At 48.6% G+C, this 69,858-nt stretch overlaps 5 protein-coding genes and 1 long non-coding RNA gene across 55 annotated transcripts; 5 read left to right on the forward strand and 1 right to left on the reverse strand.

Moving 5' to 3' along the window:
* Positions 1–11,631: 11,631 nt before the first annotated feature.
* Positions 11,632–12,047, forward strand: LOC109940775 (uncharacterized). Its single transcript, XR_002263463.1, has 3 exons — positions 11,632–11,746; positions 11,840–11,915; positions 11,999–12,047. It is a non-coding gene; the product is annotated as an uncharacterized lncRNA (long non-coding RNA).
* An 862-nt stretch (positions 12,048–12,909) lies between these two features.
* LOC109940730 (uncharacterized) lies at positions 12,910–13,491 on the forward strand. Its single transcript, XM_020540768.2, has 3 exons — positions 12,910–13,078; positions 13,152–13,224; positions 13,319–13,491. The coding sequence occupies exons 1-3, from the start codon at positions 12,942–12,944 to the stop codon at positions 13,430–13,432; spliced, it is 324 nt and encodes a 107-aa protein (XP_020396357.1). The 5' UTR covers positions 12,910–12,941; the 3' UTR covers positions 13,433–13,491.
* A 1,028-nt stretch (positions 13,492–14,519) lies between these two features.
* On the forward strand, positions 14,520–15,597 carry LOC109941204 (uncharacterized). The gene is made up of 2 exons (XM_020541734.2): positions 14,520–14,643; positions 14,747–15,597. Exons 1-2 carry the CDS (start codon positions 14,520–14,522, stop codon positions 15,349–15,351), a joined length of 729 nt encoding a protein of 242 aa, XP_020397323.1. The 3' UTR covers positions 15,352–15,597.
* A 13,606-nt stretch (positions 15,598–29,203) lies between these two features.
* LOC103634335 (transmembrane 9 superfamily member 12) lies at positions 29,204–31,153 on the forward strand. The gene is made up of 4 exons (XM_020541735.1): positions 29,204–29,364; positions 29,466–29,473; positions 29,859–29,900; positions 30,133–31,153. Exons 1-4 carry the CDS (start codon positions 29,204–29,206, stop codon positions 30,816–30,818), a joined length of 897 nt encoding a protein of 298 aa, XP_020397324.1. The 3' UTR covers positions 30,819–31,153.
* Positions 31,154–36,381: 5,228 nt separating this feature from the next.
* Positions 36,382–47,604, reverse strand: LOC103633296 (cytosolic isocitrate dehydrogenase [NADP]). Of its 50 annotated transcripts, none has more exons than XM_008655014.3 (13): positions 46,245–47,604; positions 46,077–46,152; positions 44,125–44,168; positions 43,901–44,010; positions 43,703–43,740; positions 42,537–42,643; positions 41,893–41,971; positions 41,549–41,622; positions 39,661–39,822; positions 39,545–39,574; positions 39,238–39,434; positions 38,271–38,823; positions 36,382–36,814 (listed from the first exon to the last, which is right to left on the reverse strand). In XM_008655014.3, the coding sequence occupies exons 1-7, from the start codon at positions 46,491–46,493 to the stop codon at positions 41,963–41,965; spliced, it is 633 nt and encodes a 210-aa protein (XP_008653236.1). In that variant the 5' UTR covers positions 46,494–47,604; the 3' UTR covers positions 36,382–36,814; positions 38,271–38,823; positions 39,238–39,434; positions 39,545–39,574; positions 39,661–39,822; positions 41,549–41,622; positions 41,893–41,962. The 50 variants fall into 50 exon arrangements, 49 of the variants coding, with proteins under 49 accessions (XP_008653236.1, XP_035817020.1, XP_035817019.1 ...); XM_035961127.1 differs by having other exon boundaries at positions 36,382–36,857; positions 38,271–38,293; positions 38,413–38,823; positions 39,238–39,428; positions 39,545–39,900; XM_035961126.1 differs by having other exon boundaries at positions 39,238–39,309; positions 39,661–41,130.
* Positions 47,605–63,270: 15,666 nt separating this feature from the next.
* On the forward strand, positions 63,271–64,052 carry LOC103633297 (uncharacterized). The gene has a single exon (XM_020541364.3). It carries the CDS (start codon positions 63,506–63,508, stop codon positions 63,734–63,736), a length of 231 nt encoding a protein of 76 aa, XP_020396953.1. The 5' UTR covers positions 63,271–63,505; the 3' UTR covers positions 63,737–64,052.
* Positions 64,053–69,858: the final 5,806 nt, after the last annotated feature.

Consider the following 69,858-nt stretch of genomic DNA (forward strand, 5'->3'; position numbering starts at 1 on the left):
TAGTGCCGACGACAGAAGACGTTGCTCTGAAAGAAACCCTAAATGAGGAGCAGAGGTCTGCCTATGATAAGATCCTATCTGTCGTTGACACCAATAACGGTGGAGTGTTCTTTGTGGATGGGCCTGGTGGGACTGGAAAGACCTATCTGTATAAGGCACTGCTTGCGGCACTACGCAGTCAGGACAAGATTGCAGTTGCAACAGCTACATCTGGTGTTGCGGCTTCCATATTGCCTGGGGGGAGGACTGCCCATTCACGCTTCAAGATACCACTTACTATTGATGATGGTGTTGTATGTAGCTTCACGAAACAAAGCGGGACAGCAAAGTTGCTACAAAAAGCATCGCTCATTATCTGGGACGAGGCATCGATGACTAAGAGACAAGCAATTGAGGCGCTAGACAATAGCATGCGTGATATAATGGGACGGCCTGAGCTGCCCTTTGGTGGGAAGACTGTTGTGTTCGGGGGTGATTTCAGACAAGTACTTCCTGTTGTACGCAAGGGGTCAAGGGCTCAGATAGTTGCTGCCTCTCTACGGAGTTCTTACCTCTGGGAATCCATGTGCCATCTAAAGCTTGTTCAAAACATGAGGGCACAGAGCGACCCATGGTTTGCAGAATATTTGTTGCGCGTTGGTGGTGGAACTGAGGAAGCGAACAACGATGGTGATGTTCGTCTTCCAGATGAGGTATGTGTGTCATATACTGGTAATGACCGCGACCTTGATAGACTGTGTTGGAACTTGCTCTCAGCAGCAAAGAAGCCAACAAGAGTGAACAGTGGTGACAACAGGGTTGCGTGCTCGGGGGCAATAGCTCTGTTGATCTAGCCTCTCACGGGCACTGTGCGGGGGTATTTATAGGTATCTGAGTGCCCGGCGCCTTGTGTTAAGGACGCATGTGCCCTCAGACACCTAGTTTATCCCCAGAATATTCCCATAAAGCAGGGTTACAAGCTGTAATTACAAGCATGTCTTTACAGATTAGGCCCGTAACACAAAGGCGGCCACGTAGGGCCCGTTACAATGGGCCAGATCACACGTGGGCCTCGGAGCTGAACGAGGCCGCGTTGCGGGATAACTTCGTCGCCGGTCTTCGTCTGGTGCCGAATCGAGCGAAGGGTATCCCTGCCTGTTCTGTCTCTGTCTGACCAGCGGTTATCAGCGAAGGCCTCGAGCGAAGGGTGGCGTCTTTGCCTTCGCCCCAACATTTGCCCTCCGAGGGACCAGTTCGACAAAGTCACCTGGTGCCGAAGACGTCGCTAGATGGCGGAGACGCTGCCCTCGCTCGAAGTGGTTCCGCGGGGGTTTTTGATGGGACCGTTGATGGACGGCGTACTGTTGGATTGCGGGTTTCCCGAAGCGTCGCGCCCTGTCGGATTGCGGGTTTCCCGAAGAGCCGCGCCCTGCCTATAAAAGGGGGCGGGGGTTGGCGCTGTTTGAACTTTGCCTTCCGCGCTCCGTGAAAACCCTAGCCGCCCGCCGTCTCGCTGCTCCTCTTCTTCCGCTGTCCTCTTGCTCGCCGGAGTTCTGGCTCGAGTGAAGCAGACCGCCCGCCGCCGCCGACGGTACGTAGCAATGCCGTCTTCCTCTTCTTCCGCTGCTACTACGCCGCTGGCCGCCGCCTCGTCTGAGGAGACGTTGAGTAGCTTGATGGTGGAGGAGTTGCGCGCCGGCGACTCTGTTGATTTTGGTGTGTCACGGATGACGTCAGCTCGCGTTGAAGATATGCAGCGATTGGGCTACTTTGGCGGCGGAGTTGCTCGTGCTCCGGGGACGGAGGAAGTCCCCGAGCCGGAGGGTGAATTGGTCGTTTTCGAGGCGTTCTTCGCCGCCGGTCTCCGCTTGCCTGCGCACCGGTTTGTTGGCGAAGTCCTGCGTAGATTCAACGTTCAAATACATCAGTTGACACCAAATGCTGTGGTGGCACTGGCGAAGTATGTCTGGGCGACGACTTCGTACGGCGGACAGCCGTCGGTTGAAGTTTTTGCGAAGTATTATTGTTTGCATTGGCAGAAGAGGATGATTGGGGACGAAGTCGCCCAGTTCGGGTCATGCACATTTACGCCGAAGACCGGCAAGACCACAATGCAAGTAGTGGAGTTGGTTCCGTGCGCCCGCAACAAGTGGGGCAATTGGAATGAATTTTGGTTTTACGTTGCTGAGGCTACTGTCGAAGGCCATGAAGGACTCCCTGTGTCTGAGATGTGCTCTCATTATTACTCTGCGTATCCGCCCTTTGAAGTGGCGGAGGAAGATGCAGACGAAGGGGCCCTTCGGTGCGCCGCCGGTCAGAGCAGTGGGTGTGATTTAGTTGAAGAGTTCGTGGCGTACGGGGTGTGGCCCTTGGCGTACGGCTGGGCGCTGGGCGAAGTGTGCCCTCGCCAGATGCCTTTTCACGGAGGAAGGGTGGTGCGAAGCCCTGCCTTCGCACTTAATCTGCGAAACCGCGACCCGGCCGCGTTTGTGCGCGATGCGGAGGACGGGGCGGTGCGGCTCGTGGGGCGTTACGTGCCGAGGATGGAAGGCCAGCGCAGCTTTGATATCCGCGGGTCAAATGATCGTTTGAACAGGGTCTTCGAATTAAATCAATTGCCATACGACGGCTATCCTGGTCAAGACGAAGCGGACCGCCGTGGAAAGAAACCGGCGGTGGAGACTGGAGGCAACCCTACGCTGGCGGCCGCCCCTTCCTCAAAAAAAGAGAAAATTAGGTACTGCGATGGGAGGACTTGGGGTGTCTGATAGTTTTGCTAGAGAGTTAATGAGGACGTGCGCCGCCCCGGGGGAAAGGATGTCTTCGCCCGAGCTCCGGGAGTCTTCGGCTCGGATGCTGAGGGTTACCGGGGGTTGCTGGCCTAGGAATGTTCCTATCCCCTGCGCGGCTGGCGAGGACTGTTTTACATCTCGTATGGTTCGTCGGTGGAGAGTTTTTCCTTACGGGTGGAATATCGGTGCTGTTGTGTGGGCAGTGATGGACAAGGATCGCCAAGGTGCGGCGCAAAAACGCCAGGCGACTGTCAGGCTGCATGAAGCGAGGCCGAAGAGGCAGCGGGGGGCTGCGAAGGCTGCGGCCTCCGGCGGAGGCAAGCCGCCGCTGGCGGCGAAGGCGGGCGCCTCTGCACCTAGCAAGGCGCCGGAGGCAACGGCGGGCGCTGGAGGCTCCAAGTCAACGAAGGTGGTGCCGCCGGCCAGCGGAGTGGCGGAGGCCTCGAAGGCGGCCCGAGCGTTGCCGTTGTCGGGCAAGCGCGTTGCCGACTTCGGCACCGATATCACTGTAGACGACTATCTTGGTGGTAAGTCGTTGGCCTATTATTATTTTTATATTATTTTTTTTTAAATTCGAAGATGTGTTGCAGGGTCGGACGAGGGGCAGCTTGCTATGGTTGCGCCTGGCGCGGAGACCGCGACGGCGGCCATAGTGCCGAGGGCGAGGGGCGAGGCCCTTGGCGCCGGAGGCGAGGTGTCGGCCCTCGCGGTGGTTAGGGACGAGGCGAGCGCAGTGACCCGCCGGCTGAAGGGAGTGACGGAGGCGCTGAGTCAGGCGACGGAGGCGCTGAGTCAGGTCCGCTGAGTTATACTCTCTCCCCCACCTCTTTCTTTTGGGGCAACGGCCTTACGTACTGCGTCGCGGCTCTGCAGGTGGCTGACTTCGCCAGCCGTACTGCGTCGGGGGCCCTCACGGCAGCTGTGTCTGCCGAAGTCGAGAGACTTCGGACACAACATGCTGACGCTGTCCGTGAGAAGTCGGCCTCCGACAGCAAGTGCCGTAAGCTGACGGACAGGGTGGCTGCCCTGGAGAGGGAGAAGGCTGACCTCCGGCGCCAGCTAGCGGCGGAGAGGAGGGAAGCCAACGAGGTCGTCGCCAAGGGGCAGGCTACGCAGGCGGAGGCCAAGCTGGCGCGGGCGGAGGGCAATCTTGCCAAGGAGCTCGCCGAACATCTGCAAGAGCGGCTCACCGCCCTGGAGAGCCGCGCGAAGGAGGCCGAGGCCACGATGCATGCGGAGGCCGAACGGACGCGCACGCAGCTTATGGATACATATCGTGAGCTGGGTGCGCGGACCGGTGACTTCGAGGTGCCGGACCGAGAGCCCGGGCTTCGCTGTCTGCACTGGGTGCGGGAGGAGCTGCTGGAACTTCCAGCCGTCGCGGGGGGGTTGATGCCGTACGCCTCCCTGGTCACCTGCGAGGGGGCGATGAACGCGCTCTCCCGCGAAGGGTGCCGGCACTTCGAGGCCTTCGACCAGATGGATGAAGAATTTGAGCGAGATATCTATAAGGTCGAAGACCCCGTAGTGAAGGAATCCGCCGGGGCCCTTTATGACCGGATGTGGGGTCTATACGGTCGTGAGGTGGTCAGGGAGCGGGCCGAGACTGCGAGGGCTCAGGTAACGTTGTTGTTTGTTTGGCGTTTGCTGTATGCAGGTTGTGCGTGTGTTTGCTGAATCTGTGTGTCTTGTCCTAGGCGGAGCGCGGCGAGCGGGTGGACGACTTCGGGGCTCTGAACAGCGCGCTGCCAGACCCGGAGCCGACCCTCGCGGAGGCTGTGACTGGGGTCGCCCTGGAGCCAACCCCGGAGACCACAGCGATCGCGACGGCTGCCCCCACATCCGCTGTGGCCGGCGAAGACCTGCCCCCGAAGGTGGCCGAAGGCGCCCCTGATGCCCCCGCAGCTGCTGTGCCGAGTGCTGAAGATCCCGCGGTGGTGGCGGCGGAAACAACGGCGGAGGCAGCGGCGGAGCCAACGGCGGAGCCAACGGCGGAGGCTCCCGCAGCGGTGGCGGCGGAAACAACGGCGGAGGCAGCGGCGGAGCCAACGGCGGAGGCTCCCGCAGCGTCAGGGCCTTCGCAGGTGGCGTAGTAGGTGTTTAGGGTTGGGGAATTTTTGGATGCTGTGCTGAATTTTGGTTGCTGCGCAGGTTCAAGATTTTGGGCCTGTGCACGCAACCGCTACTACTGAGTTTTTGGCGGCTTCGACCGCGGAAGGTAGGAATGAATATGGTGGGTCTGTATCTGAGTTTTTTGATTTTACTGACTCTGGGAGCTCGGTTGAGTGGACTGAGGAGTCGTCGGAGGAGGACTTGGATTATTTTGCGGCCCTGGACGTGGCTGCGGCGGAGGCTTCGCCACACGCCGCGGATGCGCCAGACGTGCCAGGTCCTAGCACCGGGCGCCGACGGCGAAGGGCGGTTGCAAAGCGTAGGGTTTGTGCGGAGGAAGGGGCTCGGCTTCGCATGAGTGGGGCTGGTCGGCAGGAGCTGTTGTCTTTGCCGGCCGCCGTGGGTACAGGGGAAGGGGAACTGCGAAGTCTTTTTGCGGGTGAGGAGCTTAGGATAATGTTATTTAATTATAGGGAGATGGGAATTATTCCTAAGGTTGAGCCGATGTAGAGTGTGGCGCCCTCGCTTATATATGTGTAAAGGCTTGTAAGATGAAGTTGTGTGCCCTCGCGTGCCTGTGCCTGCAAGGGCGTTGTGTACTTTGTATGGTTTGGTCGTGCTATGCTGGTGTGATTATAGTCGGTCTTAGCGCAGACGGTTTGATGCTGTCGTTTCTGCTTTTGTTGTACTGGTTCGGCTGCGCCCTTAGGCGGCTTCTGCGCGGAGTCTTTGCGATAGACTTCGGGTTTTCTCGCACTTGTTGTGCTTAGTCCGGCTGCACCCTTAGGCGACTTCTGCGCGGATAGTCTTCGCGATAGACATCGGATTTTTTTCGCACTTGTTGTGCTTAGTCCGGCTGCACCCTTAGGCGACTTCTGCGCGGATAGTCTTCGCGATAGACATTGGATTTTTTTCGCACTTGTTGTGCTTAGTCCGGCTGCACCCTTAGGCGACTTCTGCGCGGATAGTCTTCGCGATAGACATCAGATTTTTTTCGCACTTGTTGTGCTTAGTCCGGCTGCACCCTTAGGCGACTTCTGCGCGGATAGTCTTCGCGATAGACATCAGATTTTTTTTTCGCACTTGTTGTGCTTAGTCCGGCTGCACCCTTAGGCGACTTCTGCGCGGATAGTCTTCGCGATAGACATCAGATTTTTTTCGCACTTGTTGTGCTTAGTCCGGCTGCACCCTTAGGCGACTTCTGCGCGGATAGTCTTCGCGATAGACATCAGATTTTTTTCGCACTTGTTGTGCTTAGTCCGGCTGCACCCTTAGGCGACTTCTGCGCGGATAGTCTTCGCGATAGACATCAGATTTTTTTCGCACTTGTTGTGCTTAGTCCGGCTGCACCCTTAGGCGACTTCTGCGCGGATAGTCTTCGCGATAGACATCAGATTTTTTTCGCACTTGTTGTGCTTAGTCCGGCTGCACCCTTAGGCGACTTCTGCGCGGATAGTCTTCGTGATAGACATCAGATTTTTTTCGCACTTGTTGTGCTTAGTCCGGCTGCACCCTTAGGCGACTTCTGCGCGGATTTGTCGCACGCGAGGGTGGCTAGCGCTTAGCCTCGCGGTGACCTCGGATTGGTCGAATATCGAAGGACGTCGTCGCGGTCTGTTTTCGACGCATGTTTTTGCGGGGGATTTTTCGCACATATATTACATGGCTCCGCCTCGTTAAAAACCTCACCCCCCGGGAGGAAAAGAGTGCGGGCCGGTACAAGATTGTTTTTTGGCGAATTACAAGGGCGAAATCAGCCCCGATTAGTCAGACAAAAAATTTGCGGAGGTTGTCGATGTTCCAGGAGTGCTCGAGGTCCTCGCCGTTTGGCGTTGTGAGCCTGTAGGCGCTGGGGGATGCTTTTGTCTTGACTATGAAGGGGCCCTCCCACTTGGGCTCCAGCTTTCCCCTGGACTCCGTCCGAGCTGTTCGGACGAGTACGAGGTCCCCTTCGCTGAACTCTCTCGGGATGACTGCGTGGTCGCGCCATGCTTTGGTCTGGGCTTGGTATTTGTTTAGGGCCTGTAGGGCGAAGACCCGGTCTCCGTCAATAAGATCTTTTGAAGTTGGCTCGTCCACGTCGGGGACGGCTGACGGAACTGTACGCGGGGACCCATGCTTTATTTCTTGCTGGGAATACTGTCTTCGGTGGGCTCTTGGTGGGTGGATTGGGTGAGGGCGAGGGCCTTGCCCTTCCTTGCGGCAAGCAGTGCTGCCTTTGCAGCCTCGTCAGCCTTCGGGTTAGCTCTCTTGGGTGCCATCGCGGGTGGTTTGGTCGTAGCACGAACGGTGGGCGCCAAATGTTGGAACTTGCTCTCAGCAGCAAAGAAGCCAACAAGAGTGAACAGTGGTGACAACAGGGTTGCGTGCTCGGGGGCAATAGCTCTGTTGATCTAGCCTCTCACGGGCACTGTGCGGGGGTATTTATAGGTATCTGAGTGCCCGGCGCCTTGTGTTAAGGACGCATGTGCCCTCAGACACCTAGTTTATCCCCAGAATATTCCCATAAAGCAGGGTTACAAGCATGTCTTTACAGATTAGGCCCGTAACACAAAGGCGGCCACGCAGGGCCCGTTACAATGGGCCAGATCACACGTGGGCCTCGGAGCTGAACGAGGCCGCGCTGCGGGATAACTTCGTCGCCGGTCTTCGTCTGGTGCCGAATCGAGCGAAGGGTATCCCTGCCTGTTCTGTCTCTGTCTGACCAGCGGTTATCAGCGAAGGCCTCGAGCGAAGGGTGGCGTCTTTGCCTTTGCCCCAACAGACTGATAGATGACATTTACCCCAATCTAAATGAAAACATGTCTAACACAAGCTACATCACTTCAAGAGCAATATTGTCTACACGGAATGACTGGGTGGATATGATAAATATGAGGATGATCGATCGTTTCCAAGGGGAGCAGATGATGTACCATAGTTTTGACACCGCGGTGGATGATCCTAATAACTATTACCCATCGGAGTTTCTAAACACGCTGACTCCTAATGGATTACCCCCGCACGTTCTGAAGCTCAAAGTTGGATGCCCAATCATGTTGCTTAGGAATATAGACCCTGCTAATGGACTTTGCAATGGCACGAGGTTGGTGGTTCGTGGTTTCCAAAAAAACAGTATTGATGTTGAAATTGTCCTTGGCCAACATGCTGGAATGCGAATTTTCTTGCCTCGTATACCCCTGTGCCCCTCTGATGATGAGATGTTCCCTTTCCAGTTTAAAAGGAAGCAGTTTCCGATAAGACTAAGTTTTGCCATGACAGTTAACAAGGCCCAGGGCCAGACGATTCCTAATGTTGGTGTGTACTTGCCGGAACCAGTGTTCTCTCATGGCCAGCTTTATGTTGCTCTATCAAGGGCCACCGCTCGATCGAAAGTTAAGATACTTGCCATTCCAGTCCATGATGAGAAGAAGAATAAGGGGGTTGAAAGGAACTCAGCGATAAATGGCGCAACATACACAAAGAATATCGTTTATAAGGAGGTCCTTACACCGTAGCTGACATTGATGAATGCATGGCAATTAACAACTTGTAATGCACTTAATTATTTTGGTTTTTAGGTGAAGATGTATTTTTGCCTTTTATTTCTCTATTTTGGCTCCTTTTTAGCTTCCTATTGTTTAGTGGTCATGTGGTTGATACAAAAAAGAAAGCAGATGAGCATTGAATAGATGTTATCGGTCTCTTTTCATTATGTTTCATGTATTGTTTAGTAAATAGTCTTGGCCTTTGTACCCAAACATATTATTTAGATTGTTTTCCCTCTTGTTATTTTGTTTGTTTCAATGCAGTAATATTGATGAGCAACATCCTTTTTTGGATCTACCATTTAGCACAAGCAAACAAGATACTTGTTTGCTACTATCTCTTTTTTCTAAACTTCAAGTTACATGTTTGCTGCTATCTTTTTTTTCTAAACTCCAAGTTACATGTTTGCTGCTAAATTCTTAGACCTCTAAATTGATAGTGACTTTGTTTGTTGCTAAATTCTGGTACCTCTAAATTCAGTCATATTAATACAACGATTACACTATGACATGTTCAGATGCTTCTTTAGTTCATTCCAATTCAAGGTTATTAAAAATGATTCTGTCATAATATAAAAAGTTCCCCCAGATACCTTGTAATTGTCTAGGGCAAACCTGCTATCAGCAGGTATGTTCCCTTTGGTATATTTTCCAGTTAGTACTCCTGAAGCTAGAGGACTCCATGTAGTCAATCCAATGCCATAGGTGCTGTAAAGTGGCAAGAATTCAGACTGAACCTGCAGAAAAGCAGTGTGCTATTAGTTCTTGTAATAAAAACTACATGCACAGGGTGATCTGTTTAGAGTTTTTCTTTGAAATCATTCATGGGCAAATAGTGTTCATTATTGAACCATGGAATATCAAACAGAATACATCCACTCAAAGGACTACCAAAGACAAAAAAAACGCGGATGATTCCAGTCATGCAAAATGGCAGTGACATGCTAGAATGCTTCATCCTGGCATGCTGGTATTGATCTGCTGAACTGTGTGATTAGGTATGCAACAAACTGTATCCGAATCACCAAATACTGAAATGAAATAACATTTTTATAATGTTTAACGGCAGGCCTGTTACTATTTCGAGCTCTCGTTCTTTGAAAAAAATATGCTTGTTGGGAGATTACTTTCCCTCTTGTTATTTTGTTTGTTTCAATGCAATAATATTGATGAGCAACATCTTTTTTGGATCTACCATTTAGCGCAAGCAAACAAGATACTTGTTTGCTGCTATCTCTTTTTTCTAAACTCCAAGTTACATGTTTGCTGCTATCTTTTTTTTTTCTAAACTCTAAGTTACATGTTTGCTGCTAAATTCTGAGACCTTTAAATTGATAGAGTGACTTTGTTTGTTGCTAAATTTTGATACCTCTAAATTCAGTCATAATAATACAACAATATATTGTTCATAATATTTTAGCATTTTTATAAGGAGCAATGTTGTATCTTTGCAATAATGCCATGATATACATCCTATAAGATCAATGACATCGGGTATACTTAATCAAAATAGGATGGTGGCAGGCCTGTGTCCCTTTCCTCCGTAAGTTTATACAAGTTCACTTGTCACATCTATATGAATGAAGAACTTAAGCTAAAGTTCGTGTTTTATTTAGTTTCGTGCTATTTGACGATGTACTTTATATACTTAAAATACTTTTGTCAATAAAATTATGTTTGACACTTTCAATCTGATGGGTACAGACCAAATCACAATGGATATAGTGGTGGAGGAAGGAAATGTCGATGTTGGCAATACTGCTGAACCATCGTATGAGGTTGTGGCTAGAAGTGGTTGTTCAGCACAATTGTCAACTAAGGACACTGATGAACATGAACTGGGTAAGTGCTATTATCAATTACAAAAAAACTAAGGTCTGCATAATAAATATTTGTTTGACCCTTAATTCTTCTCTTGTGCGTCATAGCTATAGAGAGCGAGGATAGTAAGGTCAGTGTTGGTAATGCTGCAAAACCATCACACGATGTTGTGGGAGTAGGCATTGACTGTATTTTCAATCATTCTAAAGTGTCAACTGAAGCCGATCTTGGACCACAACCGGGTAGGCTCTCTTATCTACACTCCTAAATGTAAATATTGTCTTATGACTACTCCTAAAAATGCTTTTGTCAAGAGACTTATGTTTCATTCACTTCTCATACAGATGTGATACACTTGACATCTTTGGATGTTCCAAATGAATCAAGTCAAATAAGTTCTGATGTGGATATGGTAGAGCAGAACAAACAAGATGCTTTGGACACACTTATTAGAATATCACAACATAAAAAACCAAAGAAATTGAATGTAGCTCGAGTTGTCTCTGAAGGTTATTTTTTGTTCTTGCCTTATTGCATCTTATTGGTTTTCGCATATATCATTTGCTTATTAAGTATAATATTTTTCATTGTATAGATTATAAGTGCACTCCAGAAGATGTTCAGCTTATTGAATACATTAAAACATTACCGGGGAAACAAGTTGTGGTGGACATCGACAGCGCATGGTTAAATAGAAATGATATGGAATGTCTTTTTCATGGTGACATCCAATTGTCTGGCGAAGTAAGTACATATGTATGTCCATATTATATACAGTAATAAAGTATATATATTTATAATTATCATATTATACAGTATGGTATACATATTTAAAGCTAGCATGTATATTTGATCTGCTAATTGTATTCTTTTGGTGTACAGGCCCTCAGTGCATATATACACTGTATTAGAGATGAAGAGCATTTACTTCATAGAGAAGGTGGAAAGGTCTTCTTGGAGAACACATTCATTTCCAGTCTGCTTAAGCGTGATGGCGACCCTAAGATGCTCTTAAATTGTAAGGAAGACACAATTGAACAAAGGGTGGACAACTATTTACAGTCTGACATGGTTGACCTAAAACTCATCTCATTTTTAATATATGTAATATGTAATATATTGGTGCACAATACTTACAAATTAATGTTAATGTATGTTCTATGAAGGTGTTCATTCCAATGAATATAGAAAATTTTCACTGGTACCTGGCAGTTCTGAATGCAAAAAAAGTGAGGTACATGTACTCGATTCTATGGGACAACAAATAACGGATCGCCGAGACCTTTATACTACAGTGAGTAATCATTTCTTTTATATTATGATTATTTCATCATTACATTATTTGTTATCTATAAATCTTGATATGTTTTATATATACACATAGTTAAAAGGTCTAGAAAGACAGATTAAACTTGCAGCAGAACATAAAGAGCTTTACCAAGGCAAGTGGTCGAACCTTGATGTTGCATCATGGCCAGTTATAGAGAAGATCACAACACAAATGCAAACCGATGGGTAAAATTCATGTGACCACAACTCTACAAAATTGGTTGTATTTATTTTCATATATACATAGAAACTCACCTGATCTGTTAAATTTCATATTAGGGTATCTTGCGGGCTATGGATGATAAACTATATGGAATACTGGACAGGATCCTCCCTATCTGATAACGTAACTCAGGTAGAGGACGTATATTTATTTATAGGAACAATGTTTCTTTTGTTCTAATTTATATACTTGCATGATGATATAACAATGTTTAGGTTTAAGCTACCTGCAATATTATGGGACTCGAGATTAAACACAAAGAAAGGACATCAAAATCTTGACCACAATGTGGATGAAGATAGAGAGAGTTCAAGTGATGTTCAAATAATCGATACTCCATGTGAGTTATCTAAATCGTCAAATACATCACATCAGATTGAACCATATATATCTCCATATGTTCTGCCTGCTAAAGTAACATCAACAAACACGCAAGAACTGATGTTTGTATTATGCACATATATCATGGGGATAGACAACGCCAAATATTTAAAGTAAGTTAATTCTCATTTAATATAGTATATGCATGGTAAATATTCAACACATATGTTCTTGCTTTAACTATAAAAACAATTGTTCATTTAATAGGAAACATTGGATTCAGAGCACTAAACCTTATCCAATTTCTTTAAGTCTTCAAAAACTTAAAGATATATTGGATGTAAATAAGCCGATGGATACAGATTGTTTTAACATGGCTGTTCGGATGATCGCATGCAATGATGCCTTGTTCTTGTTGGAAGACAAATACCACTACATGGATCTACAGTTCTGTGTAAGTTCAAGTAATTAGTCTTTATTCATATAAGCGTGTTCATTATATAATTATTTTACTAACAAAAAGTAGTCCATAACTAAATTTGTTCGAGACCCTCGCCTTCGTGCAAAGCCAGATATCAACATGTTGGCAAAATTATTAGAATGTTGGTCTGACATGGAGTACGATGTTTCAGATTGCAAACAAGTAAGCTATACTCTTCATCATTTTTGTAATCTTGTTTTTTCTCTTACTTGAACTATTTTTTTAACTTGCAGATTCTATTGCCCTTTTCTTTCATGGGTCACTTCACCTTATATGTACTTAACATGGACACGAGAAGCATCTATATAATGGACTCCATGCCTATACCATCATGGTTTAAGGGTGATCATCCTAGCATGCATTATATACATAATATACATTATATTGCCAATAATATGAATGCTGCCATGGAATTGGCCAATCCTACATGGAAAGACGATATTTATATGTGGCGTCGTATAGTACCAACATGGGTTCCAAGAACATTAAACTGGTAATTTTTTTAACCCGAACAACTTATTAATTTTGTCTACATATATGTAACAACGTATTATTTTAATTTGTAGGGATTTATCTGGCTTTCTTGTTATCAACTTTATGCACGATTGGAATGGTATAAGGTTACCCTGCATTTGCACTGTGAGTACCCTATTTGTTCTAATACTTTGTCAATATTGTTCTTCTATAATTGATTATTAATCATGTTCTATGATATGTAATAATGAATGTGCAGAATGGGAATGACCTGAGGACCAAATTCTTAGTAGAATTATTGAAGTACAAGGACAATGAATCCAAAGACAACATTCCAGAAGAAATACAAGAAATTATTAGGCACATCAGATAGATATGATTTTATTTGTAATGATACTCAACTTATTATCCTAATTAATTTTATTGCCTTTTAGGTTCGTAGTAACGTTAGGAACATTTGCCAACATATATTTTAGTTATATGTTGCAAATATGAAGGCAGTTCAGATTTCTGTACTTTCAACGATGCATTGGTCTTTGGATGGCTCATTCAACTTGAGATGGTGATATTTGTATTGTTTAACCAATGACCTTATTTTTTGTACTAGGAATGGAACATAAAGAAATTTAAGAGTTGTCATTTTTTTCAGTTTTTCTTGCATATCTTGCATTACATATTTCTTTGTTTGTTTGATAAAATTGGTCATTCTTGGGGTTGGGGGGTTATTATCAGCCAGCACTCAGTATACAGGGTATACCTCCAGCCCACCACTGAGCACTCATGCAGTAACGGACCGTTTGGTTCAGAGCTTCCTAGGCAGCTTCATTGCCAGGCAAGGATGTCATCCCCAGGTGCCCAAAATTGGATGCCTGGAGACGCCCACAGTGCCTGTCAAAGCTGCCTGGGAGCAAAGAAAACAGGTCCTAAATGTTGTGACTTTGTGAGAAAAATATCATATATAATATTTTCTTTTGTGTTTCGAGTCTTGTATAACCTTAGACTGTTGTATTTCTTATGTTGCTGAATACAGGTTAATCAAGGTTGTTTCGAGATGCCTGCCAACACTGATTGTTCTGAAGATTTATTCCAAAGCCATGAAGGTATAATGATGTGGCCATTTTAGCATATGATTTTGCAGGATGCACAAATTTTCTTCCCTATAACCGTTGATTTATTGCTAATGTTGTCGCTTTGTGAGATCAGCAGAAATGCTTGAGAACACAGAATTTTGGTCAAAGTCAAACTACTCCCATGTGGAGCATTTGGAGTGCCATATGGAAGTTAACATGGAGCTGAATGAAGGAGAACAAATGATTGATCACGCAGAAGCTAGCCGATATGAATTGTTTAGCAACGATGAGATATACAAAGGCGGTTGTAGATGAAACTGAATTGTTGTTAACTTTTTCATTGCTCACTGAATATCAAATGTATATCTTGTAATTTACAAAAAAATGGTTATGGCTTTTGCAGATCTGCAGAACCAATCAAGAACTTCTAACTTGGACAATGAACATTTTCCAAGGGATGCATCAAACCACGCTAATGTTGAAGCAACTGGACCTCCATATGATCTCTCAAATGGTATGTACCTTCAGGGAAAAAACTATATACTCTGGTTGGAGACACAAATGAACACTCGTATGCTGTTTTCCTCTTCAGGTGTATCCTGGTGCATGTTTCTCAGGTGGTATATCCACAGAGCACTCAGATTGGAGTGAAATTAAATGGGGGAGTACAGATGAGATGCTTGGTAATGCTGGTCAGGATGATGACCATTTCACTCCGATGGGCATGTTTTGTCTTACCAATAACACATATATTCTTGATATTTCTTGCATTGAGTCCAACATGGGTGAGAGAACGGAAAGCATTCGCAATGGCAACAGTAGTTGCCTTACTATGCAGGAAGAACATTTACAGGCAGAATGTGGAGGATATCCTCATCCAGATTATATATCTGTTGATATGGTTGATGAAAGATCACTGCATGATTTGCCACATGGGTTATCACAAAACAATGAGCAGTATGAGATGGAGCAGCTCCCACAGAATATATGTGAAAGTGGTTCTATGCAGATGGTCTCTCCGGACCAATATTGTTCCTCTCCGGACCAATATTGTGATGATACATCTTTATCAGATTTTTACATGGATGTATCCTCCCCAGAGTCAATATCCTGTGAGAAGAACCAGCCTGAAGATATTTTTTTAAGAGCGAGTCTAGCACTGACTCTTCTCCAGTACCCTCTAGCAGAAATTCCACCACAGAGGATGCTGATAAATACTTAGGTCAACCATCAAAATAGTTGCTGGACTCCAAAATTGTTCCTTTCAGCAACCAACACACGTTTAAGAACATGGAATATCAAAAACCTCTGGTATTGGATAAACAATATGCATATAGAAGCAACAACTCTTCTATTCACAATTCATCAAAAGGTTGCTTCAGTAGAGATGGGGACATGACTTCTGATTTATGTGTGCTAGAGGGTAATAGGAATCCTGCTCCTGCTCACCTATGGCCTTATCAGGGGAAGTTCCATCATAATTTTAGCAACCTGTGTATGTGTCGGCGTTTCGAGACAGGGGGGTCCCTAAGCCGACGAGTGAGTGTGCTGCGTGCCCCAGCCCAGATGGGTCGAGCGCGTGGGCGAGCGCGAAGGGGGGAGAGGCGAGGTGGCCGGAGTCGAGCGTGAGAGAGGTGGAAGTCCCGCGGCCTTCGTGTTCGTCCCGCGCCCAGGTCGGGTGCGCTTGCAGTAGGGGGGTTACAAGCGTCCACGCGGGTGAGGGAAGCGAGCGGCCCCAAGAGAGCGCCTGTCCCGTCCTCGGTCCCGCGCGGCCAACCTTCCCTAAGAAGGCCCTGGTCCTCCCTTTTATAGTCGTAAGGAGAGGATCCAGGTGTACAACGGGGGGTGTAGCAGAGTGCTACGTGTCTAGCGGAGAGAGAGCTAGCGCCCTAGGTACATGCCAATGTGGCAGCCGGAGAGGTCTTGGCACCTTGCTGGCGTGATGTCGTGGCTGTCGGAGGTGCGACGGAGCCTGGCGGAGGGACAGCTGTTGGAGCGGTCGAGTCCTTGCTGACGTCGCCCTGCTTTCGTAAGAGAGCTGGGGGCCGCCGTCGTCACAGAGCTTGTGGAGCGCCATCATTGCCCATCCGGCGGAGCTGGTCGGATGGGACGCCGGTCTTGTTCTCCGTGACCCGAGTCGATTCGGGGTAGGACGATGATGGCGCTTCCTGTTGACGTGGCGGGTCTGTGCCCTAGGCAGGGTGACGTGGGGGCTCCTCCGAAGCCGAGGTTGAGTCTGTCTTCTGTTGCCGAGGCCGAGTCCGAGCCATGGGGTCGGGCGAGGCGGAGGTCGTCCGGCCGAGGCCAGGGCGGAGTCCGAGCCCTGGGGTCGGGCGAGGCGGAGTTTCGTCGTCTTGCGGGTCTTAGCCCGAGTCCGAGCCCTGGGGTCGGGCGGAGCGGAGTTCGCCGTCTTCCGGGTCTTTAGCCCGAGTCCGAGCCCTGGGGTCGGGCGGAGCGGAGTTCGCCGTCTTCCGGGTCTTAGCCCGAGTCCGAGCCCTGGGGTCGGGCGGAGCGGAGTTCGCCGTCTTCCGGGTCTTAGCCCGAGTCCGAGCCCTGGGGTCGGGCGGAGCGGAGTTCGCCGTCTTCCGGGTCTTAGCCCGAGTCCGAGCCCTGGGGTCGGGCGGAGCGGAGTTCGCCGTGGCGCCTTTGGCAAGGCCTGACTGCCTGTCAGATTCACTCTGTCGAGTGGCACCGCAGTCGGAGTGGCGCAGGCGGCGCTGTCCTTCTGTCAGACTGGTCAGTGGAGCGGTGGAGTGACGGCGGTCACTTCGGCTCTGCCGGGGGGGCGCGTGTCAGGATAAAGGTGTCAGGCCACCTTTGCGTTAAATGCTCCTGCAACTTGGTCAGTCGGTGTGGCGATTTAGTCAGGGTTGCTTCTGAGCGAAGCCAAGGCCTCGGGCGAGCCGGTGATGTGTCCGCCGTAAAAAGGGGGGCCTCGGGCGAGACGGAAGTCTCTCGAGGTCGGCTGCCCTTGGCCGAGGCTAGGCTCGGGTGAAGCGTGATCGAGTCACTCGTGTGGACTGATCCCTGACTTAATCGTACCCATCAGGCCTTTGCAGCTTTATGCTGATGGGGGTTACCAGCTGAGAATTAGGCGTCTTGAGGGTACCCCTAATTATGGTCCCCGACAGTAGCCCCCGAGCCTCGAAGGGAGTGATAGCACTCGCTTGGAGGCTTTCGTCGCACTTTTTTGCAAGGGGACCAGCCTTTCTCGGTTGCATTTTGTTCCGGTGGGTGCGCGCGAGCGCACCCGCCGGGTGTAGCCCCCGAGGCCTCGGAGGAGTGGTTACACTCCTTCGAGGTCTTAATGCCTCGCGTAATGCTTCGGCTGGTCTGGTCGTTCCCTCATGCGAACTGGTCGTAGCCCGGGTGCACGGTCGGGGCCCAAGCTCTCGGGCTGGTATGTTGACGCTGTCAACGGTTTGGCCGGAGCCGGTTTTTGCGAGAGCAGCCCCCGAGCCTCTGCACAGGGCGAGAGGACGATCAAGGACAGACTCGACTTTTTACATACGCCCCTACGTCGCCTTTCCGCAAGGAGGAGGGGGGGAGTGCGCCATGTTACCCTCGATGGGCACCGAACATGGTGTCTCCGGTGAGCTGCAAGCGGGTAATCCGAGTGGACGTCCGTGCCCCGTTCGTTGGGGGTCGGCTAGGGGCCCAGAGGCACGCCCAAAAGTACCTGCGGGTGATTTGCCGGACCCGGTCCCCTGGCGACGGGGTCCGAGGGCTCGATGCCTCCCTCCGATGGGATTCCGTTACAAGATCGTTCCCGCTGGTCTCGGAAATGTCCTAGGGTACCTCGGGAGCGCAGCCCGAGCCTCGGTTATGTATCGAACGTACCCCTGGTCATCCCTCGCTCGGTGTCTGAGGCGACTGTGAACCCTTCGGGGGCCAGCCTTCGAACCCCTGATCAGTAATGGGCGCGGAGCCCGAGTAGCCTGAGGCGGCCATGGAACCCTTCGGGGGGCTGGCCTTCGAACCCCTGACCAGTAGTGGGTGTCGGGCCCACGCGATCTGAGGCGACTGTTGAACCCTTCTGAGGGCCAGTCTTCGAACCCCTGATCAGTAGGGGGGCTCGGAGCCCGGTTCCTTCGCGGAGAAGGATCCTTTCCGGGGTATCCCCCTTTCCCGGTCCCTGTTGCAAGAGATAGAGAAAGAGGAAAAAGGAAAAGGATACGAAATCGAACGACGTGGCGTACCTCTTTTTGACGCGGTTATTACGGCGAAGGCGAAGCGTCGCGCGCTTCTCCCGCCAGAGGCGCCGCGTGTCCCGCCGCGGAGTTAATGCGACAGGGCGAGTGGTTGGCGGGGTGGCCGTTACGCGTGCGCGAGCCGTTTGAGGAACGGCTGTACCGCTTCGCGCTTTTTGAATCCCGCGTCCGGTCCAGGCGGTGTGCTGGAAACGGTTTCGCCCTGGCCTTCATATACTTGAGAGGGGGTCCGGTGACGGTTCTTCGCTCTGCTCCCTTCTTTTCCCTTTAGGTTTTCGCAACCCGGGAAACTGTAGTTGGAGAAGAGAGAAACCGCTCTCCCTGCCCCCCGCGCCGCCATCTTCTCCATTTTGGTGATGGCGGATCGAGTGACCATAATCCCCCCGCGCGATCCGTGGCCCTTCTCCACGGTGACGGCGAGTGATCTGGAGGAGCTGGTCGGCGAAGGTTTGCTCCGCCCCCTCACCGACAAGCAGCGGCCAGAGTGGATTCCTCCCGTGGGCGGAGCCGCTACGTCCCCACCGCCGGGGTATGTCGTGAGCTTCGTCTCCTTCCATGAGCGGGGATTTGGTGTGCCGACGGGCCGCTTTATGCGGGCCATCCTATTCCACTACGGGGTGGAGTTGCACAACCTCTCCCCCAACTCCATCTCGCAGGCCGCTATCTTCGTAGCGGTATGCGAAGGATACTTGGGGATCGCTCCTCATTGGGATTTGTGGACTCATCTCTTCCTCGCCGAGCCTTTCGCCTTGTCGACGGGGGAGAGGAGGATCCGTGCAGCGGTGCGGGCCGGCGGCTGCATTCTCTTGTTGAGGCAGTCGCGGGCGCTGCAGTACATTCCTGCCATTCTTGCGTCTTCGAACAAGGGGTGGCAGCGCCGGTGGTTCTACCTCCGGAATGACGGAGAGTTGCTCCCACCGTTTTCCCAGCGAGTAGTTACGGCTGCCACCGACGCCTGGCGCCACGGGACCCCGCACGAGAGGCAGAAGAATCTCGAACCCCTTCTCCAGGCCCTGAAGGAGTTGCGGGAGGGGGGACTTACCGCTGCGGGAGTGATCGCCGCTATCCACCGTCGGAGGGTGCTTCCATTGGCGGAGCGGCGGCTGCCGCTCTGGGAGATGACCCCGGAGTCTGACTGGGAGGGCTCACGAATGTCCCCTGATCCTCTCCCCTTCAACGCCCTCCAATGGCGGGTGTCGGCTGCGATGGGGAAGCCGGACCCCCACGCATACTCCCAGCTTCGGATGCGCCCCGACCAGGGGTGTGTGACTTTGGTGAGTGTTCGCTCCTTCCTTCTTCGTATATCGGGTCGCTCCGGGTCCTTATGATCGGGTTCCTTTCTCCCCTCCTTTTAGGATGTGGGGTGGCACAAACCCTCCCAGCCACGGGTCCCGGAGGACGCGGTGGACCGTGCAGCGCGGCGGGTCGCCGCGGAGGAGAAGAAGAAAAAGAAGGACGCGGAGAAGGCCCGGGCCCGCGAGCGGAGGCGGGCTCGGGACGCCTTGGAGAAGCGTCGTCGCCAGCAGGAGAGGGACGGACTCCCGAGGGAGCCGTCGCCGGAGACGCCCGACGACGATGATGACGATGATGATGATGAAGAGGATGACATGGTCGTCCGTCTCGGCCTCAGCCCCAGCTTGGGGTGTGGCCAGGAGCCGCCGAGCCAGCCCCCGAGCGGGCCGACTCCGTCAGCCCCCGAAGTCGGGGCGTCGGGCTCCCGACCCGAGGCACGGGGGCGAACCGAGAGGTCACCTGACCCCTCAACCGGAGGAGCTGAGGCAGCTCCGGTGGTCCAGGCCAAGGCGTCTGTTCCCCAGGGGCCACCGCTCGTGTCGGTGGCGCATGGGGGTGACCCTCAAGTCGTCGCGGCCGTGCCCGGGGAATCCGCTTCCCGGGCACCCCAAGCAAGGGTGGTGCCGAAGGTGCCGGCGAAGCGGACCTCGGCGGCTGTTTCGGGAGCCGGGATCCAAGAAGGCTCCCCCCAGGCGCTGTGGATCATGGCCCGAAGTGGGTGAGTATCTCGGAATGTCTTCGTCTTGGCTTCCCATTCATATGTCTCGATCGTGATCTTTCTTTCCTCCTCTCTTTTTTTATATCCAGCAAGCGAAGTCATGGCCAGACCGACCTGGCACCCCGGAAGGCCCTCAAGACGGCGCCGAACTGTGTGGCCAGCGCCATTCCACCGACCCTTTCGCGGGGTACTTCACCACCGGGGGCTCGGGCGTCGCCAATCTCTGAGGAGCGGGCTCCCGAGGCCGGCTCTTCAACCGAGGCGGCTATCGTGGTTGAGGAGGCGGCTGACGCCCACGCGGCCCTGAGTTCGCCTGTCGTGCCGGTCATGCCGGCGCCTGCCACCGCCGAGGTTGCCGCCGTCCCTGTCGAAGGGCGTCCAGTTGCCGCCAGCGTCGGGATGGCTGATGCGTCGGCGCCCAAGACTCCAGAAGAGGTGGGCGTGGACGCGCAATCCGTCCAGCCGGGCGGCAGCCTCATCACTGTGCGGCGGAGCCCCGAGGCCCGGCGCCCGTTGCTCCGATTCTGGACCCGCGAGGCCTCGGACCCCGTCTTCGTTCTCGATGATGAGCAGGAGGACCAGTCCTGGGGTGAGCTCCGCGAGTGCGCAGAGGCAACGGTGGGGTCGCTCCGGTCGTCGCTGGAGGTTTTCTGCAGAGACGTCCCCAAAATCCTCTAGGTAGCGGTTTCGGGCATACCTTTTTTCCTTCTGTGGGCGAGACACTCGTCGTGATGCCCTATTTCCTTTCCCCAGGATCTGTCGGACCGGAGCGCCGCCAAGTCGTCGCTCATCCGCCGCGAGGTTGATGTCTGGGGCTCGCTGCGATCCCTGAGGTCCTCGCTCGCCGGGGCTACCGCGCGCCTTTCTCAGCAGGATGCCAAGGTGGCGGACCTCCAGCTGCTCTGCGCCGACCTGAGAGCCGAGGCGGTTGCAGTGCGTGCGGAGACGCAACGGCAGCGATCGGAGCTCGCCCAGGTCGTCGAGGAACGGGACCGATCTCAGGGCCGGGCTGCCGAGGCCGAAAGCCGTGCCGAGACCCTTGTGGCTGACTTAGCCGCGGCCCAGGTCGCGGCCTCGGAGCATCGTGCCCGAGCCGGAGGTACGTCTTGGTCCTCCCTAGTTCTCTTTCTTGTCCGTTTCCTTTGCTTGTGCTTGAGGTATTTCTCCTGGTTGCTTGCAGAGCTTGAGTCCGCCCTTGACGAGTCCGCCAAGGCGCTTGCTGAGGCACTTGCTGGAGCTGCCGAGCAGAGGGATGCGGACCTTGCGGCCATGTCCGAGGCCGTCTCGGACTTTTATCGTGTCCTCGGCTCCGGCGACGTCCCTTCAGGAAGCTCCCCTCAGAGCCGCCTTCGAGCCTTGGGTGATCACGCGCGCGGCAGAGTCCGCGAAGCGCTACACCACGGTGTCAGGCGGGCCTTCGCCGTGCTTGCTTCCCACTACGTTGTGGACCTGGAGCGGGTTAGTGAGGGGTACTGTCTTCCTGACGAAGACGATGCTGCCCTAGCGGAGGTCCAACGGCTCGACGCGGTCGCCGCGGGTCCGAGCGCGGTGCTGGCGACCACCTGTGAGGCGGAGATCCTTCCCCCTGCGACGTTACCGGAGGCCGAGATGGACCCCACCGACGGCGGGGATGGAGCTGAGGGCGCGGCTCCTTCCCAAGGCGGCGCCTAATTCTTGTTTGAACAGTTTCTTGTTGGATGTGCGTCTCACCGCGGCTGCTGAGGCCTGAACACTTTGTCTTTCTTGCATGGAGTCGTACTCTCCTTTCTTTCCATCTGCATGTTCGTCCTGGCTTGTCAATAATAGGGTGGCTTCTCGAGTCGGGCCATTCTTCGTGGCAGGTGATGAGTGAGGTATCCCTAACCCGGAGGCACAGGAGCTCCTCGGCTCAGTCGGCCTTGCCATTTACATGTACCCGCGTTCGCTCCTCGAGACCCTGCTTCTGACATAGCCGGGAGAACGTAGCCAGGAGGACGCAAGAGGCCCCTTTTTTGATTGAAAATTTTTGACACGGAGAAGTATGCCCGATCTTGACGCAGAGGGGTTCCCCCTTTTTAGCCCCCGAGGGAGGGTCGGGCTCTGCCAAGGCGAGGCCGACCCTTCCTTGATGACCGAGGCGCAGAGGCTGTCTGACGGATCGGGCTCCGGCCCGGATATCCAGCGAGTGTTTGGCGACATCCCTCGGTATGTCGGGCATGTCCGAGGGACTCCGCGCAAGGACGTCGGCGTTTGCGCGGAGAAAGTCGACGAGCACTGCTTCCTATTTGGGGTCGAGCCCGGAACCGATCCGGATCTGCTTGGCGGTGTCGCCACTGGGGTCAAGAGGGACGGCCTTAACCGTCTCTGCTGGCTCGAAGTTGCCGGCATGGCGCTTCACGTCTGGCACCTCCTTGGAGAGGTTCTCCAGGTCGGCGATGAGGGCCTCGGACTCGGCGAGGGCCTCGGCGTACTCCACGCACTCCACGTCGCATTCGAACGCGTGTTTGTACGTGGGGCCGACGGTGATGACCCCGTTGGGGCCCGGCATCTTGAGCTTCAGGTAGGTGTAGTTGGGGACGGCCATGAACTTCGCGTAGCATGGCCTCCCTAGTACGGCGTGGTAGGTTCCTCGGAACCCGACCACCTCGAACGTCAGGGTCTCCCTTCGGAAGTTGGAGGGCGTCCCGAAGCAGACGGGGAGGTCGAGTCGCCCGAGGGGCTGGACTCGCTTCCCAGGGATGATCCCGTGGAAGGGCGTAGCGCCTGCTCGGAAGGAGGACAGATCGACGCGCAGGAGCTTGAGGGTCTCGGCGTAGATGATGTTGAGGCAGCTGCCCCCATCCATCAGGACCTTGGTGAGCCTGACATTGCCGAGAACGGGGTCGACGACGAGCGGGTATTTCCCCGGGCTCGGCACATGGTCGGGGTGGTCGGCCTGGTCGAAGGTGATGGGCTTGTCGGACCAGTCTAGGTAGACTGGCGCCGCCACCTTCACCGAGCAGACCTCCCGGCGCTCTTGCTTGCGATGCCGAGCCGAGGCGTTCGCCGCATGCCCTCCATAGATCATGAAGCAGTCACAGACCTCGGGGAACTCTCCAGCTTGGTGATCTTCGTTCTTGTCGTCGTCGCGGGCCCTGCCACCCTCGGCGGGTGACCCGGCCCTATGGAAGTGACGCCGAAGCATAACGCACTCCTCGAGGGTGTGCTTGACGGGCCCCTGATGGTAGGGGCACGGCTCCTTGAGCATCTTGTCGAAGAGGTTTGCACCTCCGGGGGGCTTCCGAGGGTTCTTGTACTCGGCGGCGGCGACAAGGTCCGCGTCAGCGGCGTCGCGTTTCGATTGCGACTTCTTCTTGCCTTTCTTCTTGGCGCCGCGCGGAGCAGACGCCTCGGGAGCCTCTTCCGATGGGCGGCCCTGGGGCTGCTTGTCCTTTCGGAAGATAGCCTCGACCGCCTCCTGGCCAGAGGCGAACTTGGTGGCGATGTCCATCAGCTCGCTCGCCCTGGTGGGGGTCTTGCGACCCAGCTTGCTCACCAGGTCGCGGCAAGTGGTGCCGGCGAGGAACGCGCCGATGACATTCGAGTCGGTGATGTTGGGCAGCTCGGTGCGCTGCTTCGAGAATCGTCGGATGTAGTCCCGGAGCGACTCCCCCGGCTGTTGCCGGCAGCTTCGAAGGTCCCAGGAATTCCCGGGGCGCACGTATGTGCCCTGGAAATTGCCAGCGAAGGCTTGGACCAAGTCGTCCTAGTTGGAGATCTGCCCCGGAGGCAGGTGCTCCAACCAGGCACGAGCAGTGTCGGAGAGGAACAGGGGGAGGTTACGGATGATGAGGTTGTCGTGGTCCGTCCCACCCAGTTGGCAGGCAAGGCGGTAGTCCGCGAGCCACAGTTCCGGTCTCGTTTCCCCCGAGTACTTCGTGATAGTAGTCGGGGGTCGGAACCGGGTCGGGAATGGCGCCCGTCGGATGGCCCGACTGAAGGCCTGCGGACCGGGTGGTTCGGGCGAGGGACTCCGATCCTCCCCGCTGTCGTAGCGCCCCCCACGCCTGGGGTGGTAGCCTCGGCGCACCCTTTCGTCGAGGTGGGCACGACGGTCGCGTCGATGGTGCTCGTTGCCGAGGTGGCCCGGGGCCGCAGGCGCGGTGTTGCGCGTGCGCCCGGTGTAGACCGAGGCTTCCCGCATGAATCGGGAAGTTGCGGCGTGAGGTTCCGAGGGATATCCCTGCCTTCGGGAGGCAGTGCTCTCGGCCCGTCGGGCCGCAGCGCCTTCCAGGAGATTCTTGAGCTCTCCCTGGATTCGCCGACCCTCGGTGGTTGATGACTCCGGCATCGCGCGGAGGAGCATCGCTGCGGCTGCCAGGTTCTGACCAACCCCGCTGGATGCGGGCGGCGGCCTGACCCTGACATCGTTGGCGACGCGGTGCTGGAGACCTTGGGGCAGGTGACGTATTTCTCCGGGCAGGGGTTGGCCCGCCCATACCTGCCCGACGTCCCGACGGATCGGCTCAAGCGCTCCTGTTCCCTCGTTGAGCCCGGCCTGCGCCTCGCGGACTTGCTCGAGTTGCGGGTCGTAACCCCCCGCCGGAGCGGGGACCACAGCTAGCTTCCGTGGGATGTCGGCGCGAGGCACCGGCCTAGGAAGATCACTGTCCTCCGGCATGCCGAGATGGTTGCCTTTGGAGGGATCCCCTAGCTCGATGTGGAAACATTCGCGGCTTGGGCCGCAGCTCTCGTCGCCAAGGCTGCGGCTTCCGTCGGAACAGTCGGATAGACAGTAGTCACATGCGGTCATGAAGTCCCGCATGGCACTGGGGTTGCCAAGTCCGGAGAAATCCCAACAAACGCTGGGATCGTCATCTTCCTCGGACCCAGAGGGCCCGTAGGTCGAGACGTCCGCCAGCCGGTCCCAAGGCGACCGCATACGAAACCCCAGTGGGGTTGCACTCGCCTCAATGAGAGCGCCCGCCAAAGCGAGGTCGTTTGGCGGGTTGAGGCCGAGTCGAAATGACGTAAGATGGGAGTTAGTCGGTACCTTTTGGTCGACAAGGAGCGACGTAGTCACATCGGGGACTGGTTGCACCGTCGTCTCAGGTACGAGGGCGACGTCCTGCAGGCTTTCCGCGAGCGCGCCGGCGTCGTCTTCTTGCTCGGGGTCAGCGTGTCGCGGGGGACGGCGCTTGCCTTCGTCTTGAACGCGAGGTCGACGTCCGGCGTGCCTTCCGTCGGGGCGTCGGGGGCGTCGATTCGCTCGACGACCAACGAAGCGCGGCCTCCCGCTCTTCCTTGATGGCCCCGCCTCCTCCTCCGTTGGCGGGGGAGAGAACGGAGCGAGCTCGAATGTTGCTCTTCCACCACGCGGGGAAGATGTCGTCGATTCCGCCGCCGGCGGGCGGGTTGTCGGCCGCCATTGTCGTCGTCGCGCGGCGGTGGAAGAAGTATCATGCCGTAGCTGCCGTCGAAGGACATGAACTCAAGAGTCCCGAAACGAAGCACCGCCCCGGGCCGGAGAGGTTGCTGGAGACTGCCCATCTGGAGCTTGACAGGGAGTTGTTCGTCAGCACGCAGCGTGCCCCTACCTGGCGCGCCAACTGTCGGCGTTTCGAGACAGGGGGGTCCCTAAGCCGACGAGTGAGTGTGCTGCGTGCCCCAGCCCAGATGGGTCGAGCGCGTGGGCGAGCGCGAAGGGGGGAGAGGCGAGGTGGCCGGAGTCGAGTGTGAGAGAGGTGGAAGTCCCGCGGCCTTCGTGTTCGTCCCGCGCCCAGGTCGGGTGCGCTTGCAGTAGGGGGGTTACAAGCGTCCACGCGGGTGAGGGAAGCGAGCGGCCCCAAGAGAGCGTCTGTCCCGTCCTCGGTCCCGCGCGGCCAACCTTCCCTAAGAAGGCCCTGGTCCTCCCTTTTATAGTCGTAAGGAGAGGATCCAGGTGTACAACGGGGGGTGTAGCAGAGTGCTACGTGTCTAGCGGAGAGAGAGCTAGCGCCCTAGGTACATGCCAATGTGGCAGCCGGAGAGGTCTTGGCACCTTGCTGGCGTGATGTCGTGGCTGTCGGAGGTGCGACGGAGCCTGGCGGAGGGACAGCTGTTGGAGCGGTCGAGTCCTTGCTGACGTCGCCCTGCTTTCGTAAGAGAGCTGGGGGCCGCCGTCGTCACAGAGCTTGTGGAGCGCCATCATTGCCCATCCGGCGGAGCTGGCCGGATGGGACGCCGGTCTTGTTCTCCGTGACCCGAGTCGATTCGGGGTAGGACGATGATGGCGCTTCCTGTAGACGTGGCGGGTCTGTGCCCTAGGCAGGGTGACGTGGGGGCTCCTCCGAAGCCGAGGTTGAGTCTGTCTTCTGTTGCCGAGGCCGAGTCCGAGCCATGGGGTCGGGCGAGGCGGAGGTCGTCCGGCCGAGGCCAGGGCGGAGTCCGAGCCCTGGGGTCGGGCGAGGCGGAGTTTCGTCGTCTTGCGGGTCTTAGCCCGAGTCCGAGCCCTGGGGTCGGGCGGAGCGGAGTTCGCGTCTTCCGGGTCTTTAGCCCGAGTCCGAGCCCTGGGGTCGGGCGGAGCGGAGTTCGCCGTCTTCCGGGTCTTAGCCCGAGTCCGAGCCCTGGGGTCGGGCGGAGCGGAGTTCGCCGTCTTCCGGGTCTTAGCCCGAGTCCGAGCCCTGGGGTCGGGCGGAGCGGAGTTCGTCGTCTTCCGGGTCTTAGCCCGAGTCCGAGCCCTGGGGTCGGGCGGAGCGGAGTTCGCCGTCTTCCGGGTCTTAGCCCGAGTCCGAGCCCTGGGGTCGGGCGGAGCGGAGTTCGCCGTCTTCCGGGTCTTAGCCTGTGTCCGAGCCCTGGGGTCGGGCGGAGCGGAGTTCGCCGTGGCGCCTTTGGCAAGGCCTGACTGCCTGTCAGACTCACTCTGTCGAGTGGCACCGCAGTCGGAGTGGCGCAGGCGGCGCTGTCCTTCTGTCAGACTGGTCAGTGGAGCGGTGGAGTGACAGCGGTCACTTCGGCTCTGCCGAGGGGGCGCGTGTCAGGATAAAGGTGTCAGGCCACCTTTGCGTTAAATGCTCCTGCAACTTGGTCAGTCGGTGTGGCGATTTAGTCAGGGTTGCTTCTGAGCGAAGCCAAGGCCTCGGGCGAGCCGGTGATGTGTCCGCCGTAAAAAGGGGGGCCTCGGGCGAGACGGAAGTCTCTCGAGGTCGGCTGCCCTTGGCCGAGGCTAGGCTCGGGTGAAGCGTGATCGAGTCACTCGTGTGGACTGATCCCTGGCTTAATCGTACCCATCAGGCCTTTGCAGCTTTATGCTGATGGGGGTTACCAGCTGAGAATTAGGCGTCTTGAGGGTACCCCTAATTATGGTCCCCGACAGTATGGTAATTCCATCATTCCTGCATTTGGTGGTACGAGATACAAACCACACGATGAAAGAACCACTCTGCGCCTTGCATTGCAGGTCATATAGTTCTCTAGGCTGTTGCTTGCTTATTTTTCCATGCTTATTACTTTGTTTAGCATCGTCGTACTATATTTCCTTAGTCCTGTGCCCCTGTTTCTGAGTGGTGATATATAATGTTTGACCCTTTCATAAATTGTGTTTCATGTTTTAGTTTAGGTTACTAGATGTAGGAAAGGGGATATCTTGATTTTTAAGTCATTTTTACTAATTCGACTCACTCCTAGAGTTAGTTGGCTCGGTCAAGTCTTACCTTTTCAAACTGTGGAAGTGATCACTGCTCTTGATAGCTTGACCTGTCAAACTGTCTACTGGTATAAATCAACAATCTGAGTTAATGTTTCATGAGCTCACAATTGCAAAAAGACTCTTTTTAACACCGATCAAAACCGTATTTCATTACCAAAGTAACGAAATTACAGAGTTCAACAAGTGCTATCTTTCTTTTTTCTTCTTCAGCACATTTGACATATTTGGTGATTGGCAGGATATTCACAGCCAAATTCTGAGGCTAATCCACCTGATGGGGTTTTAGCGGTTCCTTTATTGAGGCATCAGGTTACCTTGCAACTCATGTTGTGTTATTTTATGATGAAAAATAGTATTACCACTCCTTTGTTAACGGTTAATACTTCGGACAGAAAATTTCCTTGTCATGGATGGTGAAAAAGGTCGTTATCGTCATCTCTGTGTGCCTCTACTTGCTTTGGTGCACAATTATTGGAGTCTAATTCAAACTGCACATGCGAAATTCTATCGATGCACTACTTTTTAGTGATGAATTAAAAAAAAGGTAAACTTGAGCAATGAATCTCTGTTGTGGGTTTTTTTCCTTGGTCACCTTGGGAAGTTGAGTTCAGACGAACATTGTTCTTGTTCCTACGAGAACACGATTGCTTACTTGCAAAATCATGCGTGGATGTTGGAGGATTAGTCAGTAGTTCATCAGCAAGTAATTTAATTCGTAACGTTTATTTAGTACAGGACAGGTGGGGTGTTGTTACTAGCATGGGAAGGGAACCTTTTTATATAATCTAGCCTGCAACGAACAAGAATCGCTCTAGCTTAGATCCCCAATTATTTTGGAACACGATTAAATAGGGTTTTCTCCATGTCCTTTGCGGATGATACTATCTCCTATCATAGTTTAAGACTGTATGCTCTGGCTTGTCAACAAAAATAAGGCTACATTTGAGGTTCACTTAGTCTGCAAACTAGCGCGTGATCCCTCATGGCCGAAAGCCTGAAAGTGTGACAAAGACAATACCTGCTTCAAAACATTTTCGGTTCATGTCAGGGGTTCACATGGTTTCTACTTCGGGGGCGTCTATGGATCACACAAGCCATGTGAAAACTGTAGTGACTAGATGTTCGCCTTGTTGGGAATTTTGTGTTCATGTGTTCCGTATTATTTTATGCAGGCACTGGAATTAACAAGCTGGATTACCTTGCAACGATGGATTTGGACCCCGACTCTCCTACATACTCCCAGGTGATCCACAGGCTCCCAGTCACCCACATCGGCGATGAGCTGCATCACTCTGGCTGGAACTCGTGCAGCTCCTGCCATGGTGATCCATCAGCAAAGCGTCACTTCCTGATCCTTCCTTCATTGTTGTGAGTATAGAATAAGTGGACATGGTCTGAATCAATTGAATGAATCGGCTGCTGACCTCAGGACTGAGAATATGTGGTGTGGCTTCAATGGTTATTTGCAGGTCAGGACGTTAGTATGTTGTTGACACAGCGACAGACCCGAGAGGGCACCATCCTTGCATAACGTGTTTGAGTCTAAGGACATTGCTGAGAAGACTGGGATTGGCTTTCCTCACACGTCTCATTGCCTTGCATCTGGTGACATTATGATTTCTTGCCTTGGGGACAAGGAGGGGAATACAACTGGCAATGGCTAATATTATTCACTGAACAACCTTCGGTCAACAGGAGTGCTTGCTCGTGTGTCCTAAGGCCTAGATATCATTCTCCATGTTCGAGGAGGCCAGAATTCATCTCTTTGTGGAATCCTGCTTTCCTCTGCATGCACATTATTGTTTCACAGGACAATGCTACAGTTACACTCTTGTCTAATTTGCACGTATCATTTTTTGCAGCTTGGTGCTGGGACCTCACTGCCAGGATTAGTAGCTGCAAAGGTTGGGGCAGATGTAACACTAACAGACATTGCGCAGAATGCAGAAGTGAGTTCCAATCCATCTTTGGAATCCTTATCGTCTTTGGAATCCTTATCGTTTGATCCTTGTCAGAGTTTTTCAGTTTGGTTGATTTCCTTCTTGTTTTTACTGACTGTAGGTACTGAACAACATCAGAAGCATATGTGCTCTCAATGACGCCAATTGTACTGTATGGTTTTGATTTCACGTACAGAGCTGACTGCCTGCTTCTTCCCTGGGATTGTGTTCATCATCCTCACTGTGCTTAACTCCATTCTGTGGGGCAAGAAGAGCACTGGAGCTCTACCCATCTCACTGTTCTTCACCCTCCTGGCCCTGTGGTTCTGCATCTCTGTGCCACTCACACTTATTGGAGGCTTGCTAGGCACACGTGCTGCAAGCATCGACTACCCTGTCCGAACCAACCAGATCCCACGAGAGATTCCTGAGCGCAAGTTCCCCTCATGGTTGCTTGTGCTCGGTGCGGGAACATTGCCATTTGGTACTCTCTTCATTGAGCTCTTCTTCATCCTTTCCAGCATTTGGTTGGGAAGGTTCTACTACGTCTTTGGCTTCCTGTTCATTGTCCTCTTCCTGCTGGTCATAGTCTGTGGTGAGGTTTCTCTGGTCCTGACCTACATGCACCTTTGCGTGGAGGACTGGAAATGGTGGTGGAAGGCCTTCTTTGCTTCTTGCTCTGTCGCATTCTATGTGTTCCTCTACTCTATTAACTACCTGGTGTTCGATCTCAGGAGCCTGAGCGGACCAGTTTCTGCCACACTCTACCTTGGCTATTCCCTGATCATGGCCCTTGCAATCTTGCTCTCCACTGGCGCCATTGGTTTCCTGCTCTCCTTCTACTTCGTGCACTACCTCTTCTCGTTTGTGAAGATTGATTAGAGGTGTGCCCCGCTGCCTCTTTCTGCAATAGAGTCATCTGATCATGGTAATAGTTACCCTCCTAGAAATACTACACAATAAATCAAATGGAAAAAATGGATACATGGCAACGCCCATGGCTTTTGGTCATGATTAATTCAATCATTTAGCTCAGCACAGTCACTCAAGTTGAAACTTAATTCTTAGGAATGATTGTAAGTTCTTCAGCTATGTTTATTGCACTTTGTAATACCATTCAGTTTTGCTTGCTCTGGGCATTTGTGAGCAGCCTTTGGTTTTGGAACACTTGAGATCTATTCAATATGAAAATGAAGCTATTCATTTACAGTTCGTTACTATTCTGGGAAGGTTATATTGTAACATGGTTGCCACATTAGCTGCGATGCTCGTTGTTCGTTAATAGTAACACCAATACGGCTGATTCTTTTACGAAGTGAAATCTTGCTGACTATTTAGTCAATTGATATACATGCTACTGAAATAGTCCGAGCACGCCTGCAGTGGACCGAAAGCCATCCGTTTGGACTGTCATCGTAAGGGTGTTCTTTTAATTAAAAGAAACTCATGGGGAGCATCGTCGTTCGAATAGCCTATGCATGCAAGAAAAAACAGAAAATGTTAGCAGATATGTACTCTTTTGTGACATCTGTAAAGAACATGTTGGTTTCCTGAAAAAAGGTGCAGAATGTCCTTTTCTTGATGTATTCGAAAAAATGAGCTAAATGCATAACTTTACACAACTTAACTTCTTTAAATTTCTTTGTTGAGATCCCCGTTTACCCTTCTTTTGCGAGATTTTTTTTATTTTGATGCTGAAACCTTACAGGTTAAGTAAATGATCCAGGTTTTTGAACTTCTTGCCATTTTTGTGTTGTTACTGGCTTACTGCACAGCATTCGTTTCCTGCTCAGCAATGAAGAGGGGGAATAAATTGTCAAGTAAACTGGTACCAGAAGTTGAGAACCACAAAAGGCGACAGAAACGCAACGGATAAAAATATGTTTTCTAAATAGCAATAACCAAATGCGCCTGTAGCTCATAAATTGCAGAAGGTCGTAGGTCGTAGGTTCGACCCCTACCTGGCGCGATATTCTTTTTTCCCGTTTTTTTTTTTTTGTTTTTATTTCTTTGGTGCTAAATTATGTATAAACTAGGTAGGTGCCTGTGCGATGCCACGGAACATAAATTGTGAACCTCTAATGGACTTTATTTGAGACAAGTGATGCCCAAGAAAATGGGGGTAAAATGACACAGCTATCACTTGCATTACTTGCCCTATGCGCAGAAGAATCTGACATAGCTATCACCCATGAAGATTTCCAGTTAACTTGTGGAACTGAACTTCATTTGAGACAAGACAATAATACCAGTGTTGAGCTTGCCACTCGGCCATGGCACATACGAGAACACGGGATGATCAAGTAAGAGCTGAACAGAATGCACTAATACAAAAGGCTGGCTTGCGTTCGCTTCCTTGCTCCACAGGAAGCATAACCGATATACAAATCGAGAAGTTCGCAATTTATGTTCCGTGGCATCGCACGGGCACTTACTGCATGTCACGCACACAGGACGATACATGCACCATGTGATAACAATTGTACTGCTACATGCACAGAAACACATATAAGCAGGTTTCAACACCAATTGGTGGGCAATGTGGTACTAAATTTATCTTGCAAAAATATTAAGACAGCCATATACGCCGTGTGAGGCCCATCTGCCGATTTGTGTTTGCGAGGCCCATCTATCGATTTGTGTTCTGCGAGGCCCATCTCCGTGAAACCCTGTCCCCGCCCGCGGCCTCCAGCCCTGCGCGGCTGCGCCCCCGCCCGCATGCTCGCCTTGCGCCGCCGCCCCCGCATGCTCGCCTTGCGCCGCCGCCCTCTTGTTCGCCTTCGTTGCGGTCGCGGCCTCCAGTGTCCAGCGCCACCGCCGCTCCACCACCGCCGCTCCATCTTCTATCCCGCCGGCAACCTCCAGCCCTGCGCCATCCCCATTTGTGCGGCCTCTACCGTCCCCACCCCCGCACAGTTCGTGCAACCGTCTCCCCCTCTTCAGTCCCCACGTCGTCCACTACTGCATGCTTCCTCCCCACGACCTCCACTTCCTCAGACACCTTATAGAGCTCGATGAAGATAAACCGGGAGCATGTGTGGACTCTATCTCGTCCGAGCACGCGTTTTCACCAGAGTCGGGTTCCTGTACCACGCCGCCGCGCCGGGCCTCTACAGTGTCCGAGCGCGCCTGCAGTGGACCGAGGGTGCGCTCAGCAGAGGCGAGGAGGGGCTTGCTCGGCCGACAACCGGGACTGCGCAGGCTACAAGGGGAGTAGTGAAGATCGACGGCGAGTTGCTCCACGACTGGTCTCTCCCGCTTGAGGAGTAAGGTAGTTTTTTTATTTAGAATCAAGACTAGTAGAGCGATTCTCTAGGCTGTTGCTTGCTTATTTTTCCATGCTTATTACTTTGTTTAGCATCCTCGTACTATATTTCCTTAGTCCTGTGCCCCTGTTTCTGAGTGGTGATATATAATGTTTGACTCTTTCATAAATTGTGTTTCATGCTTTAGTTTAGGTTACTAGATGTAGGAAAGGGGATATCTTGATTTTTAAGTCATTTTTACTAATTCGACTCACTCCTAGAGTTAGTTGGCTCGGTCAAGTCTTACCTTTTCAAACTGTGGAAGTGATCACTGCTCTTGATAGCTTGACCTGTCAAACTGTCTACTGGTATAAATCAACAATCTGAGTTAATGTTTCATGAGCTCACAATTGCAAAATCATGCGTGGATGTTGGAGGATTAGTCAGTAGTTCATCAGCAAGTAATTTAATTCGTAACGTTTATTTAGTACAGGACAGGTGGGGTGTTGTTACTAGCATGGGAAGGGAACCTTTTTATATAATCTAGCCTGCAACGAACAAGAATCGCTCTAGCTTAGATCCCCAATTATTTTGGAACACGATTAAATAGGGTTTTCTCCATGTCCTTTGCGGATGATACTATCTCCTATCATGTTCCTTGAATCCCCTAAATTTTTATGAGCTACATTTTTATGTTGTTGGAATATGTCGTTTCAGCAATGTACAGATTTTAAGGCTTCCAAGCCTCAATCTTACAGTTACCCCCTCAATGTAACTGAGCATTTGTTCATTTTCTTGGCAAATTTAGTGCTTCCGTGATCAGGATTTACTTGTATGACACTACTTCATGCAAGCAAGCTTAGCCTTATGTAAAGTGACCATTCAATTTTAGGAAATAATGCAGTAGTATGGTAACTATGGTTGGTGGTATTTGAGACATTGGGGTATGACAAGACTTGCCATCTTCTTATCCTTTTTTGCATGGCCGGTAACACATGGGTGAAGCAGTTTAACTTATCCTTTTAAAGCTATGTACAGATTTAAGGTCTCCCTAATTCCAAGCTTACAGTACGCCTTCAATGTAACAACATATATTTCATTTGCTTGGTAACTTGGCTGCTTACCGCGGTCAGGGTTACTTGTACTATTGCACTACTCCATGTCAGCAGACTTTTTTTTGGTAAAGCTGACCATTCAAAACTAGGCACCAATGCAATATATCATGATTGAACAATTTAAGCTATCCAGTTTTATTTGCTTTCAACGCCATACTTAAACTACGTGCTTTCCTGGAAATCTGGTGTATGGCCTTTGGATCCAGCAACCAATTGTCCTAAAATCTAATGCATGGTCTTTGGAGTATCATTTTCGTTGTTTCTTAGTGGTAACTTGGCTGCTTACCGCGGTCAGGGTTACTTGTACTGTTGCACTACTCCATATCAGCAGACTTTGTTTGGTAAGAAGCTGACCATTCAAAACTAGGCACCAATGCAATATATCATGATTGAACAATTTAAGTTATCCGGTTTTATTTGCTTTCAACGCCATACTTAAACTACGTGCTTTCCTGGTCAGTTTGTGTTTATTTCAAATATTTGTTTATTACTGAGCTAGCAAATAGCAATGATTAGTTTCTCAAAACATGTAGTGTGTTGTGTTGCTGCATCAGAATTGAGAATGATCTTTGAATATGTTCATATAGTTGTCACCTACTTACCATTGTGTTTTCTTAGAGTTAATATTTGCTTCTCTACTTACCATTTTGTTTTTCTCAGAGTTAATCCCAAGCAGTGCAGACTCTCAAGCATCAGTGTTGCCTTTTTCTTCTTGTGCCCACAAGTATGGAGCATCTGTCTTTTACAACCTCGTGTTGCTTCCAGTATACTGTCTTTCCATGAATTATGTCTACCTTTGAATTTTGGAAATTATAGAGTAATATACTTTATTGCTGATCCCAGACATCTAGGTGGTCCATTTATGGATATGTAGTTCTTTGCTTGGCACACAATCTTCCTTGTACTGTTTACTAAATTTAGGTGGACAAACAAAATGCTTCTGTAGTTTTCTTTGTCCATTAGCAAAATAACAAGTATTATCAGCTTTGATGAATGTTAAATATTGATGAGAAAAACTATGAAACATCTTATTATGTAACCTAATCTAAGATTATTATGGGAGCGAGTGGGATTGTCATTGATTCAGTAACCTTAATATGATGTTCTCTTCGACTTGCCTTTCTGCTCACCTGGTCAGTTTGTGTTTATTTCAAATATTTTGTTCATTACCGAGCTAGCAAATAGCAATGATTGGTTTCTCAAAACATGTAGTGTGTTGTGTCGCTGCATCCGAATTGAGAAGGATCTTTGAATATGTTCCTATAGTTGTTACGTACTTACCATTGTGTTTTCTCATCAACATTTAACATTGTATAGCAGTTTTGTCATCATTGTATAGCAGTTCTGTCATCTTAGTTTGGCGTTGCTATGAAAATTCTGATAGAGAATACCAGTTTCTTTTCTCAGAATGTGAATACTTATGTTTTCTATAATAATCATGGGTCGTTGTGACTATCCAGGGAAATTCGGAATTGTGTTCGCCTCAATTTCTGTACCCATCTTTGCAGCTCTGTATTGTCCAACAAAACTTTGGTTAGTGCTTTCATGCTTTCATTTTGTGTTCTTAATACTATTTCTTTTATTATATTGAATATTTGAATGACTTGTTCTACTATTACAGTTTGAACATGTTTTGTTATGTCATGTCTATTACCAAATTGTAAAAGCAAATGAATTGTATTGAGAACAAATTTAAATTAAAATTCCAACTAATATATATGGACATGACAAATTTGTGTGTATTAGGGGTATTTATTGGGGTATGAAGTTTATATACAAGCATGCTTCCGGTATATAGAGGTTGATGCTAAATGATAGTTGAAAGGATTAGCTGGTAGTATGCTTTCTGTACGGTGCACTTGCACCTGTGCAACTTCATTCTTCTTCGCTTCTCTTAATTCTTCTTTCTATGTCTACAGTTCAATACAAAGCGAAACACCCTTAAGTGAGACTAGGTGTGTGCTCGTGCGTTGCCACGAGAGTTAAAGATTAGTATAAAATATAGATATGGAACGATAAACATCACTATGATATTCAAAATTCATATGATAAAATATCACGTAACACTAATATCATGAACTGATGTCGAATAAACATTATGAGAAGTCGAACAACCATGCTAAAATATTTATTCACAAGTACGACCAAGTACAGTTCAAGGAACAAATAACAATCTTTTCTCATGAAATGAAATAAAAAGGGGCAACACATACAGACACCTGACCGGACTTCAGAAGCTAGCTCCAGCTTAAACCAGCTATAGAACTCCCCACCTTTCATCATGCTGATCATCAGGCTTTATCTGAGATGTCATACAGACACATACAGATTTTTCTCTGGTTTCTATTGATGCAGAACCTTCTCATCTGCATGTCATCTGGCTTGACATGTTGCATAGGCTTCTCCAATCCATAAGAATGAAGTATAAACGCTATTGTTTGGTGCACTGCCAACCTTTGCTTTGCTGGAATTAAGTCCTATGAAAGCTACATCTACTTTTATCTGAGATGGCCTTGTTCTGGAAATAACGAACACGTCAGCATGACGTTCAGTAAATGATACTGTGGAATATAAATTGAAAAATCTTCAGTTGCTTTCCAGCCATATAAAAAGAAAAATAGAAAACTGATTGTAGAAAGTGAAGGTATTGATATTTATTTTTATCTAATCTATATTATTATCATATTAAACAATACATTGTTTCGTTTTTCTTATCCAAATCTAGGTAGCACTGATCCATTCCATAGAAAATGGTGCATTACTTTGTACAGGTGAAACTAGAAGAACGTATGAAGCTAGACTTGTTGCAATTTATAGACATGTAAGAGAGGATGGAGTTGAGGGACAACCTATTTCTGTTTCAACAGAACAATTTGCAGTAAGTCAAATCACCTCTTGTACTATAATCTTGCAACTGTTTCTTTCTCTCTCTTTTCTAAGAATAACTATTGCATTAGCATATTTTACTAACTTGTATAAATTGTTATTTTCAAGAGATTTTATGTACCGTTTCTTTACAAACAATGCTAATGCCACATCCACAATCTTGCAGAACTTTGAATGGCAACCAGTTATCTGGATCTTTGCCTGATGAGATTGGTTACCAGATGAACTTTAACAGATTAGAAATAAAATATAACAACATATCAGGCCCATACCTAACACTTTTGCCAACTTAACAAGAATTAAACATAAAGGCTAACACCTACGGATTTTTGACTAAGAACTGGTCTCCACCATAGATCCAAGAATGTGATATATGGCAAGAAAACATATGTGTAATGAGGTGTATGAGCCTCTGGTTGAAGATAAATGGCCACACAACCCCCATTTTTGTCGAAAATAGCCATGAACTATATGCGCACTGATAGGAATACAAGATAGTGAAACAGATTTCAGATACAAAAATAAACGACAATGTTTCCTTCTAAGAAAAATAGTGAGCAAATGTGGAACATGCATATTTTCTAATTAGAAGGCTAACACCTACGGATTTTTGACCAAGAACTGGTCTCCACCATAGATCCAAGAATGTGATATATGGCAAGAAAACATATGTGTAGTGAGGTGTATGAGCCTCTGGTTGAAGATAAATGGCCACACAACCCCCATTTTTGTCGAAAATAGCCATGAACTATATGCGCACTGATAGGAATACAAGATAGTGAAACAGATTTCAGATACAAAAATAAACGACAATGTTTCCTTCTAAGAAAAATAGTGAGCAAATGTGGTTGAAGACATCATTTAAGTCGGTATGTTAAACTATATGCGCACTGATAGGAATACAAGATAGTGAAACAGATTTCAGATACAAAAATAAACGACAATGTTTCCTTCTAAGAAAAATAGTGAGCAAATGTGGAACATGCATAATTTCTAATTAGTAGGCTCCGTGTCTTGATGAATGATATATGGCGCTAATCAACAAAAGCAAGACATGGTGTTCAATGAGACTTCTTCAGAACATTCACCTTAATATACTTCTTGCGTTATCCTATGCAGCACAGTGTTGGAAGTAGAGATGGCAATTTGTCCAAAGCAGAAATCTCCATAAACCCTAGAACAAGCAAACACATTGAAGTGCACAGAGAGAGTAGAAGGCAAAGTGCGCACCTGCACTCCAAAAACCAGGGCACCAGCAAAAACGCCAGAGAGAGTCTCGATGCCAAAGAGGTTCCATCAATGAGGGAGTCAGCATGACCAGAGCACCCCAAGGAATCATCTCCTTGATGGAAGAAGCATCAGTGCAAATCTTCACATAGGTTGCATAGTCAGGCTTGCTTGTTCACTCCATCAACCCAAGAATGGTGTTGAACTGCCTGCGAACCTCCTCCACCATCTTTAGGGCGACACTTCCAACACTCTTCATGGTCATGACAGAGAACCAGTACAAAAACATGTCTCCAACAATCAAACCAATGAAAACCTTCAGGAGAGAACATCGACAACCTTCACTCCAGCTCTGCTAACGAAGGCACCAAACAGCACCAGGGACACAAGAGCACCTGAACCAATGGCAAATCCCTGCAAAAGGAAACAGATGAATTAAGTTACCAGAGGCGTACAATAGTTCTTTTGTTGCAGATTATCTACTATTCCCTCAATTCCAAATTATAAGATGTTTTGGCTCTTCAAGATAGGTAGCTTTTGCCATGCATTTGAATATATATTATGTCTAGGTACATAACAAAAACAACGCATATACCAAAACGTCTAATAGTAGTTTGGAATAGAGGGAGTACTACATAGAGATAAAGATGAATTAGGTTACCAGACGAGTACAATGGTTCTTTTGTTGTATATTATCCGCTACTACTACTTCATTAGTTCATTCTCATATGTTAAAATATTAAGAAATACATACCCTACCAATAGTGCCAATGATGGCAGTGACAAATGAACACATTGAGCCAACAAATGGATAAAAAGCATGTCTACCTTTCTAATAGCAACAGTTGTGTTGTCAGCAGCACCAAGAGCATAAGTTCTCTCAGATTTTGTGGCTCATTCCTGCCATCTCAACAATACCACCAGCATTGTCACTGATTGGACCATCTCAGCAATATCATAGTGATGTTTGACCTTGACAGTGAATCAGTTAATTCTAGCAGAGCTGCTTTATGGAGCCTCTGATGCTAATGATATGGCAAGTCATTGGAAATTTGGATTGGATAAAAAATAATCTATTTAGATTAAACAAATTCAAGCCCAAGAAATATATGCACATCCTGAATTACAACCTCACCTTAAGCATATCTTGTACATGCCGACCATCCTGCATTGCATATATCACGGCAAATCGATTGGAATGAAATAAAAAATCAATGGAAGCATGCAGGGAGAGGGCTCGGACTGGATCACCTTGTACATGTTGATCTTGGTGATCTGGTAGGAGACATCGCGCCAGGTGGTCTTGGCGACATTGTCGCTACTTCCTCTCCTCCCTTCTTTAGAGCAGCAGCACACCACCTCACTCGATGTTCTTGATGGAGCACGTGAGCGACACCCGCCCTGTGGACCCACCTATGTCGCGCATGTCGAAGGTGACGGCGATGTAACCCCGCAGCGCAATGCCCTCCGCCATCCCCCTCAATATTAGTACTAAAATATTTGACAACTAATATCCTGATGTGAATTGAGTAGCGGATTTCTCACTCTAAAATGAAGATACAATACTAAAAGCATTTAATAAATAATATTGGGAAAACATATGTTTTTGAAAGGCTGCAAGTTAATGTAAAAGGATAATTTATGATTGTAAGATGTCCAAAAACCGAGAAAGGAAACATTGCATTTAATCTGGACTTACAAGTACCCAAATTTAGGTATGACACTCAAATCTGGAACAACCCAAACTATAGTTTCTTAGACTCCTGGTAACATGTAAAAGGATGGTTTACTCAACACGTCTTGATTTGAGTTTAAACATGATGTTGATTGTGTGGTGCTTGTCCTTGAATGAATATAATGAAGTAATTGTTGTTTCAGTTATCAGTGAAAATGATCTCCACAGAATGAAAGAAGACTACCTATAAAATTTTAAATGTAATGTTTTTCGATATTTTTTTAAATATAAATATTTCCAGATAAATGGACCAGTTGCATCCAACTATTTGGCAGCTATAGGCTGCAATAGAAGAGGAGTCAGTGTAAAAACGAGCTTTTTGTTGCACACGGAGCAAATTCGTTCTTATCTATGTGATGCCCTGAACTTTGATATACTACCTATCTCAACTAAAAGCATAAGCCATTTGGCAAATACAAACACTTTTATTCAAAATATTCTTCTTTTAACCTTAGGTTTGTACTCACCAATGCCTACACTTTTAATCAAGGTTATTAAAACGACGAAACGTTGAAACGCTCATGGGTAAGTTTTAACTTTTAAACGGTTTAAACAAAGTTTAAATGTAGTTTTAAACAACATAGGGAAATTTCAATATATCATAATTTCAGGCAATTATATCAAGTCAAATACCAAACAGTGGGACAGTCAGTCTCTGTACTCTGTAGTCCTGCCGCAGTGGGACAGCAGAGGCGGGGCTGGAGGGGCTGGCAGCCGGACAGGCGGCGCAGGAGGGAGGACGGCCTGGAGCGCGGCGGCCTGGAGCGGTGGCACGCAGAGGCTCTGAGGCGGGGCTGGAGGACGGCCTTGAGAGCAGCGGCCTGGAGCGGCCTGGAGAGCAGCGGCCTGGAGGGAGGACGGCCTGGAGAGCAGCTGACTGGAGCGGCGGCGGCCTGGAGCAGCGGCACGCAGAGGCGGGCCTGGCGGCGCCGGACGGGCGGCGCAGGAGGGTTGGAGCAGCGGCGGCCTGGAGGCTGGAGCGCGCCCTGGAGTGCGACGGCTGGTGAGAACGCGAGTTACTAATTGGGCTGGTGAAAGTGCGGCTTGTAGCGGCGGTCTGGGTGGGCTGGGCGGGAGTTTCTAATTGGGCTGGGCCAATTACTAGCAGCAGACGCATTAAACGCGGCGTTTCACTCTATACCGCGTTTAAACGTCAAAACGCGACGTTTAAACGACGTTAAACAACGTTTTACGACGAATCGTAAAACGTTTTGTCGTTTCACTTCCTGTCAGCGTTTTATAGTTTAAACGACGTTTAAACGTCGTTTTAACGTCGTTTTAATAAGCATGCTTTTAATGATTGTTCTCAATAACAGAAGTTGTAATAGCTGTTAAATTCTTTTGCCCTCATCTACCTCAAATTCTGAAAAGAGAGAACATGAGCGAAAAGGTTGTTACACTCACAGCTTTAGAAGTGTTTGTATGTTGTTGTATTCAGCAGGATGGAGCTTCCACTGAAGTTGTTATTATCAGCCTGACTATAAGTACACAGATACATAGATATGAGAAATATTTGTCATAGATAACAAAAAAGTCTAATCTATACAGAATAAACAAAAAAAATCAAAGACAAAGGCCTGGATCATTATCTCCTTAGCATGCCATTAGATTTACATAAGCAAGTGAAGTGTACTCATGAAATTGGTGTATATTACTTAAATTTCTTAAACATCTAGAGCCAGAGGAACCTCAAGATATCATGAACAAGTACAAATCCTTAACATTGTGCTGCAGAAAAATGTACTTACAGTCAAGATAGCAAGAAGACTACGTGTATCTACTAATTCTGGTGGAAGAGGCCCAGATCAATTATTGTTATCAACAAGGCTGCAAGTTCACAGCACAAGACATGTCAACTTACAAGTCATCTGCAACTTGCAAAATAGAAAATATTAGAAAAAGTTGAGGTCTACTTACAAATGAAGGAGTTAAGGCAAGTTGGACAACTCAGATGGGATTTGTAATGAGTTATTATTCATGTGACTAAAAGGTAAAATTGGAACCAGAATTATTTACTAATTTTACAAATCAGAAGCATCAGGGATGGGCAGAAAATAAAGATACTCGACACTAACAGATGTTTAATTCTTGTTAAGTTGGCAAAAGTGTTAGGTATGGGCCTGATATGTTGTTATATTTTATTTCTAATCTGTTAAAGTTCATCTGGTAACCAATCTCATCAGGCAAAGATCCAGATAACTGGTTGCCATTCAAAGTTCTGCAAGATTGTGGATGTGGCATTAGCATTGTTTGTAAAGAAACGGTACATAAAATCTCTTGAAAATAACAATTTATACAAGTTAGTAAAATATGCTAATGCAATAGTTATTCTTAGAAAAGAGAGAGAAAGAAACAATTGCAAGATTATAGTACAAGAGGTGATTTGACTTACTGCAAATTGTTCTGTTGAAACAGAAATAGGTTGTCCCTCAACTCCATCCTCTCTTACATGTCTATAAATTGCAACAAGTCTAGCTTCATACGTTCTTCTAGTTTCACCTGTACAAAAAGTTGGTTCGGTTAAAAGATGACATTAAATTCAATTATTCAATGCATAGAAGGGCACAAAAATTGGGTAAACATTCATATAGGTTGCTTGTTCACTGGGGTGCGAGCTTAATCAGCCACCATGGATGGTAAGGGCAAGCCTTCTCTCTTTGTGTTCCCACTTTGTTACTTATATATAGGGATGAAAATGGGATGGTTCCTAATACATGTCTACACCGAAAAGACTACATGGTTAATCCATAAATGAATCCAGAGTTCCAAACATTTAATATATGTACCATATTGGAATCCAAATAGTCAAAGTTGGATTTCTTGTTACAACGTGCAACTACTAATCATGCATTTTACCACCAAGTAATATAGAAATACTCAACAATTCACAAATAAATAGGTTCATACAACTTGCCAGTTAGCGATTACACATTGGATTTGACTATGTAGATCGGGGTAGTGCAGGATAAATTAGGATACTATCAATCTAAGATCAAAGGGGTTTCCATTACACTTCATATTGAACTCGACGTGGACATTTGTTTAGCACATGGAAGCAATAATCGAGAGTTTTACCGGTGAGGTCGAAGGTGCTCCCGCTGGATCGACATGCTGGAGAGTGGAGAACGAGCTCGCTGCCATCAATGCTGCAACGTTTGGGGCGACAACTATGGAGGGAGGAGCGAGAGCTAGGGTTGCTCGGGGGGCAGCTGCAGCTGTGGCCCACACGCGACACGGTGCGGGAGGCGCGAGCGGTGGGTAGCCGGCTGCGTCTGTGGCGCGGCGGCGACGGCGGGGGCAGGAGGCAGAGCGACGACGACTGCGAACGCGGAGGGGGGAGGGAGAGCTAGGGTTGCTTGGGGGTTGTGGGGCAGGGGGTGATTCACACGGGCGACGGACGTCGAAAACGTACGCATGACGAACGGTGCAGATTAACGGGCGTGGACGACGTAGATTAACGGGAGGCAGAACCAGAGGAGGCAGGCTACCCCCTTACAGCCTTAATATAGTAGTATAGATTAAGAGTACATATTGCATCTACACAAGAATCAAATGTACCTGGAGTAATGGTCGCACACTTAATAGCCACATTGTACCTGCAAAACATTGGGTTACATCTGAGTAATATAGAACAACAATGTTACAGGTACAGGTAGAATAACATGGCATGACCTTGATTTCGACAAAATTCATAAGAATCTTGTGATACAAGCACACCCTTTGCATCAAACTCAAAATACTTAAACAAACTCTTACTTGAGAGTAGCCTCTGCAGCCTCCACTGTGACCTTGTCATCAGTTGCTTCACCGTGCAGTATCCCCAAATCATAGTACTTGATGTCCAGGTCCAGAAATGGGAAGATAAGCTGAAAAAATATGTTGTCATCATCTAGCCTAAATGCCTAATGAAATCAGGCAAAAAATAGGAGCAAGTAAAGCAGTTTAATCTGACGACTCGGAACACATGAGGTATTCATTACCTTGTCCTTGATAGACTGCCAGAATACCCTGGTCATCTCATCGCCTATAATAGGACAATGGCACAAGGTATCAGCTACAGTGTGTTTAAGAAAATTAGTTTAGGTTTGTACATTTCAGGTTGGAAAATAAAAAATACAAACTTATCACTACAATGGAATATTCTTGTTTTTTATTTAAAGATGGGAGAGTGCTATCTTGTTTGTTTATTTTTTCTAATTGCAACATGAAGAAGTCAGAACATGGGTCAATATTCAATACAAGCAGAGAAAATGATGACTGACCACAAAGCATGACTATTTATTGCATCCAAAAACCACAAAAGTTGCAGCTTAAGTATATATAACTAAGTGAGATGAAATATTATACATCCACCAAAACTATTCCACTACCGGTGCACCACCAGGCACTCAGGCAGAGGCGAAGCTACATACAATATAATTTAGGGGTGCACTGCACCACTTAAAAATAAAAAACAGTGAATTTAACTGTAATTTCACCATGTATGCAGTCCTTATAGTACAAGTACATGAACCAACAAGGCAAACATACACTCCTCCAATTTACTGTAGCTTCCCCACTGCCACCAGGGAAGTACTGGTGACCGGTGACATCTAAACCACCTCCTTTTTCTCCATTTTACGCAAACTTCGCCTAATTTTGTTTTTTTTTCAATTTTAGACAGGCTTCGTCTAAATTTCTACACATTCATCCGTAGTTAGATCATCCGTGCACCCGCTTGTATACCTGAATTTAATCTCAAACAACAGGGAGGCGAACGGCAAGAAGTCGCCTCCCGCGCTTCCGCGGACATGCGCCGCGGCGACTCGACTACAGATTACACAAAGGTTCCTCGCCAAAAACCTCAGTTAGCGTCTTCGTGAACCCAACCACCAAAACTTGACCAGACAAATCAGAGGGAGCACAAGGATAGCAGCGCAACAAGATTCAACCGTACAGATCTCGGCGCACCCCAAAACCCGGCTTTAAATTTAAAAATTCAGCAGTGCGACGCGAAGGTGCGATTGATTTATGATCGGCAAGCGATGGGATCTCACCGTCCATCTCGATGATTGGGTTGGAGACCTTGATCTTCTCGAACGCCATGGCGGCAGTTGCGGAGTCGCAGCTTTGCCTCGGGGATCGGGAAGGAGCAGGCACCGGCTGCGACGGCGCTTGTGGTGGAAGGTGGAAGAGAGACGACAGGCAGGGGAAGAAAGGAGTGTGGGTTGCTCGAGGAGGCAGCTGTAGCTGTGGCCCACACGCGACGCGGTGGGGGAGGCGCGAGTGGTGGGTGGCCGGCTGCGTCTGCGGCGACGGCGGGGGCGGAAGGCAGAGCGACGATGGCTGTAGGACGCGGAGGGGGAGGGAGAGCTAGGGTTGCTTGGGGGTTGTGGGGCAGGGAGTGATTCACGGGGGCGACGGTCGAAAACGTACGCATGACGGACGGTGCAGATTAACGCGCGTGGACGGCGTAGATTAACGGGAGGCAGAACCAGAGGAGGCAGGCTACCCTTAGAGCCTTAATATAGTAGTATAGCTACATGTCAGTAGATGGCGCTTCCTTTGTAGTTTGTGGCGTTCCATCTGCATATATATTTTTATCCGAAGAACCAAAGAACCGCCTTCCTCTCAAGATCTAGAGTCCCATATAGGAATGTAAAAAATGTTATAGGAAATCCACAGGATTCACATTGTTCCCACAGACACTTGCTGCGTGGCCGCCTGCGCTGCGTTGCAGACTTGCAGTTGCAGACGGACTCGAAACTGCGACCAGGATGAACCGACAGAGACGTTCACTAATTTCAGAAACTGATGAAGTGCAGAACAGCAATGAGTAAAGATGATGCAAGCAAAGCAAGTGACAATTTCAGACAAGATATGAACTGAATGTCGTAGATAAGACAAACCAGTGCATATCCTCCAAATCAGATGGCCTCATCAGGAACCATACCATGGATTCGGTGCCTGCACGAGCTCCCTGTTTGACGGAACCAGTGGTCCGCTCGGCCACCTGTTTTCCGAGCTGCCTGCGAAACCGTTGGCCACTGAGACAAGTTGACATGAACGCACGGCACCTCAACACACGTATATAATCAAGCTTCTGCTCGGCTCACTCTACATGCGCACTGACGTTCTTGAGAGTCCAGGCAGAGTCGTAGTTTCTTCGGAACGCAGGGAAAAAAAAGAGGATGAGGTTTGCGGTGGCGAACAAGGCGTACATTGCGGTGACGCTGGGCGCCGCCATCGAGCTCAAGGAGCAGGTGGCCAAGCCTTGCTCCTCGGCCGCGAAGCGGGGCGCGTTGCGGTTGTCGGCGGCCGGCAAGATCGGCGGCGGCGGCGGCGCCGAGGAGTCGCTAAGGATGATCATGTTCCTCAGCTGCTGGGGACCGAGCTAAGCTCTGAAGCCGCGGCAGAGGTGGCTAGTGCCGCAGGGCAGGTCTACAACTGACTGTGCCTTGGAGGTTGCTAAGTGGCCGACAACACCTGCTACTGTTCTCGGCTTCTCACTGAGCTCCGAGACTCCTCTACGGAACCTCGTGTTCATGGATTGGATGGATGCTCGTCTGAAGCTACAAAAGCTAAAATCTGACATGTAAATTTGTTCGAAAGATAAACAAACGGCTACGTACGTATGTGCGCTTCTTTCAGTTGCTGTTTGGCTGTCCTGGCTGATCCTCATATTGAGCCTTGACAGCACGGTAGACTACGAGACAAGCTCGTCTAGGATTGAATTGAATCGCTTGTTCATCTCTGGTTTCTCGCTGGGCACGGTGGTACAGTACGAGTAGCTAGCAAAGGATCAAAGCAGGAAGCAACCCCGTACGGTATATGAACAGAATTGCAGAAACTTATGCGTATGACCTAGTCAAGTCTCAACATGAGGATCAGAGGATGTATCGAAAACAACAAAAGAACGAGAAAGAGAATCAAGTTAACAGTCACAAATCCCAAGATAATATACTAGTATTATCATGTCATCACTCGAGTACGACCAATTATCGGTGTCAACCATCACCATAATTTAGTCTGAACACTGCAAAAAAGAGAGAAAAGGAGAGGTGGAGAAGTGGACAAGAGTACATGCATCCGCATCCAAAGCGACAAAGCAGGAGGTGCCCCACTGCCACTCGATGGAAAACGATGAGTCACCATGGCCCCTCTCGGGATAAGCCTCGACACCTGTGGTGGTCTCACTCAAGCTGGTACGAACAGATAAGGAATCATCTCGTGCTTTCCATCCGGTTTCTCTCCCTTGTTCTCTCACACGAACCCACGACATTGCAGAGCTCTACTACTTGTTTGTTGAGGGCAAGATTCATCGTTAGCAACAATAGAATTCAGCAGAATAACCTTAGTAGTTAGTCCTTGAACTCTCGCCAGTCGCAACATGTTCCAATGTTTCATGTATCCCTGAAGCTGTCCATAGAAACCATCCAAGTTTCTTCATCTATAGGCTAAGTTTGCCCCTAGGCCACGTCTAGCCGTGGGAGATCTAGGATGAATCAAGCATGTGATAAATTTTTCCCGTTGCATCTTGCTATTACACGGGCTAGTAATTTTGAAAGTCGTCGGTGTTATGAATTCTTAGGTATAAATCTGCACCAAAACTAATTAAAAATTTCTATCTTCGTTCTTTCACGTGGTCACATAAAATAGGACTCGATAGACATTGTCTTGTCTTTAAAATGGTGTGTTTTATAGCTGAGTTTGTTAGGTGGTCTGAGTAGCACTCCTCAGGTCCTGGGTTCGACTCCCCGTGAGAGCGAATTTCAGGCTGTGGTTAAAAAAATCCCCTCATCTATCTCACGCCAAAGCACAGGTCTAAGGCTCAGCCCCGGTCGTGATCGTTCTCGCATGGGCTTCGATGCCGTTGTGTATGGGTGGGGCAGGGGTTCGGGAGTTTTCTCGACCTGTGTGAGAAGGTCTTCTTCTTAATACAATGCCCGGGGGCTATCTTACCCCCGCAGGTCGAGTTTTTTTTAAAATGGTGTGTTTTACTAGCTTTATTCATCTATAATGAACTTTAGTTACCAATTACTACCTCCGTCTCAAAATATAATTCGTTTTAGACTAATCATATATTCATTAAGTAACATATGAATATAATTTCCATGTATGTTTATATTCATTATCATTTGAATGAATGTGTGAAAGCATCTAGACCCCTGGTTGGTTTTAGTGATTAATGACAACGTAATATTATATGTGACTAATGTATGTTCTGCAGAGACAAATGGTAAGTTAGGTCGCATGACAGGTATAAGTACTACAACGGTGAAAACAATCCCGGAGATAAGAACTCGAAGCGACGGCTAAAACGACGAAACAAAAGGCAAAGGTCTACGGAGTCCGAGTGTCAAGGAGATGTGGACACTCGCGATTTAGTTAGGTCTTTTATCCTCTTTTAGCCGTACTATAAAGAGGGGTTGTCGATGAGTAGTTTGACCAAGAGAGTTCTAGTGTAGTGTTGGTACACAATCACACTCACATACAGTGCTAGGTGTCACTCTAGAACTCACTCACAAGTTAGAATGAAAACCGATTTGAAAATCGGCTGAAAAACAAGAGTTAGTGTTTCTGGCCCTGGGGCACCGGACTGTCCGGTGTGCACCGGATTGTCCGGTCCACCCTCTGCCAGGTGGGGCCAGGCTGGTCCGGGGCAGAGGCATTCCTTCCGCAGAAACCCGAGAGCGCAGGTTTCAGAGTTGAATTTTAGTGGCGCACCGGACATCGCACCGGACTGTCCGGTGTGCACCGGACAGTGACTGTTCACTGTCCGGTGTGCCATGAGTCCAACGGCTAGCTGTCAGAACTAGCCGTTGGAAACGACCGTTGGCGCACCGGTGGCGCACCGTTGGCACACCGGTGGCGCACCGGACTGTCTGGTGCGCCATTGCGCAGTGAGATGCCTGTAACGGCTAGTTGGTGGGTGGGGGCTATTTATACCCCTTCCACCCACCATATTCAATGTCTTGCACTCCACATTTATTCCAGCACATTGCTAGAGCATTGCAAGCACCAAAAGCCTAGTGAGGAGATTAGAGAATCTTAATCTGCGTTTGTTCCTCATTAGCGCTAGCGAGAGCCACCTCTAGAGCACACACCACTTGCATTAGGCTTCTCTTGGTCAAGCGAAAGTCTACGACTTGTTACTCTTGGTGATCGGCATCACCTAGACGGCTTGGTGGCGTTTGGAGCTCGATGATCACCGTGAAGATCTTGTTGGTGACCCGACTCAAGTTTGTAAGCGGTCTCGAGGGATCCACCGCGCCGGAGTGGCAAAGGATCATCTCGTAGTGAGCACTTGGTTCTTGCGAGGACCAAGGGGGAGCGATACCCTTGCGCGGGTGCTCCAACGAGGACTAGTGGAGAGTGCCGACTCTTCGATACCTCGGGAAAAATTGGAGGAGTCTTCTAAACCTTGCTTTACATTCCGCACTTAATTCAAGCACTTTACATTGTGTATTTGTTTAGCAAGTATTTGAAGTATTGTCTTAGCATTGTTGCATTTCTAGTATTATATTCTTAGTGCTAGTAGTTGGGGTGAAGTTGGGCTCTTGCTTAGCTCTTGCTTAGGTTTTAATTAGTGTTGATTATTAGAAAAGCCCAATTCACCCCCTCTTGGGCATCGTGATCCTTTCAATTGGTATCAAAGCCTTGTTGCTCGTAGATTAGCTTAACCGCTAGAGTTACGATGTCCGGCGGGGATGAACCTCCTCCCGTTTTTGATGGTGACGATTTTCCTTATTGGAAAATTCGTATGGAAGCATACTTAGAGGCTATAGACATTGGTGTCTATAAAGCCGCCACACAAGGATTCCCCGAACCTAGAGATCCCACAAATCTTGTAGGTGATGAGTTCAATTATGAGAAATGGAATGCTAAGGCCAAAAACACCCTTTTTAGAGGCCTTTGCAAAGATGTGTTCAATAGAGTAAGAAATCATAAAAATGCTCATGATTTGTGGATGGACATTTGTGCTCTACACGAAGGAACTAGAAGTGAACGTGAGGAAAGATATCACATAGCCATGAGAAAGTTAAATTCTTTTGAAATGCTTACTAATGAAAATGCAAATGCTATGTACTCACGTCTCAATATTCTTGTAGAGGAAGTTAATGGATTGGGGCTTACTCAAATCTCACAACCGGATGTTGTGAGGAAGATTCTCAGTGTCCTCCCAATAGACAAATATGGACACATTGTCACTGTGCTACATCAAATGTATCTTTTAGTTACCACACCTACACAAATTTTGGGAAAGATCAATGCCCATGAAATGTACATGCACATCAATGACAAAGAAGAATCATCTTCCAAAAGAAAGGATTTGGCTCTCAAAGCAAATCATGAAAGAAAAGGAAAAACAAAAATACAAGTTGAGGAAGAATCCTCAAGTGATGATGACCTTGATGCAAACATTGCCTTGATGGTAAGGAAGACCACCAAGATGTTGAAGAAGCTAAATAGAGAAGGCATCAAATTTGATTCAAGAAAGAAGAAATTCTTTTCCAACAAAAGAAAGCCCATTTCTGAGATGGACTGCTACAACTGTGGTGAGCTTGGTCATCTTGCTCATCAATGCAACAAGCCCAAGAAGAATAAGTTCAAGGGCAAGAAAGAAGATGACAGCGATGATGAAAAGAAGAAAAAGAAATTCTTCAAGAGGAAGGATGGGAAGCAAAAGAGGTTCCACAAGAAGAAGAATGGAAAGGCATATATTGTTGGTGACTGGCTCACCGACATTGAATCATCAAGTGGGTCTTCTTCAAGTGAAGAAGAGAATGATGAAAAAGTTGTCGCCATTGCCGGGGACTTCTCTTCACCACCACCATCGCCATCATCGACTTCTCACCTATGCCTCATGGCTAGGGGTGAACGGAAGGTACAAAATGATATTAATATTGCTGATGATAGTGATAGTGATAGTGATGAGGAATTTGCTTCACCTTCATATGATGAGTTAGCTGACTTGCTTAAAGAATATACTCAAATCATTAGAAAGTCAAAAGCTAAATGTGATAGGTTGAAAAATGAAAATGAATCTTTAAATGCCAAATATGACATAGTTATAAAGGCTAGTGATGAAATAAAAGAAGAGAATAAAACTATGTCATCAACTATAAATGAGCTCACAAACTCCCTAAAAGATGCTAAGGAAAAATATGACAAATTAAATGAAGCTAATAGGGAGTTGCAAAATAGACTAGTAAAGATCAAGGAAGACTATACTCAAATTAAATTTGATCATGACAATCTTCTTGTTGAAAATGAACTTTTATCTTGCAAAACACATGAGGCTATTAACCCTGTTGTTAAGTTTGATGTAGCAACCTCATGTGATGATTTGAGTCAAGAAGAGCAAACTAGTCTACATGCTGAATTGACTGAAAAAGTTGAAGTCCTGACTTTAGACAACCAAAAATTGAAGAATTACTTGACTGATGCAACTACTAGAGGAAATGTTGCTATTGAGAACAATGATTTCAACAATGAGTTGGCAGTGGATAATCAAAGGCTTAAAAATGAGGTCAAGAAACTAAAAAGTGAAAATGAACATCTTGCAACAAGTGTGCAATAGTTCAACAAGGGTCAATACCTCCAAAATGAGCTGCTTATGAACATTGTTATGAAAAACAACAAGAGTGGTATTGGATACAATGCTTTTGTGCAAAAGAAAACTACCACTCAATACAAGCCAAAGCAGACTCACAAGCCTATCAAATGCTTTGAGTGTGGAAATGAAGGTCATTTTGCCCACAACTGCAAATCCAAACCACCAACTCCCTTGCCTAAGCACTCAAGACCATTTGCTTTCAATGCTCATTATGTTCTAAGAAAGGTTGCAAATGGAAAGGTTAAAGTTACATTCTTAGGTCCACCAAACAAGAGTAGACCTAGACAAATCTGGGTGGCAAAGTCCTTAATTGAGAGAGTCACTGGTCCTATGCAATATAGGGCCCTCAAAACTCAAGCTTGAATTGTCTGTGGATGTAGGTGAACTACAAGACCGGTGGGAGTCATTGGGTTATTGACAGTGGATGCACACAACATATGACAGGCAACCCACGGATGTTCACCTCACTGGATGAAAATGTTGATGGTCAAGATAAAATCACATTTGGAGACAATTCAAAAGGAAAAGTGCAAGGACTTGGCAAGGTGGCAATCTCAAATGATCTATCAATATCAAATGTTCTCTTAGTTGCACCTTTGAGCTTCAATTTATTATCAGTGGGTCAACTTTGTGATCTTGGACTTCAATGCTTATTCACTCCAACAGAGGTTATTGTAACAAAGATGGATGATGAATCAATGGTATTCAAGGGATTTAGATACAACAACCTCTACTTAGTGGATTTCACTTCAGAAGATGCAGACTTAAGAACTTGCCTCTTCACCAAAGCTTCTCTTGGATGGCTTTGGCATAGGAGGCTTGCACATGTTGGGATGAGCACACTCAAGAAGGTATTAAAGAAAGATATGGTTAGAGGATTAAAGGATGTGGTGTTTGAAAAAGACAAGCCATGCAGTGCATGTCAAGCTGGGAAGCAAGTTGCTAATACACATCCTACTAAAGCTTTCATGTCAACATCAAGGCCACTGGAACTACTTCATATGGATTTATTTGGACCTACAAATTATGTAAGTGCCGGTGGCAACCTCTACTGTCTAGTGATTGTTGATGGCTTCTCAAGATACACTTGGGTGTTCTTTCTCCATGACAAATCTGAAGTTGCATCTATATTTAAGAAGTTTGCCAAGAAAGCACAAAATGAATTTGATTGCAAGATCAAGAAGATTAGAAGTGACAATGGCAAAGAATTTGACAACACCAACATTCATGAGTACTGTGATGAAATTGGGATCAAGCATGAAGTATCTGCAACATACACACCTCAACAAAATGGAGTTGTTGAAAGGAAGAACAGGACCTTGATCACACTTTCAAGAACAATGATTGATGAGTATAACACACCGGAGAGGTTTTGGGTCGAAGCTGTCAACACTGCTTGTTATGCATCAAATAGGCTATTTCCCCACCGGCTACTTGCGAAGACTCCTTATGAACTGCTAAATGGGAAAAAGCCAGACGTCTCTTTCTTCCGGGTGTTTGGGTGCAAATGCTACATCTACAAGAAACGCCATCACCTAGGGAAGTTTCAAAGACGTTGTGATATTGGTTTTCTTTTGGGTTATTCATTAAAGTCCAAAGCATATCGAGTATTCAACCATGCCACTGGCGTGGTAGAAGAAACATATGATGTGGAATTTGATGAGACTAATGGCTCCCAAGGAGCACTTGAAAATCTTGATGATGTAGGTAATGAGCCACTTAGGGAAGCAATGAAGAACATGCCTATTGGAGCTATCAAACCAAAAGAAGATGAAGAAGAGGTGCAAATCATTGACAGGCCTTCTTCATCAAATGTACGACAAGATGATGAAAAAGATGAGAGGCATGCAAATGAAGATACATTTGTCTCTCATGAACAAGCAAGGGTACAAGCCGAAGATGTTGATGCTCCAGGATCTTCTTCCCAAGTGGTTGACAGGAGAAACTCATCACTACTTCAAGCTCATCCTCAAAACCAAATCATCGGGAGTCCTTCACAAGGGGTTATTACTCGATCACATAAACATGCTTCTTTTATTGAACATCACTCTTTTGTTTCTTGTGTTGAGCCTACTTGTATAGATGAGGCGCTACAGGATCCGTACTGGGTGAATGCCATGCATGAAGAACTTAACAACTTCACCCGTAATGAAGTTTGGACCCTGGAGAAGCCCTCACAAGATGCAAGAATCATTGGAACCAAGTGGGTGTTCAGAAACAAACAAGATGATCAAGGTGTGATTGTAAGAAACAAGGCAAGACTTGTTGCAAAGGGATTCTCTCAAGTTGAAGGCTTAGATTTTGGAGAGACCTTTGCACCGGTTGCTCGACTGGAAGCCATCCGTATCCTACTTGCATATGCATCATGCTATGATATAAAACTTTATCAAATGGATGTAAAAAGTGCATTTTTAAATGGCTTCATAAATGAACTTGTATATGTTGAGCAACCGCCTGGATTTGAAGACCCTAGATATCCTAACCATGCTTACAGGTTGTCCAAGGCGCTTTATGGGCTAAAGCAAGCTCCAAGGGCTTGGTATGAGCGTCTTCGCGACTTCCTAATCGAAAAGGGCTTCAAGATCGGGACCGTCGACACAACTCTTTTCACAAAGAAACATAACGGTGGTATTTTCATTTGTCAAGTATATGTTGATGATATAATCTTTGGCTCGACAAATGACTATCATTGCAAGGAATTTGGTGAGTTGATGTCGAAGGAGTTCGAGATGTCAATGATTGGTGAGCTAACGTACTTCCTCGGCTTTCAAGTCAAGCAAATGAAAGATGGTAACTTTCTCTCACAAGAGAAGTATACCAAAGACTTGTTGAAAAGGTTCAACATGGAGAAGTGCAAACCAATCAAGACCCCCATGCCTACAAATGGACATCTCGACTTAGATGAGGGAGGTAACCCGGTTAATCAAACTCTCTACCGTTCTATGATTGGTAGTTTATTGTACCTTACCGCATCTAGGCCCGATATTATGTTTAGTGTCTGCATGTGTGCTAGATTTCAATCTAATCCTAAGAAAGCTCATCTTCGCGCTGTTAAGAGAATTCTTAGGTATCTCAGGCACACCACAAGTGTTGGTCTATGGTATCCCAAAGGAGCTACTTTTGATTTAATTGGCTATTCCGATTCGGATTATGCCGGTTGCAAAATTGATAGGAAAAGTACTTCTGGGGGATGCCATCTGCTTGGTAGATCACTAGTTTCATGGACATCCAAAAAGCAAAATAGTGTTGTCTTGTCAACTGCCGAAGCGGAATACATTGCCGCAGGTGCTTGTTGCACACAAATTTTATATATGAAACAAACTCTTCTAGACTATGGCGTAGTTCTAGAAAAGGTACCTTTGTTGTGTGATAATGAGAGTGTTGTTAAAATTGCTAATAACCCTGTACAACACTCTCGCACCAAGCACATTGATATCTGTCATCACTTCCTTAGAGATCATGTTGCTAAAGGAGATATCATTTTAGAAGGAGTGAGGTCGGAAGATCAATTAGCGGATATTTTCACTAAGCCTCTTGATAAGACCCGCTTTTGCATGTTGAGAAATGAACTGAATATTCTTGATCTCAGAAATTTTATGTAAAATGTCAAATGGTGTTGTCAAGCTTGCATTGCATGTTTAAATTCCTTGTATTGCATCTAGGGCTGATTTAACCTAGTTGAGATAACCGCCAACAAAGCGAGTGAAAAAGCTTAACTCGGATCAAACTTGACAAGTCTTAGTTTTAAGCTTTTAGCACTTAAATTCTTACTTGTTATGCAATTGTTGGTTCTTGAAATATGCATGAGGTACTGCACTAAGGGGGAGTATTCAACACTCAAATCACTCATGAAAACCCCTAGTGCAAGCCAAAATGCAAATTTCACCATTTGCCTATTTTCGCCAAAATGCAAATTTCACCATTTGCCTATTTTCTCTAAAAATTATCTAGCCTATGGCAAAATATTTTGAAGAGTATATGAGGGTGCCAATACCTGTCCCAACAAGTGTTATTTTGTGTGATTATAAGTTGAGATTTGGTTTGATTGGAAATTAGATATAAAAATTCAAAATTTTCCAATCTTCCCTCTGTCTGGGCTCACCGGACAGTCCGGTGTGCACCGGACACTGCACTGTGCAATGTCCGGTGCACCGGCAGCCGCGCGCTAAAAAATCTTTTTCCTGTGCGCTGTCCGGTGGTTCACCGGACAGCTACTGTGCGCTGTCCGGTGTGCACCGGAGAGGCACTGTACACTGTCCGGTGCGCCCATATCGCGTTTTAAAAAAAGGCCTCCAACCCGAGACCGAGCCAGAGGCTCCATTCCTCTCCCCCGCCAGTGCTTCTCTCTGTCTCTCTGGCGTCTCCATCTCCTCCGCCGGCGACCTCCCCCCCCCCCCACCGGCGACTCTCCGGCGACCTCGTGCCCCTCTCTTTTCCTCTCCGGTGAGCAGCACTTCGCCCCTCTCCTTCCCTCTATCTCTTTCTCTCCTGCTCTCAGTCTGTGAGGCAGTAAAGCACTAATTCTCCACCCTTTGTCCATTTTTCAAATTCCTGTCAAATCCAGTGAATCCAAAAGGTGGAATGTGTTCAATTGTCCTCATTGAGTATCCCTGCAGGTTACTAGCTCCCTTTGGGAGGGTTTCACAACCTAATTTGCCTCAATCTCCCAAAACTTAATTCACCGCACGCCAAGTGTTCGGTGAAATGCCCAAACCAGCCAAAAATGCTCCAATTGAACCCAAATTTTTCAGGCACCTTCACAACACTTCCAGTAACATTCTTGCCAAATTTCACGCCAATCTGAGATTCCAGGCTTAAATTTCACCACATTCCCCGTTTCGAGCGATCGTTTCCGAGCCGAGTGTCCAAATCTCTTTTTCTTCGCCTACATTCAAACCAAGCACACACTTCACTCATATACAGCTATACAAACCTATTCGTTAAGTATCGGCTCAATTCCATGTCGTTTCGTGCCTCAATTCAAATTCCAAACCTCCTATGACACTATTTATCGTTCAAACGTCGTTTTCACGCCGTTTGACCTATCGATCGTCTCGTCTCGTCTCGTGTTTTCTGTGCCATATTTCTCTGTGTATGTATTTATTCACATTTCATATACTTATGACTATGTGACTAATACGTGCTCACCTCTTCTGTCATTTCAGTGACCTTGATTGCCTATGTGCCGTCTCCTGTCCTGCCTGGATCGTCACCTCTCGTGTGAACTTTCCAGACATCACTTCAGGATGCCGCACACGAAGAATGTGTCGGCGCCAGGGGGAGGCGATGATGAGGATCCTCGTCGCCCCTTCAGGCAGGTCAAGGGCAAGACAGTTTACTTGGAGCAGCAGGAAGGCCGCAAGAAGCGGCGTACGGACAGGGCAGCCCGTGCAGCGGCAGCAGCTGCAGCAACCGCTGCGCAGGCCGAGCTTGGAGATCAGTCGGAGACTCCATCAGATCAGATTGCATACTGTGTTCGTCGTCTCGCCTCCCGGCCTCGCTCCTCCACTCACCCCACTGCTTCCACTCCGCCACCCACTCTGCCTGCTCCCGTCACCCCTGTTGCACCATCCACCACCACAGCCATACCCGCTACCTCCACTACGCCAGCTTCCACTGCTCCTCCTCCTCCCGCTCCCGCTTCAGCTCCTCCTGTCCCTCCACCTCGTTTCCGGGAGCGCGATGAGACTCAGGTACAACCTCTTGCTGCGGATCCTAGACTGTTTGACCTTCAGCGTGCTACAGCGGCACGGGTATGTAGGTTCAGATACGTACCCGTGGAGTCTTGGTTACTAGCTCAGAGGGACCCTGCAGCAGTTGACCTGTTCAGCACTCGTATTCAGGAGTCGTTTTTCAGAGCCTAGATGTCTGCTCAGATAGCTCTGCGAGTGCACCGGCTCTTGGACCTTCCAGCTTTTCTACTCGCCGCCGGTGCTGACTCTGAGGCGCACCTCACATATCTGCCTGGCCTTCTGACCCTCTTGACTACCAGCGGCAGGTATGTTGAGGAGTGGGTACGAGTCTTCTACGCCTCTGTTTGGATTGACCCGGATCATCACTGGATGAGGTTTCGTTTTGAGCGCGAGGATGTCACCATTACTGCCACTCAGATCCGCCAGCTCTTTGGATTTCCCGAGTCGACGACTCGTCTTCACAGCCTCTGCTATGGCACTTCTGACCCTCCTCGTCGCCCTCACAGCGGTGTGGCTCCGGGTACAGCTCACGTCGCGGCTCTGTTCCGCCCGCCCTTCTCTGATGGGTCGTGACGTTCACCGGCAGATTTTACTACAGCAGCCAAGTATTTATATGAGCTTATCAGACGGACTCTTCTGCCGAGGATGGGATACAGGGAGGCTACCACACATATACAGCTCTGGCTCCTTGGTGCCCTGGTCTCTCACTCTGAGTTTGACGTTGTGGACTTCCTGATTTGTGAGATCGAGGACACCGTTTTGGATGGGATTCGTGCTCGTCGACAGTTGTCTTATGCTCACTACTTGTGTCACATCTTTGCGCAGCTGATTCAGCCTCCTCGGTTTCAGGGCACACTTGAGGCCTCACGCCTCGTTTTTGGATTCTACCGTCCTGCGCCTGAGATTCCTGTGTCAGCTTCTGCTCCTGTTTTTGACTCTCAGGCCGAGGATGCAGCTCTTCGTCAGTTCGACACTCAGGGTACAGCAGCTGATGATGATGATGATGATGATGATTTTGGGGTTCCTCCTCCGCCTCCGCCTCCTATGCCTCCACGCTCACATGATCATGAGGCTGGGAGTTCTAGTGCTGCCCCTGCTACTCCTCAGGCTATGGACCCTGCTCTTGCTTCGATTCTCCAGACTCTCACTCAGCAGCAGGCTCACCTGGCAGCCGAGTAGGCTCGGTTATCCGAGAGGATGCTCTCGATGTTTCAGAACATGCAGGACAGGCAGGATGCGCTTCAGCAGCAGCTACTTCAGGATCGGGCTGAGAGTAGGGCATTCATGGCTCTTATGCTACAACAGTCTGGTGTCTCAGTACCTCCGGTTCTGTCTGCTCCACCTCCTCCGCTTCACGCTCCAGTTGTGCCATCGATTTTGTCAGGACCCCCTGTTGGTACCTCTCCGCTCCGGCCGGTCACTTTGGCGTTCACCTCTCCGGTTCTCAGCTCTGTCTGCCCGCAGCCGCCAGTGCCACCAGCATCTGCTGTTACCACTACTGTTGTGGCAGTATCTGTGACCACTTCTGTTCCGGTAGCTCCTGCAGCGCGGCCTCAGTCCGAGTCAGTACCAGCTCCAGCTTCTACCGCAGATCCTGGATCCGAGACTGACTCTGACCCTCCGCCGACGTTCGCTCTGTTGCCTCGACCGCGACCGGATGCGCCCCCGCCGCCTCCTCCTGTTGCTTCAGATGTTTAGGTTCGGGTACCCTTTTGGTGTTTGACGCCAAAGGGGGAGAGATATGAGTTGTGAGAGCTAGGGGGAGTTAGAGAGTTAGTAGAGAGTCATTTTGATGTTATATATGTGCTTGCTACTCTCAGTACTAGCTTGATGTTTCTGACTCACAAACTCGATATATACTCTCGTTGCTTATGATTGACTGTGTGTATTATGTTTTCACCTTATATTTTATCACCAGTCTTCTAGTTCTTGTTCCATTGATTTAACTTCACTTTTATATGAACAAGAATCTTATGATGTGTATGCGCTCACTCTTATTATTATGGTACACGTTCTTTCTGTCAAAAGATTACTGAGTATAACTAACCATCCTTTCTATTGACAGAAACTTCAAAACAAACTACTCTCTCAAAACTTGTAGGGTTGTCATCAATCACCAAAGAGGGGGAGATTGAAAGCATCTAGGCCCCTGGTTGGTTTTAGTGATTAATGACAACGTAATATTATATGTGACTAACGTATGTTCTGTAGAGACAAATGGTAAGTTAGGTCGCATGACAGGTATAAGTACTACAACGGTGAAAACAATCCCGGAGATAAGAACTCGAAGCGACGGCTAAAACGACGAAACAAAAGGCAAAGGTCTACGGAGTCCGAGTGTCAAGGAGATGTGGACACTCGCGATTTAGTTAGGTCTTTTATTCTCTTTTAGCCGTACTATAAAGAGGGGTTGTCGATGAGTAGTTTGACCAAGAGAGTTCTAGTGTAGTGTTGGTACACAATCACACTCACATACAGTGCTAGGTGTCACTCTAGAACTCACTCACAAGTTAGAATGAAAACCGATTTGAAAATCAGCTGAAAAACAAGAGTTAGTGTTTCTGGCCCTGGGGCACCAGACTGTCCGGTGTGCACCGGACTGTCCGGTGCACCCTCTGCCAGGTGGGGCCAGGCTGGTCCGGGGCAGAGGCATTCCTTCCACAGAAACCCGAGAGCGCAGGTTTCAGAGTTGAATTTTAGTGGCGCACCGGACTGTCCGGTGTGCACCGGACAGTGACTGTTCACTGTCCGGTGTGCCATGAGTCCAACGGCTAGCTGTCAGAACTAGCCGTTGGAAACGACCGTTGGCGCACCGGTGGCGCACCGTTGGCGCACCGATGGCGCACCGGACTGTCCGGTGCGCCATTGCGCAGTGAGATGCCTGTAAGGGCTAGTTGGTGGGTGAGGGCTATTTATACCCCTTCCACCCACCATATTCAATGTCTTGCACTCCACATTTATTCCAGCACATTGCTAGAGCATTACAAGCACCAAAAGCCTAGTGAGGAGATTAGAGAATCTTAATCCGCGTTTGTTCCTCATTAGCGCTAGCGAGAGCCACCTAGAGCACACACCACTTGCATTAGGCTTCTCTTGGTCAAGCGAAAGTCTACGGCTTGTTACTCTTGGTGATCGGCATCACCTAGACGGCTTGGTGGCGTTTGGAGCTCGGTGATCACCGTGAAGATCTTGTTGGTGACCCGACTCAAGTTTGTAAGCGGTCTCGAGGGATCCACCGCGCCGGAGTGGCAAAGGATCATCTCGTAGTGAGCACTTGGTTCTTGCGAGGACCAAGGGGGAGCGATACCCTTGCGTGGGTGCTCCAACGAGGACTAGTGGAGAGTGCCGACTCTTCGATACCTCGGGAAAAAATTGGAGGAGTCTTCTAAACCTTGCTTTACATTCCGCACTTAATTCAAGCACTTTACATTATGTATTTGTTTAGCAAGTATTTGAAGTATTGTCTTAGCATTGTTGCATTTTTAGTATTATATTCTTAGTGCTAGTAGTTGGGGTGAAGTTGGGCTCTTGCTTAGCTCTTGCTTAGCTCTTGCTTAGGTTTTAATTAGTGTTGATTATTAGAAAAGCCCAATTCACCCCCCCTCTTGGGCATCGTGATCCTTTCAATGTGGATGGAAAAAAGTGGACTAGAAAGAACTATTTTGAGACGGAGGGGGTACTTTACATAACTTTTCATCTATGTTTATGGTTTTCTTCTTGCAGCATGCCTCAATGTATGATTGATATGTATTCGGATCGAAACTTAGCTATGTGTTTCACATGAAAATCAACATTGGTAATTGTTGCATAGCCATTGGTTGTGTGGAGCTTAGCGACTACTTTCTTGGTTGTAACTTGTGGAACTAAGGTGGCTGCTCTCATGTAAATCAACATTGGTGATTGTTGCATAGTCATTGGTTGTGTGGAGCTTAGCGACTACTTTCTTGGTTGTAACTTGTGGAACTAAGGTGGTTGCTCTCATGTAAATCAACATTGGTGATTGTTGCATAGTCATTGGTTGTGTGGAGCTTAGCGACTACTTTCGTGGTTGTAATTGTGGAGATGAGTCCGGATGCTCTCATGTCCATATGTATGATTATACATGATTTTAGCGATTTAGATGGCAACACAAAACTCTATGACTAACATGTGTGCTAAGATGACGTTAGGCATGTGCAGATAGGTTCTAAGGATGTAAAGTTCAAGATTGTTCAACAAGTTCAAGAAAAATAGAACATGCACCATATCACTTTATCAAAAGGCAACATATTATGCAATGGCATGCGTATACTTGGAAAAAGATGACACAATGCAAAGAAGGCACACATACAACCAGCCGACTGTTGCCACCATATTATAGCATGGAAGCACCTCGATAGATCATCCAACGACCTAATACTCCATTGAATGATACAATGGGAAACTTAAGATAAGTTGATAAATCATCCAATGATCGGGGCCTAATGTCAACGACCAAAGATTCAATATTAAACAAAGGAATATACCCCATCGGATGATACAATGTGGCATCCAAAGAACCATCAGATCATCTAGTTTGTTGAAAAAAGCTCTAATGGCTGATTCAGAAGGAATGGGCTATATATATGGGTTCCCACTCACTTTTCTAAAGTTGTTGGAGTACCCCAAAGCTTCAAGAAGGTAGGGTAAGTAAATATACGTTGGATCTGACATGTTAAGTGCACTTTGATCACATCTGAAGCGTTTGATGGAACTTAATGTTTATCTTGAGAGCGAGAAAATAGACTTAGTAGTTGAGAGTGGGAGTGTTGGGCTAATTGACCTTATAGTCTTGATGAGCTAGAGCATTTGAATCTTAGTGACCTTGTAATATTGACCCTATGAGTTTGGTGTGGATGGGCCATGGGCGATACAATGACCCGTGGTGTGTAGTGGGAAGGGGATGACGAGACCATTTTTATTGGCAGAGAAGTTCCCGTAGTAGACAACACCTAGGAGAGTCGATAGACAAATGGCGAGTCATATTGGTTTACGACACTTGACACTTGTTTATGGCTTGCCCAACACCATGACCAGTATAAGGCTTGGTGGTTGAGATCATATCCGTTATGAAGGTCCAATATAAACTAGATGGTATATATCTGCAATCGATAGATATGTTGTACATCCTCGTCCCCAAGAGTTTATTCTCTCTTAACTTGCTATTTACCTTATGCATTTAAGCTGCCACATTGTGCTTGTCTTGTGCAGCCTTTACCTTTACTAGATTAGCATAATGTAGTTGATAGGCCTAACTAAGATTAAAAAGAAACATACTAGAAAAACCTAAGATGCACATCATGGCACAATAGTTTCCAGATTTTCTAGTGTAAAATAAGTAGAGCGCAGGCATTATTTTTTCTTAAATATTGATATTTTTATAAATTACGTTGGTGTATCTTAAATGTTGATATTCTTTCTTATAAATCAGATCAAACTTAAAATAGTTTGAATTGGCAAAAAAACTAAAATATCTCTTATTGTGGAACAGTGGGTAGTAATTATTGTATCTATGCTCAATTAATGTCCAAGGAAATTTCAAACAGGACCTTTAGATGCTGAGTTATTGTCTAATGGAAAGCATGCCAAGGTTTTTGCATCAACGATCACAAGGCTAACGAAGACGATTCTAGAGAAAAGGTGAAGAAGAGGAAGTCTACAAAAAACGTGGAGCCCGTGATGCGGTAAGAGTTGATGCGCCTCTCATGAGACTATGAGAGGCAGGATAGGAGATAAACTCGGAGAGATGACGGAGCAAAAGCGGACTATGTTCTTATCCTCTGCCCCGCAAAGCGATCGAGCCAAACAAAAAAAAAAGGACACATCACCCCAGCGCAGGCCCAAGGCCAGCCAAGAGGAGCAGCAGTCAGTGGATACCAAAACCACCCATCCCAAAACCATCAGCCGCAATTACCAAAACCACCCTCTCACCCGCTACATATACCACACCTTCTCCCACTCTATCACACCTCCCAGCTCCAGCAGCGTAGCTCAGAGAAGGGACGAGGAAGTAAAATAGGCAGAGCAGCAGAGGTCGAGTTTTGTGACCGGATGGCGCACATGAGCCGGGTGTGGGCGGCGGCCACGGTGGCCGCCGTGCGTGCGCAGCGCGAGAGGGCGCCTTCCGCCGCGGCGGGGGCGCGGGACCGGCTGGCCGGGCTGGCCCCGCAGGCGGCCGCGCTGGCCGGGGCGCGGGCGGCCTGCGCCGACGGGCGCAGGCAGGCCGGCGCCGACGAGTCGCTCCGCAAGGCCATGTACCTCAGCTGCTGGGGACCCAGCTGAGCTGTACGGCGTTGGTGAGTGACCGACCGACCGTCGGCGGGTGACTGGACTGTATGTAATTCGTACGTACATTAGTTCTAGGCTCTTTGTGTAGATATTCGATGGAATGGAACTACGAACTACCGCTCACTGCTAATAATCATTGGGTTCAAAAAATAATAATAACAAGCGGTTCCATCGTTTGGAACTTAGAATGGTACCATCGGTCACACTCAATGTTTTACTTTCTCAGCTCGTTCCGAAATCACTGAAATTCGATGTATTTTTTTTTCTCCGTTTTCGGTACTAATAACCGAGCGAAGAGCGTGTTCTACTACATCTCCATCTCGGTTGTGTTGATCATGCTGGCTCTCGATTACAGCATGCATCACAAGAGCCAAGATCTTGTAATCGAGCTTTGGGAACTTTGTTGCTGGGGTACATCCATGAGGAACGGGCGTGTTTGTTGCAGGTGCGGTCTGCTACTTTGGTTTCCAATTCTTATACACGGCCCGGCACCTGGGCGGCTGCTAGAACCGGGCGGTTCGGCGATTCTCCGAGCTTAAAGCTCTGAACAGCAAAGCAGGTTCTATTCTGCGGCACGCCGGGTCGCGGATACGGTCGCCCGCCGGACACGGAGCACGCGCGATTACCACGGGATTCACGAGCACACCTGCAGAGTATCAGATGAACACCAGCGTCGGTGTCTCGGCGCTGATACCGGTCTCTCTGGAACCGGTCGATCGCTCGTCTCGTCTCGTCTCGTCTCCCCGCGCAGGCACACTCGCAGCTCGCCGGATGTGTGCGCTTCGTTTGCCTGCTGATGGCCTCGTCGCCGTTTTGTTGGCGGGCGAATGGCGTCGGCGCGTCGCCAGAGCGCGAGCACGCCACGAGACGACAGCGGCTCCGAGCTTGACGGGGTCTGGTCCCGACTTTCACGTGGCTTCACGTGACGCTGGGCCACCGGCCACCGCGGTCGGATGGGACGGGTGGCGCGACCGAGGCCTGCGCTGCGCGAGAGGGCGACAACGGGACTGAGATGGCAACGGATTAGATACTCGATTTGAAGCCGGCAATTCCTCCGAGAATGAGTATAGAATTCTTCCATTATAGAATAAGACCAACTCCAGCAGCACTGGCTATCCCACTCCGTATCCCTATTATACACGCTCTCAGTCACTATTTCGGTCTCCAGCAGCCTCCGCATCCGTCTCCGCAAAACACACGTCGTGTACCTGCACTCCCCTTTTCCACGGTTTCTCTCTTCTCTCCCCACAAGACTGCATGCGCTCGCGGCTGCTCGCGGGGCCCAGCTGTCATAGACTGCATGCGGAGTGCAAATACGGAGTCTGCTGGAAACGGGGACGGATACGGAGAGGAGAGAGAAACTGTTGGCCGTGCTAAATACGGATACGGAGAGGGAGTCTGCTGGAGTTGGTCTAAGTATAGAGAAGTTTATACTCCCATCCCATAGAATATAAATGGAAAAAAAATTCCTTACCAATAAAGAGGCAGGGATGAAAAAACATTCTTCATCCGTGTTTACCGAGGAACCCGTTAAACTTACACATAACAACATTTTTATGTAATAATTAATGATAACAATAAATAATTACCTTATTAAAATATTACTCATTATATAAATTTATTTATTTAATGTATATATAATATTTTTTTAAATCTGACAGTATATAATTGACAATGTTTTACATTAATAATATATTAAGTATTTTTAATTATAGTTTAAATGGGATGAGGATCTACGACTAGCCCGAGCCGCTGGATGCTCGAGAAAAAGAAAAGGCCCTAGCTATTGTTTCATTGAAATTCAAATACATCCCAATATATAATTAAGCAAACCAAACTACATAATTCATAAAAATAATTTACAAATTACGCTGTCCACCGGAGGCAGGTGGCACCGGCAAGGTTGTACGTATATCTATTCACCAAGAAATTTATATTTGGTGTTTCTCGATTTGAGCATGGCATTGAACAACGATGATTAGTTTGGCAAAATGACATTGTTCGATCCCATTATTCCCATGATAAATACACAAGTCATACGAGGTAACTGCCTCGGGCATAACAGTCAAGGATCCATCCAATGTAGGGTGACAATGGATATCCGAAATCCGATACATGACGGGTAAAAACCTTATTAGGGTAAAAGTATGGTGATTTTTTTGTATCCATAGGTATTTTATTTGATCATTTATTATACCATCGGGTATGGTGGATATGAGTATGTTCTCTCTTGCCCTATACCCGATAGAAAACCCACTAACATATGACACGTGGGTTCCGATTAAAAAACATATTCTCTCTCATGCATGGGCTTTTATGGTGTTGCCATTTAATACTAAATGTTTTTTTACTAGAGATGGCAACGGAAACATGTCGGGTATTGCCTTTCCATACCCACACTCAGGAAATAAAATCTACCCGACACAAAACCCGTACCCACTCACGGATAGAAAAGTTTACCTACACCCATACCCGAGTGAGTATTTTTAGCCGATGAGTAACCCATACTTCTTGTTCTGCTCGCTCTGGTGTTATAAAATTAACAGGGTCTAAGATTAATTTGATAATGTAGCATAAAACATAAAGCCCAGATCTATTGACAAATAGTATCCAAGATATTAGAACAGAACAAATCTGCTAACTCAACAAGATTAACACATAAAAGAAGAATCGACAATGGATCTAACCATAAGACTATTATCACAATAAACTGAAAATGTAGGTTTACTTACAGTGATTTTCACGAGTGATGGTGATTCACCGGCACTTTCCAGAAACCCGATTCGCCGGCACCTGTGCAGGTCACCAAAATGCCGACGTTGGTTCGTAGACAACGCTCTCCTAGATCTATTGCACGGTAGACGAAGGGACGATATGACAGAGAAGTGGTGGCGCAGAGAGAAGAGAATGAGAAGACGTATCAGTTGTTGTGTCGTATGCCCTCCGGTTGAAGAACCTCCCCCTTTTATAGAGGGTCACAATAACTTGACGGGTTCGATCTGCTAAATTTTAGAAACCGTCCCCTGGAGATCTCACACGTAACTTGCGTGCCCATTACTCCCGGTTGACGTGACAGTCTAGGTATGGTGTTTGATAACCAAATAAACAAAAGACAAAAATTAAACTGTCGTTTAGAACATGTTATTATGTGATCGCTCATAGGTCACAAGTCACGCGATAAATAATACAAAAAAATGAAACACGAGTGTGCGCTTGTAGCAGTCTTTATAACCTTTTTATTTGTCTCATGTGAAAAACAAAGAACACTTCCACATATAAGTTGGTTTCTCCTAACTAGATGAGCAATATATAATTAAAGCACCATGTAATTTCTACACACCACCTTGACTTACTTATTGAGTTGGTCAACACACTAGTGGACCTAATTCCAACATCTAGAGCTTCTATCCACTGACATGGGGGATTGCGCCTTGAAGTCTGTTCAATAATCACAATCTCTTGTTCGTTGTCTTCTTCAACGGCCATCATCTGCAAATATGCAACTAGCGGGGTCGGGGTCAGTAATCCTCCAAAATTTAACATATCTAATACTCTCTCCGTTTTGTTTTACAAATCATTTCCAACAACTTGGTGTAGATTAAGGAACCTATGAATTAACAATTTTACCCTCCCACAAGCCACGCCTTAGGCCTTGGCATTTCGCCCAACCTTAGCTGGTAAACACCTGCTGCAAGGGGCAAAAATTGTGGTTTACTTTTTACTTCAACTAGGGCGACAACTATTATGACTTGTTTTGTTTTGCACTAGCGGCGACAACTAAAACGAAACAGAGGGAGTATTTGTCGGGGACCATAATTAGGGGTACCCTCAAGACTCCTAATTCTCAGCTGGTAACCCCCATCAGCACAAAGCTGCAAAGGCCTGATGGGTGCGACTAAGTCAGGGATCTGTCCATTCGAGGGACTCGATCACGCCTCGCCCGAGCCCAGCCTCGGGCAAGGGCAGCCGACCCCGGAGGATCTACGTCTCGCCCGAGGCCCCCCTCCAGCGACGAACATACTTCCGGCTCGCCCGAGGCCCAGTCTTCGCCAAGAAGCAACCCTGGCCAAATCGTCACGCCAACCGACCAAATCGCAGGGGCATTTAATGCAAAGGTGGCCTGACACCTTTATCCTGACGCGCGCCCTTCAGTCGACAGAGCCGAAGTGACCGCAGTCACTTCGCCGCTCCACTGACCGGCCTGACAGAAGGACAGCGCCGCCTGCGCCGCTCCGACTGTTGTGCCACTCGACAGAGTGAGGCTGACAGGCAGCCAGGCCCGGCCTCAGGCACCATAGGAAACTCCGCTTCGCCCGACACAGGGACTCGGACTCGGGCTCAGCCCCGGAAGACGGCGAACTCCGCTCCGCCCGACCCAGGGCTCGGACTCGGGCTCAGCCCCGGAAGACGGCGAACTCCGCTCCGCCCGACTCAGGGCTCGGACTCGGGCACAGCCCCGGAAGACGGCGAACTCCGCTCCGCCCGACCCAGGGCTCGGACTCGGGCTCAGCCCCAGAAGACGACGAACTCCGTTTCGCCCGACCCCAGGGCTCGGACTCAGCCCTGGCCTCAGCCGACGGTCTCCGCCTCGCCCGACCCAGGGGCTCGAACTCGACCTCGGCCTCGGAAGACAGACTCGACCTCGACCTTGGAGGAGCCTCCACATCTCCCAACCTAGGGCACGGACCGACCACGTCAACAGGAGGCGCCATCATTACCCTACCCCAAGCTGACTCAGGCTACGGGAAACAAGACCGGCGTCCCATCTGGCTCGCTCCGCCAGACAAGCAATGATGGCGCCCCGCACGCTCTATGACGACGGCGGCTCTCAGCCCCCTTACGGAAGCAAGAGGACGTCAGCAAGGACTCGACAGCTCCGACAGCTGTCCTTCCGCCAGGCTCCAGCGCTCCTCCGACGGCCACGACACCACATGAACCAGGTGCCAAAACCTCTCTGACTGCCACGATGGCATGTACTTAGGGCGCTAGCTCTCCTCCGCTAGACACGTTAGCACTCTGCTACACCCCCCATTGTACATCTGGATCCTCTCCTTACGCCTATAAAAGGAAGGACCAGGGCCCTCTTACAGGGGGTTGGCCGCGCGGGAAAGAGAACGGGACAGGCGCTCGCGTGAGGCCGCTCGCTCCCTCCCGCGTGGACGCTTGTAACCCCCTACTGCAAGCGCACCCGACCTGGGCGCGGGACAAACACGAAGGCCGCGGGATTTCCACCTCTCTCTCTTCGGCTGCCTTTTCCCCCCTTCGCGCTTCGTCTCGCGCCGACCCATCTGGGCTGGGGCACGCGGCGACAGTTTACTCGTCGGTCTAGGGACCCCCCGGTCTCGAAACGCCGACAGTTGGCGCGCCAGGTAGGGGCCTGCTGCGTGTTGACGAACAGCTTCCCGTCAAGCTCCAGATGGGCAGTCTTCAGCAACCTTTCCAGCCCGGGACGGTACTCCGTTTCGGGAGTCTTGAGTTCATGTCCTTCGATGGCAGTTACGACATGGTACTCCTTCCCCCGCCGTGCGACAACGACAATGGCGGCCGACAGCTCGCCCGCCGGCGGCGGAATCGACGACGTCTTCCCCACACGGTGGAAGAACAACATTCGAGCTCACCCCGCCCTCTCCCCCGCCGACGGAGGAGGAGGCGGGGCAACCAAGGCCAAGCAGGAGGCAGCGCCTCGTCGGCTGTCGAGCGAGTCGACGACGCCGGCGCCCCAACGGGGGGCACGTCGGGCCTCGACCTCGCGTCTGAGACGAAGACGAGCGCCGTCTCCCCGCAACACGCCAATCCCAAGCAAACGGACGAAGCCAGCACGCTCACGAAGGACTTGCTGGGCGTCACCCTCGTACCTGAGACGACGGTGCGGTCCGTCCCTGACGTGACTTCGTCACCGCCCGTCGACCAAGAGGTACCCACCGATTCCCATCTCACACCTGTTGGATTCAGCCTCGACCAGCCAAGCGACTTCGCTTTGGTGGGCGCTCTCGTAGAGGCGAGTCCAAACCCTCTGGGTATCGTATGCGGTCGCCCTGGGACCGGCTGACGGACACCTCGACCTACGGGCCCTCGGGGTCCGAGGAAGACGACATGCCCGACTTCTGTTGGGATTT

Source organism: Zea mays, chromosome 7, assembly GCF_902167145.1.
Source record: "Zea mays cultivar B73 chromosome 7, Zm-B73-REFERENCE-NAM-5.0, whole genome shotgun sequence".
NCBI classification, from domain to species: Eukaryota; Viridiplantae; Streptophyta; class Magnoliopsida; order Poales; family Poaceae; genus Zea; species Zea mays.

Coding starts and splice junctions, on each gene's coding strand:
- LOC109940730 (XM_020540768.2), top strand. CDS start 12,942: ATGCATTATATACATAATATACATTATATTGCCAATAATATGAATGCT. Junction 13,079..13,151: donor GTTCCAAGAACATTAAACTG/GTAATTTTTTTA, acceptor TTTAATTTGTAG/GGATTTATCTGGCTTTCTTG. Junction 13,225..13,318: donor GGTTACCCTGCATTTGCACT/GTGAGTACCCTA, acceptor ATGAATGTGCAG/AATGGGAATGACCTGAGGAC.
- LOC109941204 (XM_020541734.2), top strand. CDS start 14,520: ATGGCTTTTGCAGATCTGCAGAACCAATCAAGAACTTCTAACTTGGAC. Junction 14,644..14,746: donor TCCATATGATCTCTCAAATG/GTATGTACCTTC, acceptor CATGTTTCTCAG/GTGGTATATCCACAGAGCAC.
- LOC103634335 (XM_020541735.1), top strand. CDS start 29,204: ATGGATTTGGACCCCGACTCTCCTACATACTCCCAGGTGATCCACAGG. Junction 29,901..30,132: donor CAGGATTAGTAGCTGCAAAG/GTTGGGGCAGAT, acceptor TTTCACGTACAG/AGCTGACTGCCTGCTTCTTC.
- LOC103633296 (XM_020540817.2), bottom strand. CDS start 46,493: ATGATCATCCTTAGCGACTCCTCGGCGCCGCCGCCGCCGCCGATCTTG. Junction 44,011..44,124: donor GGCAGTCTATCAAGGACAAG/GTAATGAATACC, acceptor ATATTTTTTCAG/CTTATCTTCCCATTTCTGGA. Junction 42,363..42,536: donor TTTCAACAGAACAATTTGCA/GTAAGTCAAATC, acceptor ACAATCTTGCAG/AACTTTGAATGGCAACCAGT.
- LOC103633297 (XM_020541364.3), top strand. CDS start 63,506: ATGGCGCACATGAGCCGGGTGTGGGCGGCGGCCACGGTGGCCGCCGTG.